Below are 72,089 nucleotides of genomic sequence, written 5' to 3' on the forward strand. Positions count from 1 at the left end.
ACCTCCCGCCACTCCTGCAACATCGCACGTTGTCGTCAATCCATCGGGACGCCGAATCTGTTCCACGGAAGTGCTTCAGAGGACGCCGATGACTGGCTTGACCATTTTGACCAGGTTGCCAACCTCAACGACTGGAACCGTGAGCGTAAGCTACGTTACGTGTACTTCGCTCTTGAAGATTCCGCGAAAATATGGTTTGAGAACCACGAGGCGACACTGACGTCATGGGAAGAATTTCGTAGGCAGTTCCTCAATGCCTTCGCCAGGGCGGACAGGAAGGAGAGAGCGGAGTTAGCACTGAAGGCAAGAATTCAAGGCCCCAATGAGCGAGTGACTGCGTACGTAGAAGACATGAATCGGCTGTTCATACGTGCGGACCCTTTGATGACTGAAACAAAGAAGGTGCGCCATCTCTTGCGCGGCGTCAAAGAGGAAATCTTTGCTGGTCTAATTCGAAATCCGCCGACGACACTTGCAGAGTTCCATGATGAAGCCACTACTATGGAAAAGGCCCTTCAACAGCGGGCCAGGCAAAACAACCGCGACGCCGTGATTTCAAGGGAGCTCTCTGCCGTTACCCTCGGTAACAACGTTGGCGCCTTGCGAGAACTCATCAGGGCTGTCGTCAAGGAGGAACTGCAGAAGATGCAGACGACCACGGCCCCTGTGGGACAACTTTGCATTGAGGAAATGGTGCGCGCCGAGGTCCGACAGGCCGTACATGTTCCTGGACAGTACGAGGCACCACAGCAGGTACCGCACGCCGAAATGAGTTACGCTGAAGCAGTACGCCGTCCGCCGCCCTCAATTGCGTGCAGCATGGTACACCCCACTCAACAAATGGACGTAAGCTTCAGGCCGCCTCGCAGCCCACCACACATCGCCGAAGCAAGGACTAGGAAGAGCGACGTCTGGCGCACCCCAGACTACAAACCCCTTTGTTTTCATTGTGGCGAAGCCGGGCTCATCTACAGAATGTGTCCTTATCGTCATGTGGGGCTTCGTGGATTCTCGCCGAATGTACCTCGTCCACGACCTGGTTAGCGGCCGCCGGATATAGAGAGTTTCGTCGCAAATCGTCGCAATGTTGATCTTCGATGGCCGGAGCCCCGTTCGTCGTCTCCTGCTCGTTACAGGTCTCCATCACCAAGCCCATCCTTTACTCGCGGCGCTCTGAGACGCAGCTCGCCTAGCCCGGCGGGTCGGGAAAACTGAGTTCAGCGACCTCCGGAGGTGAGGCCGCTGACGCCGACCGTACGCAATATCCTCCACTACGACGACAACGACGAAAACAGAACGACGCAGACGTACAGACGGAGTCGAACACCTTACGAGAGGTAGTAACGTCGAACATTCCCGTCACCATAGACGACGAAGAAATAACGGCGTTAATCGACACTGGAGCGGACACCTCCGTTATGAGCATGGACCTTGCCTGCAAGCTGAAGAAAGTTTCTACCGAGTGGACAGGGTCGCAGATTCGAACTGCAGGAGGACATCTGCTAACCCCGGTAGGAAGATGCACAGCGCGAGTGAGCATTCGTGGGTTTACGTACCTCGGAGATTTGGTTATCCTCCCAAGCTGCTCGAGGGACCTAATTCTGGGAATGGACTTTCTGCAGGCTAATGGAGCTGTGATCAACTTACAAAAGTCGCGGGTAACGTTTTCGACGGCGCAGGCCTTAGCAGGGAGCAGCACTGACGACACGTATGTCAACGCCTTGAGGATTGTTGACGAGAACATCACGGTGCCGCCAAGGAGCAGCGTATTGACCCTCGTCACCTGCGACGCATTCGACGGCTATGAGGGTATTGCCGAGGCAAATATCCCGCTGCTGCTTGAAAAACACATCTGCATCGACCGGGGCCTTGTTCGAATTCAGCATAAGTGCTCGCAAGTGTTGTTGACAAACTTCAGCCATGAGTATCAGCACGTCCCTCAAGGTACAGCTGTGGCATTCCTGAACGAAATTGCTGACTTCTCCGATATCCGCACGTTATAAGTGACTTCACCAGACGCAACAACTCACGCCAGCGTGAATACCCGCGTCCACATTAATGCTGACTTAGCAGATGTCCAGAAGGATCAGCTGCTGGGCCTACTGACAGAATTCTCCGGCTGTTTTTCCACGGAATCCAAAGTCCAGCGCACTTCCGTTACGCAACACCGGATAGTTACAGATGAGTCGGCGCGGCCTGTTCGTCAGCATCCGTATCGCGTGTCACCTATGGAGCGGGAGGCGATTACGCGTCAAGTTCAAGAAAGGCTAAATGATGACGTCATCCAGCCGTCTACAAGTCCGTGGGCATCGCCTGTCGTACTAGTAAAAAAGAAAGACAGCACACTCCGCTTCAGCGTTGACTACAGACGGCTTAACCGAGTCACCAAACGCGACGTTTATCCCCTGCCATGGATCGATGACGCTTTGGACCGTCTGCGTCATGCTCAGTTCTTCACTTCGTGAGACCTAAAGTCAGGCTACTGGCAAATCGAAGTGGATGAGCGTGACCGTGAAAAAACCGCCTTCGTGACTCCCGATGGGCTGTACGAATTTAAAGTGCTGCCTTTCGGTCTCTGTTCCGCCCCTGCTACGTTCCAACGAATGATGGACACTGTACTCGTTGGACTAAAGTGGCAGACGTGTCTAGTGTACCTAGACGACGTTGTGTTTTCCAGCACGTTCGATGAACATCTCGCCAGGCTACGAAGTGTTCTTACCGCAATACGCAAGGCCAACCTCGCCATCAAGCCTGAAAAATGTTACTTTGGCTTCCAGGAACTCAAGTTTCTAGGCCACGTGGTCAGCTCCCAAGGAGTACGACCAGACCCAGAAAAACTCGCTGCCGTTGCCGAGTTTCCTCGTCCTAAAGACAAAAAGTCTGTTCAGCCGTTCCTGGGCCGCTGCGCTTACTACCGTCGTTTCGTTGAAGGCTTCTCAAGGATTGCTGAACCGCTCACGAGACTGACGCGACAAGATGTGCCCTTTGCGTGGACGGAAGAACAAGAGCAGGCCTTCACGGAATTGCGTAAACGCCTTCAATCCGCTCCAGTGCTTGCGCATTTTGATGATACCGCGGCAACAGAAATACACACCGACGCTAGCAACGTAGGACTCGGGGCCATTCTGGTTCTATGGCAAGATGGCGCAGAACGTGTAATTGCGTACGCCAGTCGTAGTCTGACAAAAGCAGAAGCTAATTATTCAACGACCGAAAAAGAATGCTTAGCAGTCGTGTGGGCCATCAGCAAGTTCCGACCCTACTTATACGGCCGGCCATTTCGAGCGATCAGTGATCACCACTCGCTCTGCTGGCTTGCCAATCTACGAGACCCGTCAGGTCGCCTCGCTCGGTGGAGCCTCCGCCTCCAGGAATACGACATAACTGTTGTCTACAGATCCGGCCATAAGCATAGCGACGCTGACTGCTTGTCACGTTCTCCTATTCCCTTGACATCCTCCGACTTGGAGCTAGATTTGCCGTTTCTTGGTGTCGTCGACGTGGTGCGCATGGCTGACTATCAACGTGCAGACTCTGAGCTGCTTCCAGTCATCCGATATCTCGAGGGAGCTGACGTTGTTGCCCCACGCCCACTTTCACGAGGATTGACGTCGTACTACCTGCGAAACGATGTCCTGTACAAGAAAAATTTTGAGAACAGCCAGGAAACGTTCCTTCTCGTCGTTCTGACGGCACTACGCGAAGAAGTTTTACAGGCGTGTCATGACGATCCCTGTGCCGGCCACTTAGGCTTCGCGAGGACATTAGCGCGCATACGGCAAAAATAATATTGGCCACGCCTATTTTCATCGGTTCAGCGCTATGTGCGAACATGCCGTGACTGTCAGAGGCGTAACGTTCCACCCGTCAAGCCTGCCGGCCTCCTCCAGCCTTTGGATCCGCCTCCGGCGCCATTCCAGCAAGTGGGAATGGACCTTCTTGGGCCGTTCCCCACGTCCTCTTTGCAAAATAAGTGGATAATCGTGGCAACTGACTTTTTAACTCGCTATGCGGAGACAAAAGCTGTACCACGGGGAACTGCTGCTGAAGTCGCCAGCTTCTTCGTCCAAAACATCGTGCTTCGCCACGGTGCACCCGCTGCACTCATTACTGACCACGGTGCAGCGTTTACAGCGGAGTTATTGCAACAAGTCATCACACTGACGCACACCGACCACCGAAAGACCACAGCCTATCATCCCCAAACTAACGGCTTAAGAGAGCGCCTAAACAGAACATTAGCCGACATGCTCTCCATGTACATTGATGTGGAACACAAAACATGGGATGAAATTTTACCATACGTCACGTTTGCTTACAATACCGCTGTGCAGGAGACCACCGAGTTTACACCATTCGAGCTTGTTTACGGACGTCGCGTTACAACCCCCTTAGACGCCATGCTCCCGGTAGACCATGGAACCACAAGGAATGACAACACTGAAGATTTCGTCGAAAGCCGAGGAAGCTCGCCAGCTTGCCCAGAATCGCATCCGCACCCAGCAGAATGCCGACGCCTGCCGTTACAACCGGAAACCGGACCCTACGGAATGTCCAGTACTTACCAGGCAACCGCGTGTGGGTGTGGACACCTATCCGATACCGCGGGCTCTCATAGAAATTGTTGCGCCGCTACTTCGGCCCCTACGAAGTCGTACGCCGCCTCAGTGATGTGAACTACGAGGTGGTGCCTCAAACCTCTGATCCTGGTTCGAACCGCCGCCGTCCACGTGCTGAAGTCGTCCACGTAGTACGGATGAAGCCGTACTACGCACGCCAGGGCCAAGCAACCTTCACAAACCGCTTCAGCATTGTGTACATTCCTGTATGTGTTTTTTTGCTTGCCTTTTCATGTTGACACTCTTGCCCATAGTGCGCGCCCGCTGCCCTTGAAGCGACCGGGCCGGTCGCTTTTGAGAGGGGAGCAATGACGCGAAATAGGTTTGCACGTGTTGACAAGGGACCCTTAAGGCGAGAACGACGAAGTTCCTGGTTGCGCGCAGGCTCTCCGAGGACCAGCCATCGCTAAAGGCAGACGTTTTGTCCCAGTCTGTCGGTGCTAAACTGTTTTAGTTGCCATAGCTGGGTGACAATATTAGGTAGCATGTGTAACGCATTCCACAGCGACACCTCATAGCTCCGTGATTTAAAATTCAGAAGATTTTCTCTTCAAAGGAAGCGCCACTGCGATTCTCTAAAGACAACTTTTCAGGTGTCTTGTCGCACGTCTTAATCAATAACCTTCCTTTGTTCATCAAGGCGGAAGTTTTCCTCTAATATCTTTAAAGTATATCCGGGCCAGCAAATTGGTTAGATGCAATATATTAGGTAGCATGTGTAATGTATTCCATAGCGACGCCTATAGTTCTGTGATTTAAAATTCAGAACATTTTCTCTTCAAAGGAAGCGCCACTGCGTTTCTCTCAAGACAAGCTTTCAGGTGTCATGTCCCACGTCTTAATGAATAACCTTCCTTTGTTCATCAAGGCGGAAGTTTTTCTCTAATATCATTAAAGAAAATCCGGGTCAGCAAACTGGTTAGATGCAACATATTATGTAGCATCTGTAACGTATTCCTCACTGACGCCTCATAGCAGCGTGATTTAAAATTCTGAACATTTTCTCTTTAAAGTAAGCGCCACTGCGTTTCTCTCAAGGAAACCTTTCAGGTGTGATGTCGCACGTTCTAATCAATAACCTTCCTTAGTTCATCAGGGCGGACGTTTTCCTGTTATATCGTTAAACTTGGGGCCACCAAATTGGTTGAATGCAATATATTACGTAGTATGTGTAATGTATTCCATAGCGACGCCTCATAGCTGCGTGATTTAAAATTCTGAACATTTTCTCTTCAAAGGAAGCGTCACTGCGTTTCTCTCAAGATAACCTTTCAGGTGACATGTCGCATGTCTTAATCAATAACCTTCCTTTGTTCATCAAGGCGGAAATGTTCCACTAATATCACTAAAGAAAATCCGGGTCAGCAAACTTGTTAGATGCAATATATTATGTAGCATGTGTAACGTATTCCACAGCGACGCCTATAGTTCTGTGATTTAAAATTCAGAACATTTTCTCTTCAAAGGAAGCGCCACTGCGTTTCTCTCAAGACAACCTTTCAGGTGTCATGTCGCACGTCTTAATGAATAACCTTCCTTTGTTCATCAAGGCGGAAGTTTTTCTCTAATATCATTAAAGAAAATCCGGGTCAGCAAACTGGTTAGATGCAATAAATTATGTAGCATCTGTAACGTATTCTTCAGCGACGCCTCATAGCTGCGTGATTCAAAATTGTGAACATTTTCTCTTTAAAGGAAGCGCCACTGCGTTTCTCTCAAGACAACCTTTCAGGTGTCATGTCGCACGTTCTAATCAATAACCTTCCTTTGTTTATCAGGGCGGACGTTTTCCTCTAATATCGTTAAAGAAACTTGGGGCCACTAAATTGGTTGAATGCAATATATTATGTAGTATGTGTAACGTAATCCATAGCGACGCCTCATAGCTGCGTGATATAAAATTCTGAACATTTTCTCTTCAAAGGAAGCGTCACTGCGTTTCTCTCAAGATAACCTTTCAGGTGACATGTCGCATGTCTTAATCAATAACCTTCCTTTGTTCATCAAGGCGGAAATGTTCCTCTAATATCACTAAAGAAAATCCGGGTCAGCAAACTGGTTAGATGCAATATATTATGTAGCATGTGTAACGTATTCCACAGCAACGCCTCGTAGCTGCGTGATCTAAAATTTAGAACATTTTCCCTTCAAAGGAAGCGCCACTGCGTTTCTCTCAAGACAACCTTTCAGGTGTCATGTCGCACGTTCTTATCAATAACCTTCCTTAGTTAATCAGGGCGGACGTTTTCCTGTAATATCGTTAAAGAAACTTGGGGCCACCAAATTGGTTGAATGCAATATGTTATGTAGTATGTGTAACGTATTCCACAACGACGCCTCAAAGCTGCGTGATTTAAAATTCAGAACATTTTCTTTTCAAAGGAAGCGCCACTGCGCTTCTCTCAAGACAACCTTTCAGGTGTCATGTCGCCCGTCTTAATCAATAACCTTCCTTTGTTCATCAAGGCGGACGTTTTCCTATATTATCCTTAAAGAAAATCCGTGCCAGCAAATTCGTTAAATGCAATATATCATGTAGTATGTGAAACGTATTCCACAGCGACGCCTCATAGCTGCGTGATTTAAAATTCTGAACATTTCCTCTTCAAAGGATGCTACACTGCGTTTCTCTCAAGACAACCTTTCAGGTGTCATGTCGCACGTCTTAATCAATAACCTTCCTTTGTTCATCAAGGCGGACGTTTTCCTATAATATCTTTAAAGAAAATCGGGGCCAGCAAATTCGTTAAATGCAATATATCCTGTAGTATGTGAAACGTATTCCACAGCGACGCCTCATAGCTGCGTGATTTAAAATTCTGAACATTTTCTCTTCAAAGAATGCGACACTGCGCTTCTCTCAAGACAACCTTTCACGTGTCATGACGCACGTCTTAATCAATAACCTTCCTTTGTTCATCAAGGCGGACGTTTTCCTATAATATCGTTAAAGAAAATCCAGGCCAGCAATTTCGTTAAATGCAATATATCCTGTAGTATGTGAAACGTATTCCACAGCGACGCCTCATAGCTGCGTGATTTAAAATTCTGAACATTTTCTCTTCAAAGGATGCTACACTGCGTTTCTCTCAAGCCAACCTTTCAGGTGTCATGTCGCACGTCTTAATTAATAACCTTTCTTTGTTCATCAAGGCGGACGTTTTCCTATAATATCGTTAAAGAAAACCCGGGCCAGCTAATTCGTTAAATGCAATATATCATGTAGTATGTGGAACGTATTCCACAGCGACGCGTCATAGCTGCGTGATTTAAAATTCTGAACATTTTCTCTTCATAGGATGCGACACTGCGCTTCTCTCAATACAACCTTTCAGGTGTCATGTCGCACGTCTTAATGAATAACCTTCCTTTGTTCAACAAGGCGGAAGTTTTTCTCTAATATCATTAAAGAAAATCCGGGTCAGCAAACTGGTTAGATGCAATATATTATGTAGCATCTGTAACATATTCCTCAGCGACGCCTCATAGCTGCGTGATTTAAAATTCTGAACATTTTCTCTTCAAAGAATGCGACACTGCGCTTCTCTCAAGACAACCTTTCAGGTGTCATGACGCACGTCTTAATCAATAACCTTCCTTTGTTCATCAAGGCGGACGTTTTCCTATAATATCGTTAAAGAAAACCCGGGCCAGCTAATTCGTTAAATGCAATATATCATGTAGTATGTGGAACGTATTCCACAGCGACGCGTCATAGCTGCGTGATTTAAAATTCTGAACATTTTCTCTTCAAAGGAAGCGTCACTGCGTTTCTCTCAAGATAACCTTTCAGGTGACATGTCGCATGTCTTAATCAATAACCTTCCTTTGTTCATCAAGGCGGAAATGTTCCTCTAATATCACTAAAGAAAATCCGGGCCAGCAAATTCGTTAAATGCAATATATCCTGTAGTATGTGAAACGTATTCCACAGCGACGCGTCATAGCTGCGTGATTTAAAATTCTGAACATTTTCTCTTCAAAGGATGCTACACTGCGTTTCTCTCAAGACAACCTTTCAGGTGTCATGTCGCACGTCTTAATTAATAACCTTCCTTTGTTCATCAAGGCGGACGTTTTCCTATAATACCGTTAAAGAAAATCCGGGCCAGCAAATTCGTTAAATGCAATATATCCTGTAGTATGTGAAACGTATTCCACAGCGACGCCTCATAGCTGCGTGATTTAAAATTCTGAACATTTTCTCTTCAAAGGATGCGACACTGCGCTTCTCTCAAGACAACCTTTCAGGTGTCATGTCGCACGTCTTAATCAATAACCTTCCTTTGTTCATGAAGGCGGACGTTTTCCTATAATACCGTTAAAGAAAATCAGGGCCAGCAAATTCGTTAAATGCAATATAATATGTAGTATGTGTAACGTATTCCACAGCGACGCCTTATAGCTGCGTGATTTAAAATTCGGAACATTTCCTCTTCAAAGGATGCTACACTGCGTTTCTCTCAAGACAACCTTTCAGGTGTCATGACGCACGTCTTAATCAATAACCTTCCTTTGTTCATCAAGGCGGACGTTTTCCTATAATATCGTTAAAGAAAATCCGGGCCAGCAAATTCGTTAAATGCAATATATCATGTAGTATGTGAAACGTATTCCACAGCGACACCTCATAGCTGCGTGATCCAAAATCCTGAACATTTTCTCTTCAAAGGATGCGACACTGCGTTTCTCTCAAGACAACCTTCCAGGTGTGATGTCGCACGTCCTAATCAATAACCTTCCTTTGTTCATCAAGGCGGAAGTTTTCCTATAATATCGTTAAAGAAAATCCGGGCCAGCAAATTCGTTAAATGCAATATATTATGTAGTATATGTAACGTATTAAATAGCGACGCCTCATAGCTGCGTGATTTAAAATTCTGAACATTTTCTCTTCAAAGTAAGCGTCACTGCGTTTCTCTCAAGATAACCTTTCAGGTGACATGTCGCACGTCTTAATCAATAACCTTCCTTGGTTCATCAAGGCGGAAGTTTTCCTATAATATCGTTAAAGAAAATCCGGGCCAGCAAATTCGTTAAATGCAATATATTATGTAGTATATGTAACGTATACCACAGCGACGCCTCATAGCTGCGTGATTTAAAATTCTGAACATTTTCTCTTCAAAGGATGCTACACTGCGTTTCTCTCAAGACAACCTTTCAGGTGTCATGTCGCACGTCTTAATTAATAACCTTCCTTTGTTCATCAAGGCGGACGTTTTCCTATAATACCGTTAAAGAAAATCCGGGCCAGCAAATTCGTTAAATGCAATATAATATGTAGTATGTGTAACGTATTCCACAGCGACGCCTCATAGCTGCGCGATTTAAAATTCTGAACATTTCCTCTTCAAAGGATGCTACACTGCGTTTCTCTGAAGACAACCTTTCAGGTGTCATGTCGCACGTCTTAATCAATAACCTTCCTTTGTTCATCAAGGCGGACGTTTTCCTTTAATATCGTTAAAGAAAATCCGGGCCAGCAAATTCGTTAAATGCAATATATCCTGTAGTATGTGAAACGTATTCCACAGCGACGCCTCATAGCTGCGTGATTTAAAATTCTGAACATTTTCTCTTCAAAGGATGCGACACTGCGCTTCTCTCAAGACAACCTTTCAGGTGTCATGTCGCACGTCTTAATCAATAACCTTCCTTTGTTCATCAAGGCGGACGTTTTCCTATAATACCGTTAAAGAAAATCAGGGCCAGCAAATTCGTTAAATGCAATATAATATGTAGTATGTCTAACGTATTCCACAGCGACGCCTTATAGCTGCGTGATTTAAAATTCGGAACATTTCCTCTTCAAAGGATGCTACACTGCGTTTCTCTCAAGACAACCTTTCAGGTGTCATGACGCACGTCTTAATCAATAACCTTCCTTTGTTCATCAAGGCGGACGTTTTCCTATAATATCGTTAAAGAAAATCCCGGCCAGCAAATTCGTTAAATGCAATATATCATGTAGTATGTGAAACGTATTCCACAGCGACACCTCATAGCTGCGTGATCCAAAATCCTGAACATTTTCTCTTCAAAGGATGCGACACTGCGTTTCTCTCAAGACAACCTGCCAGGTGTGATGTCGCACGTCCTAATCAATAACCTTCCTTTGTTCATCAAGGCGGAAGTTTTCCTATAATATCGTTAAAGAAAATCCGGGCCAGCAAATTCGTTAAATGCAATATATTATGTAGTATATGTAACGTATTAAATAGCGACGCCTCATAGCTGCGTGATTTAAAATTCTGAACATTTTCTCTTCAAAGTAAGCGTCACTGCGTTTCTCTCAAGATAACCTTTCAGGTGACATGTCGCACGTCTTAATCAATAACCTTCCTTGGTTCATCAAGGCGGAAGTTTTCCTATAATATCGTTAAAGAAAATCCGGGCCAGCAAATTCGTTAAATGCAACATATTATGTAGTATATGTAACGTATTCCACAGCGACGCCTCATAGCTGCGTGATTTAAAATTCTGAACATTTTCTCTTCAAAGGATGCTACACTGCGTTTCTCTCAAGACAACCTTTCAGGTGTCATGTCGCACGTCTTAATTAATAACCTTCCTTTGTTCATCAAGGCGGACGTTTTCCTATAATACCGTTAAAGAAAATCCGGGCCAGCAAATTCGTTAAATGCAATATAATATGTAGTATGTGTAACGTATTCCACAGCGACGCCTCATAGCTGCGTGATTTAAAATTCTGAACATTTCCTCTTCAAAGGATGCTACACTGCGTTTCTCTCAAGACAACCTTTCAGGTGTCATGTCGCACGTCTTAATCAATAACCTTCCTTTGTTCATCAAGGCGGACGTTTTCCTTTAATATCGTTAAAGAAAATCCGGGCCAGCAAATTCGTTAAATGCAATATATCCTGTAGTATGTGAAACGTATTCCACAGCGACGCCTCATAGCTGCGTGATTTAAAATTCTGAACATTTTCTCTTCAAAGGATGCGACACTGCGCTTCTCTCAAGACAACCTTTCAGGTGTCATGTCGCACGTCTTAATCAATAACCTTCCTTTGTTCATCAAGGCGGACGTTTTCCTATAATACCGTTAAAGAAAATCAGGGCCAGCAAATTCGTTAAATGCAATATAATATGTAGTATGTGTAACGTATTCCACAGCGACGCCTTATAGCTGCGTGATTTAAAATTCTGAACATTTCCTCTTCAAAGGATGCTACACTGCGTTTCTCTCAAGACAACCTTTCAGGTGTCATGACGCACGTCTTAATCAATAACCTTCCTTTGTTCATCAAGGCGGACGTTTTCCTATAATATCGTTAAAGAAAATCCGGGCCAGCAAATTCGTTAAATGCAATATATCATGTAGTATGTGAAACGTATTCCACAGCGACACCTCATAGCTGCGTGATCCAAAATCCTGAACATTTTCTCTTCAAAGGATGCGACACTGCGTTTCTCTCAAGACAACCTTCCAGGTGTGATGTCGCACGTCCTAATCAATAACCTTCCTTTGTTCATCAAGGCGGAAGTTTTCCTATAATATCGTTAAAGAAAATCCGGGCCAGCAAATTCGTTAAATGCAATATATTATGTAGTATATGTAACGTATTAAAATAGCGACGCCTCATAGCTGCGTGATTTAAAATTCTGAACATTTTCTCTTCAAAGTAAGCGTCACTGCGTTTCTCTCAAGATAACCTTTCAGGTGACATGTCGCATGTCTTAATCAATAACCTTCCTTGGTTCATCAAGGCGGAAATGTTCCTCTAACATCACTAAAGAAAATCCGGGTGAGCAAACTGGTTAGATGCAATATATTATGTAGCATGTGTAACGTATTCCACAGCGACGCCTCATAGCTGCGTGATTTAAAATTCTGAACATTTCCTCTTCAAAGGATGCGACACTGCGCTTCTCTCAAGACAACCTTTCAGGTGTCATGTCGCCCGTCTTAATCAATAACCTTCCTTTGTTCATCAAGGCGGACGTTTTCCTATAATACCGTTAAAGAAAATCCGGGCCAGCGAATTCGTTAAATGCAATACATCATGTAGTATGTGAAAGGTAATCCACAGCGACGCCTCATAGCTGCGTGATTTAAAATTCTGAACATTTACTCTTCAAAGGATGCTACACTGCGTTTCTCTCATGACAACCTTTCAGGTGTCATGTCGCACGTCTTAATCAATAACCTTCCTTTGTTCATCAAGGCGGACGTTTTCCTATAATACCGGTAAAGAAAATCCCGGCCAGCGAATTCGTTATATGCAATATAATATGTAGTATGTGTAACGTATTCCACAGCGACGCCTCATAGCTGCGTGACTTAAAATTCTGAACATTTTCTCTTCAAAGGATGCGACACTGCGTTTCTCTCAAGACAACCTTTCAGGTGTCATGTCGCACGTAGTAATCAATAACATTCCTTTGTTCATCAAGGCGGAAGATTTCCTTTAATATCGCGAAAGAAAATCCGGGCCAGCCAATTGGTTAAATGCAATATATCATGTAGTATGTGAAACGTATTCCACAGCGACGCCTCATAGCTGCGTGATTTAAATTCTGAACATTTCCTCTTCAAAGGAAGCGCTATTGCGTTTCTCTCAAGACAGCCTTTCAGGTGTCATGTCACATGTCTTAATCAATAACCTTCCTTTGTTCATCAAGGCGGAAGTTTTCCTCTAATAACATTAAAGAAAGTCCGGGCCAGCAAATTCGTTAAATGCAATATATCATGTAGTATGTGAAACGTATTCCACAGCGACGCCTCACAGCTGCGTGATTTAAAATTAAAACATTTTCTCTTCAAAGGAAGCGCCATTGCGTTTATCCTGAGACAACCTTTCAGCTGTCATGTCGCCCGTCTTAATCAATAACCTTCCTTTGTTCATCAAGGCGGAAGTTTTTCTCAAATATCATTAAAGAAAATCCGGGTCAGCAAACTGGTTAGATGCAATATATTATGTAGCATCTGTAACGTATTCCTCAGCGACGCCTCATAGCTGCGTTATTTAAAATTCTGCACATTTTCTCTTTAAAGGAAGCGCCACTGCGTTTCTCTCAAGACAACCTTTCAGCTGTCATGTCGCACTTTCTAATCAATAACCTTCCTTTGTTCTTGAAGGTGGACGTTTTCCTCTAATATCGTTAAGGAAACTTGGGGCCACCAAATTGGTTGAATGCAATATATTATGTAGTATGTGTAACGTATTCCACAACGACGCCTCATAGCTGCGTGATTTAAAATTCAGAACATTTTCTCTTCAAAGGAAGCGCCATTGCGTTTATCCTAAGACAACCTTTCAGGTGTCATGTCGCCCGTCTTAATCAATAACCTTCCTTTGTTCATCAAGGCGGACGTTTTTCTATAATACCGTTAAAGAAAATCCGGGCCAGCGAATTCGTTAAATGCAATACATCATGTAGTATGTGAAAGGTAATCCACAGCGACGCCTCATAGCTGCGTGATTTAAAATTCTGAACATTTACTCTTCAAAGGATGATACACTGCGTTTCTCTCATGACAACCTTTCAGGTGTCATGTCGCACGTCTTAATCAATAACCTTCCTTTGTTCATCAAGGCGGACGTTTTCCTATAATACCGGTAAAGAAAATCCGGGCCAGCAAATTCGTTAAATGCAATATAATATGTAGTATGTGTAACGTATTCCACAGCGACGCCTCATAGCTGCGTGATTTAAAATTCTGAACATTTCCTCTTCAAAGGATGCTACACTGCGTTTCTCTCAAGACAACCTTTCAGGTGTCATGTCGCACGTCTTAATCAATAACCTTCCTTTGTTCATCAAGGCGGACGTTTTCCTTTAATATCGTTAAAGAAAATCCGGGCCAGCAAATTCGTTAAATGCAATATATCCTGTAGTATGTGAAACGTATTCCACAGCGACGCCTCATAGCTGCGTGATTTAAAATTCTGAACATTTTCTCTTCAAAGGATGCGACACTGCGCTTCTCTCAAGACAACCTTTCAGGTGTCATGTCGCACGTCTTAATCAATAACCTTCCTTTGTTCATCAAGGCGGACGTTTTCCTATAATACCGTTAAAGAAAATCAGGGCCAGCAAATTCGTTAAATGCAATATAATATGTAGTATGTGTAACGTATTCCACAGCGACGCCTTATAGCTGCGTGATTTAAAATTCTGAACATTTCCTCTTCAAAGGATGCTACACTGCGTTTCTCTCAAGACAACCTTTCAGGTGTCATGACGCACGTCTTAATCAATAACCTTCCTTTGTTCATCAAGGCGGACGTTTTCCTATAATATCGTTAAAGAAAATCCGGGCCAGCAAATTCGTTAAATGCAATATATCATGTAGTATGTGAAACGTATTCCACAGCGACACCTCATAGCTGCGTGATCCAAAATCCTGAACATTTTCTCTTCAAAGGATGCGACACTGCGTTTCTCTCAAGACAACCTTCCAGGTGTGATGTCGCACGTCCTAATCAATAACCTTCCTTTGTTCATCAAGGCGGAAGTTTTCCTATAATATCGTTAAAGAAAATCCGGGCCAGCAAATTCGTTAAATGCAATATATTATGTAGTATATGTAACGTATTAAAATAGCGACGCCTCATAGCTGCGTGATTTAAAATTCTGAACATTTTCTCTTCAAAGTAAGCGTCACTGCGTTTCTCTCAAGATAACCTTTCAGGTGACATGTCGCATGTCTTAATCAATAACCTTCCTTGGTTCATCAAGGCGGAAATGTTCCTCTAACATCACTAAAGAAAATCCGGGTGAGCAAACTGGTTAGATGCAATATATTATGTAGCATGTGTAACGTATTCCACAGCGACGCCTCATAGCTGCGTGATTTAAAATTCTGAACATTTCCTCTTCAAAGGATGCGACACTGCGCTTCTCTCAAGACAACCTTTCAGGTGTCATGTCGCCCGTCTTAATCAATAACCTTCCTTTGTTCATCAAGGCGGACGTTTTCCTATAATACCGTTAAAGAAAATCCGGGCCAGCGAATTCGTTAAATGCAATACATCATGTAGTATGTGAAAGGTAATCCACAGCGACGCCTCATAGCTGCGTGATTTAAAATTCTGAACATTTACTCTTCAAAGGATGCTACACTGCGTTTCTCTCATGACAACCTTTCAGGTGTCATGTCGCACGTCTTAATCAATAACCTTCCTTTGTTCATCAAGGCGGACGTTTTCCTATAATACCGGTAAAGAAAATCCGGGCCAGCGAATTCGTTATATGCAATATAATATGTAGTATGTGTAACGTATTCCACAGCGACGCCTCATAGCTGCGTGACTTAAAATTCTGAACATTTTCTCTTCAAAGGATGCGACACTGCGTTTCTCTCAAGACAACCTTTCAGGTGTCATGTCGCACGTAGTAATCAATAACATTCCTTTGTTCATCAAGGCGGAAGATTTCCTTTAATATCGCGAAAGAAAATCCGGGCCAGCCAATTGGTTAAATGCAATATATCATGTAGTATGTGAAACGTATTCCACAGCGACGCCTCATAGCTGCGTGATTTAAATTCTGAACATTTCCTCTTCAAAGGAAGCGCTATTGCGTTTCTCTCAAGACAGCCTTTCAGGTGTCATGTCACATGTCTTAATCAATAACCTTCCTTTGTTCATCAAGGCGGAAGTTTTTCTCAAATATCATTAAAGAAAATCCGGGTCAGCAAACTGGTTAGATGCAATATATTATGTAGCATCTGTAACGTATTCCTCAGCGACGCCTCATAGCTGCGTTATTTAAAATTCTGCACATTTTCTCTTTAAAGGAAGCGCCACTGCGTTTCTCTCAAGACAACCTTTCAGCTGTCATGTCGCACTTTCTAATCCATAACCTTCCTTTGTTCTTGAAGGTGGACGTTTTCCTCTAATATCGTTAAGGAAACTTGGGGCCACCAAATTGGTTGAATGCAATATATTATGTAGTATGTGTAACGTATTCCACAACGACGCCTCATAGCTGCGTGATTTAAAATTCAGAACATTTTCTCTTCAAAGGAAGCGCCATTGCGTTTATCCTAAGACAACCTTTCAGGTGTCATGTCGCCCGTCTTAATCAATAACCTTCCTTTGTTCATCAAGGCGGACGTTTTCCTATAATACCGTTAAAGAAAATCCGGGCCAGCGAATTCGTTAAATGCAATACATCATGTAGTATGTGAAAGGTAATCCACAGCGACGCCTCATAGCTGCGTGATTTAAAATTCTGAACATTTACTCTTCAAAGGATGATACACTGCGTTTCTCTCATGACAACTTTTCAGGTGTCATGTCGCACGTCTTAATCAATAACCTTCCTTTGTTCATCAAGGCGGACGTTTTCCTATAATACCGGTAAAGAAAATCCGGGCCAGCAAATTCGTTAAATGCAATATAATATGTAGTATGTGTAACGTATTCCACAGCGACGCCTCATAGCTGCATGACTTAAAATTCTGAACATTTTCTCTTCAAAGGATGCGACCCTGCGTTTCTCTCAAGACAACCTTTCAGGTGTCATGTCGCACGTAGTAATCAATAACATTCCTTTGTTCATCAAGGCGGAAGATTTCCTTTAATATCGCGAAAGAAAATCCGGGCCAGCCAATTGGTTAAATGCAATATATCATGTAGTATGTGAAACGTATTCCACAGCGACGCCTCATAGCTGCGTGATTTAAATTCTGAACATTTCCTCTTCAAAGGAAGCGCTATTGCGTTTCTCTCAAGACAGCCTTTCAGGTGTCATGTCACACGTCTTAATCAATAACCTTCCTTTGTTCATCAAGGCGGAAATGTTCCTCTAATATCACTAAAGAAAATCCGGGTCAGCAAACTGGTTAGATGCAATATATTATGAAGCATGTGTAACGTATTCCACAGCAACGCCTCATAGCTGCGTGATTTAAAATTTAGAACATTTTCTCTTCAAAGGAAGCGCCACTACGTTTCTCTCAAGACAACCTTTCAGGTGTCATGCCGCACGGCTTAATCAATGACCTTCCTATGTTCTTCAAGGTGAACGTTTTTCTCCAATATCCTTAAAGAAACTTCGGGGCAGAAAATTGGTTAGATGCAAAATATTATGTTGCATGTGTAACGTATTCCACAACGACGCCTCATAGCTGCGTGATTTAAAATTCAGAACATTTCCTCTTCAAAGGATGCTACACTGCGTTTCTCTCAAGACAACCTTTCAGGTGTCATGTCGCACGTCTTAATTAATAACCTTCCTTTGTTCATCAAGGCGGACGTTTTCCTATAATACCGTTAAAGAAAATCCGGGCCAGCAAATTCGTTAAATGCAATATAATATGTAGTACGTGTAACGTATTCCACAGCGACGCCTCATAGCTGTGTGATTTAAAATTCTGAACATTTCCTCTTCAAAGGATGCTACACTGCGTTTCTCTCAAGACAACCTTTCAGGTGTCATGTCGCACGTCTTAATCAATAACCTTCCTTTGTTCATCAAGGCGGACGTTTTCCTTTAATATCGTTAAAGAAAATCCGGGCCAGCAAATTCGTTAAATGCAATATATCCTGTAGTATGTGAAACGTATTCCACAGCGACGCCTCATAGCTGCGTGATTTAAAATTCTGAACATTTTCTCTTCAAAGGATGCTACACTGCGTTTCTCTCAAGACAACCTTTCAGGAGCCATGTCGCACGTCTTAATCAATAACCTTCCTTTGTTCATCAAGGCGGAAATGTTCCTCTAATATCACTAAAGAAAATCCGGGTCAGCAAATTGGTTAGATGCAATATATTATGTAGCATGTGCAACGTATTCCACAGCAACGCCTCATAGCTGCGTGATTTAAAATTCAGAACATTTTCTCTTCAAAGGAAGCGCCATTGCGTTTATCCTAAGACAACCTTTCAGGTGTCATGTCGCCCGTCTTAATCAATAACCTTCCTTTGTTCATCAAGGCGGACGTTTTCCTATAATACCGTTAAAGAAAATCCGGGCCAGCGAATTCGTTAAATGCAATACATCATGTAGTATGTGAAAGGTAATCCACAGCGACGCCTCATAGCTGCGTGATTTAAAATTCTGAACATTTACTCTTCAAAGGATGATACACTGCGTTTCTCTCATGACAACCTTTCAGGTGTCATGTCGCACGTCTTAATCAATAACCTTCCTTTGTTCATCAAGGCGGACGTTTTCCTATAATACCGGTAAAGAAAATCCGGGCCAGCAAATTCGTTAAATGCAATATAATATGTAGTATGTGTAACGTATTCCACAGCGACGCCTCATAGCTGCATGACTTAAAATTCTGAACATTTTCTCTTCAAAGGATGCGACCCTGCGTTTCTCTCAAGACAACCTTTCAGGTGTCATGTCGCACGTAGTAATCAATAACATTCCTTTGTTCATCAAGGCGGAAGATTTCCTTTAATATCGCGAAAGAAAATCCGGGCCAGCCAGTTGGTTAAATGCAATATATCATGTAGTATGTGAAACGTATTCCACAGCGACGCCTCATAGCTGCGTGATTTAAATTCTGAACATTTCCTCTTCAAAGGAAGCGCTATTGCGTTTCTCTCAAGACAGCCTTTCAGGTGTCATGTCACACGTCTTAATCAATAACCTTCCTTTGTTCATCAAAGCGGAAATGTTCCTCTAATATCACTAAAGAAAATCCGGGTCAGCAAACTGGTTAGATGCAATATATTATGAAGCATGTGTAACGTATTCCACAGCAACGCCTCATAGCTGCGTGATTTAAAATTTAGAACATTTTCTCTTCAAAGGAAGCGCCACTACGTTTCTCTCAAGACAACCTTTCAGGTGTCATGCCGCACGGCTTAATCAATGACCTTCCTATGTTCTTCAAGGTGAACGTTTTTCTCCAATATCCTTAAAGAAACTTCGGGGCAGAAAATTGGTTAGATGCAAAATATTATGTTGCATGTGTAACGTTTTCCACAACGACGCCTCATAGCTGCGTGATTTAAAATTCAGAACACTTCCTCTTCAAAGGATGCTACACTGCGTTTCTCTCAAGACAACCTTTCAGGTGTCATGTCGCACGTCTTAATTAATAACCTTCCTTTGTTCATCAAGGCGGACGTTTTCCTATAATACCGTTAAAGAAAATCCGGGCCAGCAAATTCGTTAAATGCAATATAATATGTAGTACGTGTAACGTATTCCACAGCGACGCCTCATAGCTGTGTGATTTAAAATTCTGAACATTTCCTCTTCAAAGGATGCTACACTGCGTTTCTCTCAAGACAACCTTTCAGGTGTCATGTCGCACGTCTTAATCAATAACCTTCCTTTGTTCATCAAGGCGGACGTTTTCCTTTAATATCGTTAAAGAAAATCCGGGCCAGCAAATTCGTTAAATGCAATATATCCTGTAGTACGTGAAACGTATTCCACAGCGACGCCTCATAGCTGCGTGATTTAAAATTCTGAACATTTTCTCTTCAAAGGATGCTACACTGCGTTTCTCTCAAGACAACCTTTCAGGTGTCATGTCGCACGTCTTAATTAATAACCTTCCTTTGTTCATCAAGGCGGACGTTTTCCTATAATACCGTTAAAGAAAATCCGGGCCAGCGAATTCGTTAAATGCAATATAATATGTAGTATGTGTAACTTATTCCACAGCGACGCCTTATAGCTGCATGATTTAAAATTCTGAACATTTCCTCTTCAAAGGATGCTACACTGCGTTTCTCTCAAGACAACCTTTCAGGTGTCATGTCGCACGTCTTAATCAATAACCTTCCTTTGTTCATCAAGGCCGACGTTTTCCTTTAATATCGTTAAAGAAAATCCGGGCCAGCAAATTCGTTAAATGCAATATATCCTGTAGTATGTGAAACGTATTCCACAGCGACGCCTCATAGCTGCGTGATTTAAAATTCTGAACATTTTCTCTTCAAAGGATGCGACACTGCGCTTCTCTCAAGACAACCTTTCAGGTGTCATGTCGCACGTCTTAATCAATAACCTTCCTTTGTTCATCAAGGTGGACGTTTTCCTGTAATATCGTTAAAGAAACTTGGGGCCACCAAATTGGTTGAATGCAATATATTATGTAGTATGTGTAACGTATTCCACAGCGACGCCTCATAGCTGCGTGATTTAAAATTATGAACATTTTCTCTTGAAAGGATGCGACACTGCGCTTCTCTCAACACAACCTTTCAGGTGTCATGACGCACGTCTTAATCAATAACCTTCCTTTGTTCATCAAGGCGGACGTTTTCCTATAATATCGTTAAAGAAAATCCGGGCCAGCAAATTCGTTAAATGCAATATATCCTGTAGTATGTGAAACGTATTCCACAGCGACGCCTCATAGCTGCGTGATTTAAAATTCTGAACATTTTCTCTTCAAAGGATGCTACACTGCGTTTCTCTCAAGCCAACCTTTCAGGTGTCATGTCGCACGTCTTAATCAATAACCTTTCTTTGTTCATCAAGGCGGACGTTTTCCTATAATATCGTTAAAGAAATCCGGGCCAGCTAATTCGTTAAATGCAATATATCCTGTAGTATGTGAAACGTATTCCACAGCGACGCCTCATAGCTGCGTGATTTAAAATTCTGAACATTTTCTCTTCAAAGGATGCTACACTGCGTTTCTCTCAAGCCAACCTTTCAGGTGTCATGTCGCACGTCTTAATCAATAACCTTTCTTTGTTCATCAAGGCGGACGTTTTCCTATAATATCGTTAAAGAAAATACGGGCCAGCTAATTCGTTAAATGCAATATATCATGTAGTATGTGTAACGTATTCCATAGCGACGCCTCATAGTTCTGTGATTGAAAATTTAGAACATTTTCTCTTCAAAGTAAGCGCCACTGCGTTTCTCTCAAGGCAACCTTTCAGGTGTCATGTCGCACGTTCTAATTAATAACCTTCCTTTGTTCATAAAGGCGGAAGTTTTCCAGTAATATCGTTAAAGATAATCGGGGCCAGCAAATTCGGTAAATGTAATATATCATGTAGTATGTGAAACGTATTCCACAGCAACGCCTCATAGGTGCGTGATTTAAAATTATGAACATTTTCTCTTCAAAGGAAGCGCCACTGCGCTTTTCTCAAGACAACCTTTCAGGTGTCATGTCGCACGTCTTAATCAATAACCTTCCTTTGTTCATCAAGGCGGACGTTTTCCTATAATACCGTTAAAGAAAATCAGGGCCAGCAAATTCGTTAAATGCAATATATCCTGTAGTATGTGAAACGTATTCCACAGCGACGCTTCATAGCTGCGTGATTTAAAATTCTGAACATTTTCTCTTCAAAGGATGCGACACTGCGCTTCTCTCAAGACAACCTTTCAGGTGTCATGTCGCACGTCTTAATCAATAACCTTCCTTTGTTCATCAAGGCGGACGTTTTCCTATAATACCGTTAAAGAAAATCAGGGCCAGCAAATTCGTTAAATGCAATATAATATGTAGTATGTGTAACGTATTCCACAGCGACGCCTTATAGCTGCGTGATTTAAAATTCTGAACATTTCATCTTCAAAGGATGCTACACTGCGTTTCTCTCAAGACAACCTTTCAGGTGTCATGACGCACGTCTTAATCAATAACCTTCCTTTGTTCATCAAGGCGGACGTTTTCCTATAATATCGTTAAAGAAAATCCGGGCCAGCAAATTCGTTAAATGCAATATATCATGTAGTATGTGAAACGTATTCCACAGCGACACCTCATAGCTGCGTGATCCAAAATCCTGAACATTTTCTCTTCAAAGGATGCGACACTGCGTTTCTCTCAAGACAACCTTCCTGGTGTGATGTCGCACGTCCTAATCAATAACCTTCCTTTGTTCATCAAGGCGGAAGTGTTCCTATAATATCGTTAAAGAAAATCTGGGCCAGCAAATTCGTTAAATGCAATATATTATGTAGTATGTGTAACGTATTAAATAGCGACGCCTCATAGCTGCGTGATTTAAAATTCTGAACATTTTCTCTTCAAAGTAAGCGTCACTGCGTTTCTCTCAAGATAACCTTTCAGGTGACATGTCGCATGTCTTAATCAATAACCTTCCTTGGTTCATCAAGGCGGAAATGTTCCTCTAACATCACTAAAGAAAATCCGGGTCAGCAAACTGGTTAGATGCAATATATTATGTAGCATGTGTAACGTATTCCACAGCAACGCCTCACAGCTGCGTGATTTAAAATTAAAACATTTTCTCTTCAAAGGAAGCGCCATTGCGTTTATCCTGAGACAACCTTTCAGGTGTCATGTCGCCCGTCTTAATCAATAACCTTCCTTTGTTCATCAAGGCGGAAGTTTTTCTCAAATATCATTAAAGAAAATCCGGGTCAGCAAACTGGTTAGATGCAATATATTATGTAGCATCTGTAACGTATTCCTCAGCGACGCCTCATAGCTGCGTTATTTAAAATTCTGCACATTTTCTCTTTAAAGGAAGCGCCACTGCGTTTCTCTCAAGACAACCTTTCAGCTGTCATGTCGCACGTTCTAATCAATAACCTTCCTTTGTTCTTGAAGGTGGACGTTTTCCTCTAATATCGTTAAGGAAACTTGGGGCCACCAAATTGGTTGAATGCAATATATTATGTAGTATGTGTAACGTATTCCACAACGACGCCTCATAGCTGCGTGATTTAAAATTCAGAACATTTTCTCTTCAAAGGAAGCGCCATTGCGTTTATCCTAAGACAACCTTTCAGGTGTCATGTCGCCCGTCTTAATCAATAACCTTCCTTTGTTCATCAAGGCGGACGTTTTCCTATAATACCGTTAAAGAAAATCCGGGCCAGCAAATTCGTTAAATGCAATACATCATGTAGTATGTGAAAGGTAATCCACAGCGACGCCTCATAGCTGCGTGATTTAAAATTCTGAACATTTACTCTTCAAAGGATGCTACACTGCGTTTCTCTCATGACAACCTTTCAGGTGTCATGTCGCACGTCTTAATCAATAACCTTCCTTTGTTCATCAAGGCGGACGTTTTCCTATAATACCGTTAAAGAAAATCCGGGCCAGCAAATTCGTTAAATGCAATATAATATGTAGTATGTGTAACGTATTCCACAGCGACGCCTCATAGCTGCGTGACTTGAAATTCTGAACATTTTCTCTTCAAAGGATGCGACACTGCGTTTCTCTCAAGATAGCCTGTCAGGTGACATGTCGCATGTCTTAATCAATAACCTTCCTTTGTTCATCAAGGCGGAAATGTTCCTCTAATATCACTAAAGAAAATCCGGGTCAGCAAACTGGTTAGATGCAATATATTATGAAGCATGTGTAACGTATTCCACAGCAACGCCTCATAGCTGCGTGATTTAAAATTTAGAACATTTTCTCTTCAAAGGAAGCGCCACTGCGTTTCTCTCAAGACAACCTTTCAGGTGTCATGCCGCACGGCTTAATCAATCACCTTCCTATGTTCTTCAAGGTGAACGTTTTTCTCCAATATCCTTAAAGAAACTTCGGGGCAGAAAATTGGTTAGATGCAAAATATTATGTTGCATGTGTAACGTATTCCACAACGACGCCTCATAGCTGCGTGATTTAAAATTCAGAACATTTCCTCTTCAAAGGATGCTACACTGCGTTTCTCTCAAGACAACCTTTCAGGTGTCATGTCGCACGTCTTAATTAATAACCTTCCTTTGTTCATCAAGGCGGACGTTTTCCTATAATACCGTTAAAGAAAATCCGGGCCAGCAAATTCGTTAAATGCAATATAATATGTAGTACGTGTAACGTATTCCACAGCGACGCCTCATAGCTGCGTGATTTAAAATTCTGAACATTTCCTCTTCAAAGGATGCTACACTGCGTTTCTCTCAAGACAACCTTTCAGGTGTCATGTCGCACGTCTTAATCAATAGCCTTCCTTTGTTCATCAAGGCGGACGTTTTCCTTTAATATCGTTAAAGAAAATCCGGGCCAGCAAATTCGTTAAATGCAATATATCCTGTAGTATGTGAAACGTATTCCACAGCGACGCCTCATAGCTGCGTGATTTAAAATTCTGAACATTTTCTCTTCAAAGGATGCTACACTGCGTTTCTCTCAAGACAACCTTTCAGGTGTCATGTCGCACGTCTTAATTAATAACCTTCCTTTGTTCATCAAGGCGGACGTTTTCCTATAATACCGTTAAAGAAAATCTGGGCCAGCAAATTCGTTAAATGCAATATAATATGTAGTATGTGTAACGTATTCCACAGCGACGCCTCATAGCTGCATGATTTAAAATTCTGAACATTTTCTCTTCAAAGGATGCTACACTGCGTTTCTCTCAAGACAACCTTTCAGGTGTCATGTCGCACGTCTTAATCAATAACCTTCCTTTGTTCATCAAGGCGGACGTTTTTCTTTAATATCGTTAAAGAAAATCCGGGCCAGCAAATTCGTTAAATGCAATATATCCTGTAGTATGTGAAACGCATTCCACAGCGACGCCTCATAGCTACGTGATTTAAAATTCTGAACATTTTCTCTTCAAAGGATGCTACACTGCGTTTCTCTCAAGACAACCTTTCAGGTGTCATGTCGCACGTCTTAATCAATACCCTTCCTTTTTTCATCAAGGCGGACGTTTTCCTATAATATCCTTAAAGAAAATACGGGCCAGCAAATTCGTTAAATGCAATATATCATGTAGTATGTGAAACGTATTCCGCAGCGACGCCTCATAGCTGCGTGATTTAAAATTCTGAACATTTTCTCTTCAAAGGATGCGACACTGCGCTTCTCTCAAGACAACCTTTCACGTCTCATGTCGCACGTCTTAATCAATAACCTTCCTTTGTTCATCAAGGCGGAAGTTTTCCTATAATATTGTTAAGAAAAATCCGGGCCAGCAAATTCGTTAAATGCAATATATCATGTAGTATGTGAAACGTATTCCACAGCGACGCCTCATAGCTGCGTGATTTAAAATTCTGAACATTTCCTCTTCAAAGGATGCTACACTGCGTTTCTCTCAAGACAACCTTTCAGGTGTCATGTCGCACGTCTTAATTAATAACCTTCCTTTGTTCATCAAGGCGGACGTTTTCCTATAATACCGTTAAAGAAAATCCGGGCCAGCAAATTCGTTAAATGCAATATAATATGTAGTACGTGTAACGTATTCCACAGCGACGCCTCATAGCTGCGTGATTTAAAATCCTTAACATTTTCTCTTCAAAGGATGCGACACTGCGCTTCTCTCAAGACAACCTTTCAGGTGCCATGTCACACGTCTTAATCAATAACATTCCTTTGTTCATCAAGGTGGACGTTTTCCTATAATATTGTTAAAGAAAATCCGGGCCAGCAAATTTGTTAAATGCATTATATCATGTAGTATGTGAAACGTATTCCACAGCGACACCTCATAGCTGCGCGATTTAAAATTCTGAACATTTCCTCTTCAAAGGATGCTACACTGCGTTTCTCTCAAGACAACCTTTCAGGTGTCATGTCGCACGTCTTAATCAATAACCTTCCTTTGTTCATCAAGGCGGACGTTTTCCTATAACACCGTTAAAGAAAATCCGGGCCAGCAAATTCGTTAAATGCAATATATCATGTAGTATGTGAAACGTATTCCACAGCGAAACCTCATAGCTGCGTGATTCAAAATTCTGAACATTTTCTCTTCAAAGGATGCGACACTGCATTTCTCTCGAGACAACCTTCCAGGTGTGATGTCGCACGTCTTAATCAATAACCTTCCTTTGTTCATCAAGGCGGAAGTTTTCCTGTAATATCGGTAAAGAAAATCGGGGCCAGCAAATTCGGTAAATGCAATATATCATGTAGTAAGTGAAACGTATTCCACAGCAACGCCAGATCGCTGCGTGATTTAAAATTCTGAACATTTTCTCTTCAAAGGATGCGACACTGCGCTTCTCTCAAGACAACCTTTCAGGTGTCATGACGCACGTCTTAATCAATAACCTTCCTTTGTTCATCAAGGCGGACGTTTTCCTATAATATCGTTAAAGAAAATCCGGGCCAGCAAATTTGTTAAATGCAATATATCATGTAGTATGTGAAACGTATTCCACAGCGACACCTCATAGATGCGTGATTCAAAATTCTCAAGATTTTCTCTTCAAAGGATTCGACACTGCGTTTCTCTCAAGACAACCTTCCAGGTGTGATGTCGCACGTCTTAATCAATAACCTTCCTTTGTTCATCAAGGCGGAAGTTTTCCTGTAATATCGTTAAAGAAAATCGGGGCCAGCAAATTCGGTAAATGCAATATGTCATGTAGTATGTGAAACGTATTCCACAGCAACGCCTCATAGGTGCGTGATTTAAAATTCTGAACATTTTCTCTTCAAAGGATGCTACACTGCGTTTCTCTCAACACAACCTTTCAGGTGTCATGTCGCACGTCTTAATCAATAACCTTCCTTTGTTCATCAAGGCGGAAGTTTTCCTGTAATATCTTTAAAGAAAATCGGGGCCAGCAAATTCGGTAAATGCAATATATCATGTAGTATGTGAAACGTATTCCACAGCGACACCTCATAGCTGCGTGATTCAAAATTCTGAACATTTTCTCTTCAAAGGATGCTATACTGCGTTTCACTCAAGACAACCTTTCAGGTGTCATGTCGCACGTCTTAATCAATAACCTTCCTTTGTTCATCATGGCGGACATTTTCCTCTAATATCGTTAAAGGAAATCCGGGCCAGCAAATTGGTTAGATGCAATAGATTAGGGAGCATGTGTAACGTATTCCACAGCGACGCGTCATAGCTGCGTGATTTAAAATTCTAAACATTTTCTCTTCAAAGCATGCGACACTGCGTTTCTCTCAAGACAACCTTTTAGGTGTCATGTCGCACGTCTTAATCAATAACCTTCCTTTATTCATCAAGGCGGATGTTTTCCTCTAATATCGTCAAAGAAAATCCGGGCCAGCAAATTCGTTAAATGCAATATATTGTCACGTGGTGGTGACGTTAAGAACACAGTAGCAATACTGTGATAGACAAAACTAACTTTTATTGGGCGAACCTGTGCCCACAAAACAGGCTACACTTATAGCACAACGATAGCGGCGAACACGGTCGGCGATCGTCGAAAATCTGATCAGCCGTTCAAGCGCGTCGGCTTTTATACACAATCGCCGAATGTTCCAGACTAATCGTTGGGACCCGCGTGCCTTCCATAAAGTTCTACATCATTCGCGTCAGGCGAATAAATCAGATAACACAAGGTTCGGCAACAACAGACTGCGGATAGAAGGATCGATAACTTTCCAGAAACTTCGGATACATGCAAGCGCGTCCCGCGCTGTGTGATAAGATTTGTTAGGCGGTGAAACCTGGTCGCCCGATAAATATAAATACACGTGTCAATACCCCCCTCTTAAAAAGCATCGTCCCGATGCTACAAAGAGAGCGAAACACAAAGGGACACTTATTAAACATAAGTAACAAAACAACGAAAAGAAATAAAGTCCAAAGGTCAGTTACGCGAAGTCCCAAAGTTCGTCAACGCTGGTGGTACGGCTTGAGCCTCACAACGTGGACAATTTCAGGTCATGAGCGGCGCCGCTGTGACAGCGAAATGCCGTCTGGCACGACCTCGTAGTCCAGTGCACCAATACGTCGGATGATCTTGTACGGTCCAAAATAGCGACGCAAAAGCTTCTCGCTCTGTCCTCGTCGGCGTATAGGGGTCCAAACCCAAACACGGTCACCAGGCTGGTACTCGACAAAGCGTCGTCGGAGGTTGTAGTGTCGGCTGTCGGTCCTCTGCTGGTTCTTGATCCGCAGGCGGGCGAGCTGTCGGGCTTCTTCGGCGCGCTGGAGATAGCTAGCGACGTCGAGATTTTCCTCGTCAGTGACGTGCGGCAGCATGGCGTCGAGCGTCGTCGTCGGGTTCCTGCCGTAAACCAGCTTAAACGGCGTGATCTGTATTGTTTCTTGCACCACCGTGTTGTAAGCGAATGTTACGTACGGCAGGACGGCATCCCACGTCTTGTGTTCGACGTCCACGTACATCGCTAGCATGTCGGCGAGGGTCTTATTCAGCCGCTCCGTAAGACCATTCGTCTGCGCGTGGTAGGCCGTTGTCCTCCTGTGCCTTGTCTGACTGTAGTTCAGAATGGCTTGGGTGAGCTCCGCTGTAAAGGCCGTTCCTCTGTCGGTGATGAGGACTTCTGGGGCACCATGTCGCAGCAGGATGTTTTCGACAAAGAATTTCGCCACTTCGGCTGCGCTACCTTTCGGCAGTGCTTTAGTTTCAGCGAAGCGGGTGAGGTAGTCCGTCGCCACGACGATCCACTTATTTCCGGTTGTTGACGTCGGAAAGGGTCCCAACAAGTCCGTCCCGATCTGCTGGAATGGTCGGCAAGGAGGCTCGATTGGCTTTAGTAATCCGGCTGGCCTTGTCGGCGGTGTCTTGCGTCGCTGACAGTCTCGGCATGTTCTGACATAACGGGCGACGTCGGAGGTCAGGCGCGGCCAATAATACTTTTCTTGTACCCTTGATAGTGTCCGGGAATATCCTGGGTGTCCAGCGGTCGGATCGTCATGTAGGGCGTGCAATACTTCTGGACGAAGTCCTGACGGGACAACAAGAAGGTACTTGGCGCGGACTGGAGCGAAGTCCTTCTTCACGAGTAGATTGTTTTGAAGCGTGAAGGAAGATAATCCGCGCTTAAATGCCCTGGGGACAACGTCGGTGTGCCCTTGCAAATATTCGACGAGGCCTTTTAGCTCCGCGTCTGCCCGTTGCTGTGCAGCGAATTCTTCCGCGCTTATCATTCCGAGGAAGGCGTCGTCATTCTCGTCGTCTTGCGGCGGCGGGCCAATGGGGGCGCGTTATAGGCAATCGGCATCGGAGTGTTTTCGTCCGGACTTGTAGGTGACAGTGATGTCGTATTCTTGTAGTCTGAGGCTCCACCGCGCGAGTCGTCCTGAAGTATCCTTTATATTCGCTAGCCAACACAACGCGTGATGGTCACTGACGACTTTGAATGGCCTGCCATAAAGATAAGGGCGAAATTTAGCTGTAGCCCAAACGATGGCGAGGCATTCCTTTTCGGTCGTAGAATAGTTGCCTACCGCTTTTGACAGTGACCGGCTAGCGTATGCTATCACCTGTTCGACTCCGTTTCTCCTCTGGACTAGAACGGCACCGAGGCCTAGGCTACTGGCGTCAGTATGGATTTCTGTATCGGCGTACTCGTCGAAGTGCGCAAGTACCGGCGGCGACTGCATGCGTCGTTTGAGTTCTTCAAATGCGTCGGCCTGCGGTGTTTGCCACTTGAACTCGACATCACATGTCGTTAGATGTGTTAGCGGCTCCGCGATGCGTGAAAAGTCCTTGACACAGCGCCTATAGTAGGCACACATGCCAAGGAACCTACGCACTGCCTTCTTGTTGATGGGTTGCGGGAACTGTGCGATTGCAGCTGTCTTTTGCGGGTCTGGACGGACACCAGATTTGCTGATTACGTGACCTAGGAACAGAAGCTCATCGTAAGCGAAGCGGCATTTTTCCGGCTTCAGAGTAAGCCCTGACGACTTGATGGCTTCTAGTACTGTCGCAAGCCGCTTGAGGTGATCGTCGAAATTCCCGGCGAAGACGACGACGTCATCCAAGTAAACGAGACAGGTCTGCCACTTCAGTCCTGCTAATATTGTGTCCATGACGCGCTGGAACGTTGCAGGCGCCGAACACAGTCCGAATGGCATAACCTTGAACTCGTAGAGGCCGTCTGGCGTGATGAAGGCGGTCTTTTCGCGATCCCTTTCGTCGACCTCTATTTGCCAGTAGCCAGACTTGAGGTCCATCGATGAGAAGTATTTAGCATTGCAGAGCCGATCCAATGCGTCGTCTATCCGTGGGAGGGGGTATACGTCTTTCTTCGTGATTTTGTTCAATCGACGATAATCGACGCAGAAACGTAGGGTTCCGTCCTTTTTCTTCACTAAAACAACTGGAGAAGCCCACGGGCTTTTCGACGGCTGGATGATGTCGTCGCGCAGCATTTCGTCGACTTGGTGTCTTATAGGTTCGCGTTCTCGCGTCGAAACTCGGTAAGGGCTCTGGCGGAGTGGTCGAGCGCACTCTTCGGTTATTATGCGATGCTTTGCGACTGGGGTTTGTCGAATCCTCGATGACGTCGAAAAGCAGTCTTTGTATCGTGGAAGCAGACTTCTGAGCTGTTGCTTCTTAATCACGGGGAGACTTGGATTTATGTCGAAGTCTGGCTCGGGAACTACGGTCGTCGGGGTAGATGCAACAGAATCCGAGAGGACAAACGCATCACTGGTTTCCTGAAATTCCTCGATGTATGCGATCGTCGTGCCCTTGTTGATGTGCTTGAACTCCTGGCTGAAGTTTGTCAGCAACACCTTCGTGTTTCCTCCGTGCAGTCGAGCGATGCCTCTTGCGACGCAAATTTCACGGTCGAGCAGTAGACGTTGGTCGCCTTCGATGACGCCTTCTACGTCAACGGGTGTTTCGGGGCCGACCGAAATGACAATGCTGGAGCGAGGCGGGATGCTCACTTGATCTTCGGGCACCCTCAAGGCGTGGTGACTACGAGGGCTCTCCGGCGGTATCGCTTGATCTTCCGACAGCGTTATTGACTTCGACTTCAGGTCGATGATTGCGCCGTGTTGGTTCAGGAAGTCCATGCCGAGAATGACGTCTCGTTAACACTGTTGGAGGATAACGAAGGTGGCTGGGTAAGTCCGGTCATGAACGGTAATTCTTGCCGTGCAGACTCCAGACGGCGCGATGAGGTGTCCTCCAGCGGTTCGAATTTGAGGGCCTTCCCACGTAGTTTTAACTTTCTTCTACTGGGCGGCGATGTGTCCACTCATGACGGAGTAATCAGCCCCTGTGTCGACTAAGGCAGTGACTGCGTGGCCGTCGAGAAGCACGTCGAGGTCGGTGGTTCTTTGTCTGGCGTTGCAGTTAGGTCGTGGCGTCGGATCACGGCTGCGTCGTGTTGAACTGAAGTTGGAACGTCGCGTCGTCAAGTCGTCGTTCGTCGGTGTATTCTTGCCTTCCTGACTTCGTCGGGACGGCGGCGTGTCATTGTTATGTCGTCGAGATCGTTTCGTCGTCGTCTTCGTCGGCGGCGGAGGATCTTCGTCAGTTCGACGAACACCAACCGCACCTCCATCGGTTGCTGCTTTTAGTTTTCCGGATATGGGCTCGCTGACCGGCCCCGGGCTGGGCCAGTGTATGGTCGGCGCTGCGGCGACAGGTAGCGGCCTGTTGATGGCGAACGGGACGGCCGTCGAGGGCTCCACTGAGTAGCGACGAGGTAATCGGCGATGTCACGTGGGCGCTCGCCAAGCTGTGGACGCGGCGCGTTGACAGCGAAACCTCGCAGTCCCATCTCCCGGTACGGACATAGTCGGTAGACGTGACCCGCTTCTCCGCAGTGGTAGCAGAGCGGGCGGTGGTCAGGAGCACGCCAGATGTCCGTCTTCCTCACGTAGGTGCGCTGGGCGACGGGTGGTCGTGCTGGCGGCGGCGGCGGCGGACGACGAAACTGTGGCGTGACAGGGCCCTGGCGCGGACGCGGAGGGGGTCTTTACGGCGTGCGACGGCGGCGTAGGTCATCGCTTGCGGCTCACGCTGCGGCGATTCAGGGGCTACTCCAAGTTGTTGTTGGAGTTCCTCACGCACGGCGTCGGCAATCGAAGCCACTAGAGGCTGTGATGATGGGAACAGCTTTTGTAGCTCCTCCCGCACGACAGCTCGGATAGTCTCGCGTAGGTCGTCGGCGGCCAGTGACTGAACACCGGCGTAGTTTGTCGAGGTCGTGCGGCGGTCGAATTGCCGGTTTCGCATCTCGAGTGTCTTCTCGATGCTGGTGGCCTCGTGAAGAAACTTGTCGATGGTCTTCGGTGGGCTTCGTACCATTCCGGCAAAAAGTTCCTCCTTCACACCACGCATCAGCAGGCGGACTTTCTTCTCCTCGGGCATTTCAGGGTCGGCGTGGCGGAAGAGACGGCTCATTTCTTCCGTGTAGATCGCGGTCGTCTCATTAGGTAGCTGCACCCGGGTGTCCAATAGTGCTTGGGCTCGTTCTCGGCGTACGACGCTTGCGAATGTCTGCAGGAAGCCGCTTCGGAAAAGTTCCCAGGTCGTTAGGGTGGCTTCTCGGTTCTCGAACCACGTCCTGGCCGCGTCTTCCAATGCGAAGAAGACATATCGCAGTTTGTCGTCGTTGTTCCCGTTGTTAAACGTAGCGACTCTCTCGTACGTCTCAAGCCAGCCTTCCGGGTCCTCGAAAGTTGAACCACGGAACGTCGGAGGCTCCCTGGGCAGCTGTAGCACGATGGGCGATGCCGGGGCTGCCATTGGGGTGGACTTGGTGACAATCTTTCTGGTCGTCTCAGGCAAAAGTCTGTGCTCCGGGGGCAGTTGTTGAAGACGGCGGCTTACTCGATGGTCCGGGACTGCGTTGGTGTTGTGTTTGCGTTTCCGGGCTTGGATCACGGCTTGTCGGGGGCGTCCGGTACATGGACCAAAAGCACCTCCACCAGATGTCACGTGGTGGTGACGTTAAGAACACAGTAGCAATACTGTGATAGACAAAACTAACTTTTATTGGGCGAACCTGTGCCCACAAAACAGGCTACACTTATAGCACAACGATAGCGGCGAACACGGTCGGCGATCGTCGAAAATCTGATCAGTGGTTCAAGCGCGTCGGCTTTTATACACAATCGTCGAATGTTCCAGACTAATCGTTGGGACCCGCGTGCCTTCCATAAAGTTCTACATCATTCGCGTCAGGTGAATAAATCAGATAACACAAGGTTCGGCAACAACAGACTGCGGATAGAAGCATCGATAACTTTCCAGAAACTTCGGATACATGCAAGCGCGTCCCGCGCTGTGCGATAAGATTTGTTAGGCGGTGAAACCTGGTCGCCCGATAAATATAAATACACGTGTCAATATCATGTAGTATGTGAAACGTATTCCACAGCGACGCCTCATAGGTGCGTGATTTAAAATTCTGAACATTTTCTCTTCAAAGGATGCGACACTGCGTTTCTCTCAAGACAACCTTTCAGGTGTCATGTCGCACGTCTTAATCAATAACCTTCCTTTGTTCATCAAGGCGGACGTTTTCCTCTAATATCGTTAAAGAAACTTCGGGGCAGCAAATTCGTTAAATGCAATATATCCTGTAGTATGTGAAACGTATTCCACAGCGACGCCTCATAGCTGCGTGATTTAAAATTCTGAACATTTTCTCTTCAAAGGATGCGACACTGCGCTTCTCTCAAGACAACCTTTCAGGTGTCATGACGGACGTCTTAATCAATAACCTTCCTTTGTTCATCAAGGCGGACGTTTTCCTGTAATATCGTTAAAGAAAATCGGGGCCAACAAATTCGGTAAATGCAATATATCATGTAGTATGTGAAACATATTCCACAGCAACGCCTCATAGGTGCGTGATTTAAAATTCTGAACATTTTCTCTTCAAAGGATGCGACACTGCGCTTCTCTCAAGACAACCTTTCAGGTGCCATGTCACACGTCTTAATCAATAACATTCCTTTGTTCATCAAGGTGGACGTTTTCCTATAATATTGTTAAAGAAAATTCGCGCCAGCAAATTTGTTAAATGCATTATATCATGTAGTATGTAAAACGTATTCCACAGCGACGCCTCATAGCTGCGCGTTTTAAAATTCTGAACATTTCCTCTTCAAAGGATGCTACACTGCGTTTCTCTCAAGACAACCTTTCAGGTGTCATGTCGCACGTCTTAATCAATAACCTTCCTTTGTTCATCAAGGCGGACGTTTTCCTTTATTATCGTTAAAGAAAATCCGGGCCAGCAAATTTGTTAAATTGAATAGATGATGTAGTATTTGAAACCTATTCCACAGCGACGCCTCATAGCTGCGTGAATTAAAAATTCTGAACATTTTCTCTACAAAGGAAGCGAAACTGCGTTTCTCTAGAGACAACCTTTCAGGTGTGATGTCGCACGTCTTAATCAATAACCTTCCTATGTTCATCAAGGCGGAAGTTTTCCTGTAATATCGTTAAAGAAAATCTGGGCAAGAAAATTGCTTACCTGGAATATAATATGTAGAATGTGTAACGTATTCCACAGCGACGCCTCATAGCTGCGTGATTTAAAATTCTGAACATTTTGTCTTCAAAGGATGCGACACAGTGTTTCTCTCAAGACAACCTTTCAGGTGTCATGTCGCACGTCTTAATCAATAACCTTCCTTTGTTCATCAAGGCGGACGTTTTCCTGTAATATCGTTAAAGAAAATCCGGGCCAGCAAATTCGTTAAATGCAATATATCATGTAGTATGTGAAACGTATTCGACAGCGGCGGCTTCTAGCTGCGTGACTTAAAATTCTGAACATTTTGCCTTTAAAGCATGCGACACTGCGTTTCTCTCAAGACAACCTTTCAGGTGTCATGTCGCACGTCCTAATCAATGACCTTCCTTTGTTCATCAAGGCGGACGTTTTCCTCTAATATCTTTATAGAAAATCCGGGCCAGCAAATTGGTTAGATGCAATATATTAGGCAGCATGTCAACGTATTCCACAGCGACACCTCATAGCTGCGCGATTTAAAATTCAGAACATGTTCTCTTCAAAGGAAGCGCCAATGTGTTTCTCTCAAGACAACCTTTTAGGTATCATGTCGCACGTCTTAACCAATAACCTTCCTTTGTTCATCAAGGCGGACGTTATCCTCTAATATGGTTAAAGAAAATCCGGGCCATCAAATTCGGTAAATGCAATATATCATGTAGTATGTGAAACGTATTTCACAGCGACGCCTCATAGCTGCGTGATTCAAAAATCTGAACATTTTCTCTTCAAAGGAAGCGAAACTGCGTTTCATTCAAGACAAGCTTTCAGGTGTCATGTCGAACGTCTTAATCAATACCCTTCCTTTGTTCATCAAGGCGGACGTTTTCCTGTAATATCGTTAAAGAAAATCCGGGCCAGCAAATTCGCTAAATGCAATATATCATGTAGTATTTGAAACGTACTCGACAGCGACGCCTTCTAGCTGCGTGATTTAAAATTCAGAACATTTTCTCTTCAAAGGAAGCACCATTGCATTTCTCTCAAGACAACCTTTCAGGTGTGTCGCACGTCCTAATCAATGACCTTCCTTTGTTCATCAAGGCGGACGTTTTCCTGTAATATCGTTAAAGAAAATTCGGGCCAGCAAATTCGTTAAATGCAATAGATCATGTAGTATGTGAAACGTATTCGACAGCGACGCCTCATAGCTGCGTAACCTAAAATTCTGAACATTTTCTCTTCGTAGGATCCGACACTGCGTTTCTCTCAAGACAACCTTTCAGGTGTCATGTCGCACGTCCTAATCAATGACCTTCTTTGTTCATCAAGGCGGACGTTTTGCTCTAATATCTTTAAAAAAAATCCGGGCCAGCAAATTCGTTAAATGCAATATATTATGTAGCATGTGAAACGTATTCCACACCGACGCCTCATTGCGGCGTGATTTTAAATTCAGAACATTTTCTCTTCAAAGGAAGCGCCACTGCGATTCTCTCAAGACAACCCTTCAGGTGTCATGTCGCACGTGTTAATCAATAATCTTCCTTTGTTCATCAAGGCGGAAGTTTTCCTCTAATATCGTTAACGAAAATCCGGGCCAGCAAATTGGTTAGATGTAACATATTATGTAGCATGTGTAACGTATTCCACAGCGACGCCTCATAGCTGCGTGATTAAAAATTCAGAACATTTTCTCTTCAGAGGAAGCGCCACTGCGTTTCTCTCAAGACAACCTTCCAGGTGTCATGTCGCACGTCCTAATCAATGACCTTCCTTTGTTCATCAAGGCGGACGTTTTCCTGTAATATCGTTAAAGAAAATTCGGGCCAGCAAATTCGTTAAATGCAATATATCATGTAGTATGTGTAACGTATTCCACAGCGACGCCTCATAGCTGCGTGACTTAAAATTCTGAAAATTTTTTCTTCAAAGGATGCGACACTGCGTTTCTCTCTTGACAACCTTTCAGGTGTCATGTCGCACGTCCTAATCAATGACCTTCCTTTGTTCATCAAGGCGGACGTTTTCCTCTAATATCTTTAAAGAAAATCTTGGCCAGCAAATTCGTTAAATGCAATATATTATGTAGCATGTGAAACGTATTCCACAGCGACGCCTCGATGCTCCGCCATTTAAAATTCTGAACATTTTCTCTTCAAAGGAAGCGACACTGCGTTTCTCTCAAGACAAACTTTCAGGTGTCATGTCACACGTCTTAATCAAGAACTTTACTTAGTTCCTGAGAGCGGAAGTTTTGCTCTAATATCGTTAAAGAAAATCCGGGCCTGCAAACTGGTTAGATGCAATATATTATGTAGCATGTGTAACGTATTCCAGAGCGACGCCTCATTGCTGCGTGATTTAAAATTCAGAACATTTTCTCTTCAAAGGAAGCGCCACTGCGTTTCTCTCAATACAACCTTCCAGGTGTCATGTCGCACGTCCTAATCAATGACCTTCCTTTGTTCATCAAGGCGGACGTTTTCCTCTAATATCTTTAAAGAAAATCTGGGCCAGCAAATTCGTTAAATGCAATAGATCATGTATTATGTGAAACGTATTCCACAGAGACGCCTCATTGCGGCGTGATTTAAAATTCAGAACATTTTCTCTTCAAAGGAAGCGCCACTGCGATTCTCTCAAGACAACCCTTCAGGTGTCATGTCGCACGTGTTAATCAATAATCTTCCTTTGTTCATCAAGGCGGAAGTTTTCCTCTAATATCGTTAACGAAAATCCGGGCCAGCAAATTGGTTAGATGTAACATATTATGTAGCATGTGAAACGTATTCCACAGTGACGCAACGACGCTCCGCCATTTAAAATTCAGAACATTTTCTCTTCAAAGGAAGCGCCACTGCTTTTCTCTCAAGACAATCTTTCAGGTGTCATGTCGCACGTGTTAATCAATAATCTTCCTCTGTTCATCAAGGCAGAAGTTTTCCTCTTATATCGTTAAAGAAAATCCGGGTCAGCAAACTGGTTAGATGCAATATATTATGTAGCATGTGTAACGTATTCCACAGCGATGCCTCATAGCTCCGCCATTTAAAATTCTGAACATTTTCTCTTCAAAGGAGGTGCCACTGCGTTTCTCTCAAGACAACCTTTTAGGTGTCATGTCGCACGTCTTAATGAATAACATTCCTTAGTTCCTGAGAGCGAAAGTTTTGCTCTAATATCGTTAAAGAAAATCCGGGCCAGCAAATTCGTTACATGCAAAATATCATGTAGTATGTGAAACGTATTCCATAGCGGCACCTCATAGCTCCATGATTAAAAATTCTGAAGTTTTCCTCTTCAAAGGAAGCGACACTGCGTTTGTCTCAAGACAAACTTTCAGGTGTCATGTCACACGTCTTAATCAAGAACTTTCCTTAGTTCCTGAGAGCGGAAGTTTTGCTCTAATATCGTTAAAGAAAATCCGGGCCAGCAATTTCGTTAAATGCAATATACCATGTAGTATGTGAAACGTATTCCACAGCGACGCCTCACAGCTGCGTGACTTAAAATTCTGAACATTTTTTCTTCAAAGGATGCGACACTGCGTTTCTCTCAAGACAACCTTTCAGGTTCATGTCGCACGTCCTAATCAATTACCTTCCTTTGTTCATCAAGGCGGACGTTTTCCTCTAATATCTTTAAAGAAAATCTGGGCCAGCAAATTCGTTAAATGCAATAGATCATGTAGTATGTGAAACGTATTCGACAGCGACGCCTCATAGCTGCGTGACTTAAAATTCTGAACATTTTCTCTTCGTAGGATGCGACACTGCGTTTCTCTCAAGACAACCTTTCAGGTGTCATGTCGCACGTCCTAATCAATGACCTTCCTTTGTTCATCAAGGCGGACGTTTTCCTCTAATATCTTTAAAGAAAATCTGGGCCAGCAAATTCGTTAAATGCAATAGATCATGTATTATGTGAAACGTATTCCACAGAGACGCCTCATTGCGGCGTGATTTAAAATTCAGAACATTTTCTCTTCAAAGGAAGCGCCACTGCGATTCTCTCAAGACAACCCTTCAGGTGTCATGTCGCACGTGTTAATCAATAATCTTCCTTTGTTCATCAAGGCGGAAGTTTTCCTCTAATATCGTTAACGAAAATCCGGGCCAGCAAATTGGTTAGATGTAACATATTATGTAGCATGTGAAACGTATTCCACAGTGACGCAACGACGCTCCGCCATTTAAAATTCAGAACATTTTCTCTTCAAAGGAAGCGCCACTGCTTTTCTCTCAAGACAATCTTTCAGGTGTCATGTCGCACGTGTTAATCAATAATCTTCCTCTGTTCATCAAGGCAGAAGTTTTCCTCTTATATCGTTAAAGAAAATCCGGGTCAGCAAACTGGTTAGATGCAATATATTATGTAGCATGTGTAACGTATTCCACAGCGACGCCTCATAGCTGCGTGATTTAAAATTCTGAACATTTTCTCTTCAAAGGAAGCGACACTGCGTTTCTCTCAAGACAACCTTTCAGGTGTCATGTCGCACGTGTTAATCAATTATCTTCCTTTGTTCATCAAGGCGGAAGTTTTCCTCTAATATCGTTAAAGAAAATCCGGGGTAGCAAACTGGTTAGATGCAATATATTATGTAGCATGTGTAACGTATTCCACAGCGACGCCTCATAGCTGCCTGATTAAAAATTCAGAACATTTTCTCTTCAGAGGAAGCGCCACTGCGTTTCTCTCAAGACAACCTTCCAGGTGTCATGTCGCACGTCCTAATCAATGACCTTCCTTTGTTCATCAACGCGGACGTTTTCCTGTAATATCGTTAAAGAAAATTCGGGCCAGCAAATTCGTTAAATGCAATATATCATGTAGTATGTGTAACGTATTCCACAGCGACGCCTCATAGCTGCGTGACTTAAAATTCTGAACATTTTTTCTTCAAAGGATGCGACACTGCGTTTCTCTCAAGACAACCTTTCAGGTTCATGTCGCACGTCCTAATCAATTACCTTCCTTTGTTCATCAAGGCGGACGTTTTCCTCTAATATGTTTAAAGAAAATCTGGGCCAGAAAATTCGTTAAATGCTATAGATCATGTAGTATGTGAAACGTATTCGACAGCGACGCCTCATAGCTGCGTGACTTAAAATTCTGAACATTTTCTCTTCGTAGGATGCGACACTGCGTTTCTCTCAAGACAACCTTTCAGGTGTCATTTCGCACGTCCTAATCAATGACCTTCCTTTGTTCATCAAGGCGGACGTTTTCCTCTAATATATTTAAAGAAAATCTGGGCCAGCAAATTCGTTAAATGCAATAGATCATGTAGTATGTGAAACGTATTCCACAGCGACGCCTCATAGCTGCGTGACTTAAAATTCTGAACATTTTTTCTTCAAAGGATGCGACACTGCGTTTCTCTCAAGACAACCTTTCAGGTTCATGTCGCACGTCCTAATCAATTACCTTCCTTTGTTCATCAAGGCGGACGTTTTCCTCTAATATCTTTAAAGAAAATCTGGGCCAGAAAATTCGTTAAATGCTATAGATCATGTAGTATGTGAAACGTATTCGACAGCGACGCCTCATAGCTGCGTGACTTAAAATTCTGAACATTTTCTCTTCGTAGGATGCGACACTGCGTTTCTCTCAAGACAACCTTTCAGGTGTCATTTCGCACGTCCTAATCAATGACCTTCCTTTGTTCATCAAGGCGGACGTTTTCCTCTAATATCGTTAAAAAAAATCCGGGCTAGCAAATTCGTTTAATGCAATATATCATATAGTACGTGAAACGTATTCCGCAGCGACGCCTCATAGCTGCGTGATTTAAAATTCAGAACATTTTCTCTTCAAAGGAAGCGCCACTGCGATTCTCTCAAGACAACCCTTCAGGTGTCATGTCGCACGTCTAAAGCAATAACCTTACTTTTTTCATCAAGGCGGAAGTTTTCCTCTAATATCGTTAAAGAAAATCCGGGCCAGCAAATTGGTTAGATGTAACATATTATGTAGCATGTGCAACGTATTCCACAGCGTCGCCTCATAGCTCCGCCATTTAAAATTCTGAACATTTTCTCTTCAAAGGAGGTGCCACTGCGTTTCTCTCAAGACAACCTTTTAGGTGTCATGCCGCACCTCTTAATCAATACCATTCCTTAGTTCTTGAGAGCAAAAGTTTTGCTCTAATATCGTTAAAGAAAATCCGGGCCAGCAAACTGGTTAGATGCAATATATTATGTAGCATGTGTAACGTATTCCCCAGCGACGCCTCATAGCTGCGTGATTTAAAATTCAGAACATTTTCTGTTCAAAGGAAGCGCCACTGCGTTTCTCTCAAGACAACCTTCCAGGTGTCATGTCGCACGTCTTAATCAATAACCTTCCTTTGTTCATCAAGGCGGAAGTTTTCTTATAATATCGTTAAAGAAAATCCGGGTCAGCAAATTGGTTATATGCAATATATTATGTAGCATGTGTAACGTATTCCACAGCGACGCCTCATAGCTGCGTGATTTAAAATTCTGAACATTTTCTCTTCAAAGGAAGCGCCATAGCGTTTCTCCCAAGACAACCTTTCAGGTGTCATGTCGCACGTCTTAATCAATAACCTTCCTTTGTTCATCAAGGCGGAAGTTTTCCACTATTGTTGCGAAAGAAAATCCGGGCCAGCCAATTCGTTAAATGCAATATTTCATGTAGTATGTGAAACGTATTCTACAGCAACGCCTCATAGCTGCGTGATTTAAAATTCTCAACATTTTCTCTTCAAAGGAAGCGAAACTGCGTTTCTGTCAAGGCAACCTTTCAGTTGTCATGTCGCACGTCTTAATCAATCACCTTCCTTTGTTCATCAAAGCGGAAGTTATCCTATAACATCGTTAAAGAAAATCCGTGCTAGCAAATTCGTTAAATGCAATATTTCATGTATTATTGACACGTATTCCACAGCGACGCCTCATAGCTGCGTGATTTATTATTCAGAACCTTTTCTCCTCAAAGGAAGCGCCGCTACGTTTCTCTCAAGACAACCTTTCAGGTGTCATGCCGCACGTCTTAATCAATAACCTTCCTGTGTTCATCAAGGCGGAAGTTTTCCTCTAATATCGTTAACGAAAATCCGGGCCAGCAAATTGGTTAGATGTAACATATTATGTAGCATGTGAAACGTATTCCACAGTGACGCCTCGATGCTCCGCCATTTAATATTCAGAACATTTTCTCTTCAAAGGAAGCGCCACTGCTTTTCTCTCAAGACAATCTTTCAGGTGTCATGTCGCACGTGTTAATCAATAATCTTCCTCTGTTCATCAAGGCAGAAGTTTTCCTCTTATATCGTTAAAGAAAATCCGGGTCAGCAAACTGGTTAGATGCAATATATAATGTAGCATGTGTAACGTATTCCACAGCGACGCCTCATAGCTGCGTGATTTAAAATTCTGAACATTTTCTCTTCAAAGGAAGCGACACTGCGTTTCTCTCAAGACAACCTTTCAGGTGTCATGTCGCACGTGTTAATCAATTATCTTCCTTTGTTCATCAAGGCGGAAGTTTTCCTCTAATATCGTTAAAGAAAATCCGGGGTAGCAAACTGGTTAGATGCAATATATTATGTAGCATGTGTAACGTATTCCACAGCGACGCCTCATAGCTGCCTGATTAAAAATTCAGAACATTTTCTCTTCAGAGGAAGCGCCACTGCGTTTCTCTCAAGACAACCTTCCAGGTGTCATGTCGCACGTCCTAATCAATGACCTTCCTTTGTTCATCAACGCGGACGTTTTCCTGTAATATCGTTAAAGAAAATTCGGGCCAGCAAATTCGTTAAATGCAATATATCATGTAGTATGTGTAACGTATTCCACAGCGACGCCTTATAGCTGCGTGACTTAAAATTCTGAACATTTTTTCTTCAAAGGATGCGACACTGCGTTTCTCTCAAGACAACCTTTCAGGTTCATGTCGCACGTCCTAATCAATTACCTTCCTTTGTTCATCAAGGCGGACGTTTTCCTCTAATATCTTTAAAGAAAATCTGGGCCAGAAAATTCGTTAAATGCTATAGATCATGTAGTATGTGAAACGTATTCGACAGCGACGCCTCATAGCTGCGTGACTTAAAATTCTGAACATTTTCTCTTCGTAGGATGCGACACTGCGTTTCTCTCAAGACAACCTTTCAGGTGTCATTTCGCACGTCCTAATCAATGACCTTCCTTTGTTCATCAAGGCGGACGTTTTCCTCTAATATCTTTAAAGAAAATCTGGGCCAGCAAATTCGTTAAATGCAATAGATCATGTAGCATGTGAAACGTATTCCACAGCGACGCCTCATTGCTGCGTGATTTAAAATTCAGAACATTTTCTCTTCAAAGGAAGCGCCACTGCGTTTCTCTCAATACAACCTTTCAGGTGTCATGTCGCACGTGTTAATCAATTATCTTCCTTTGTTCATCAAGGCGGAAGTTTTCCTCTAATATCGTTAAAGAAAATCCGGGTCAGCAAACTGGTTAGATGCAATATATTATGTAGCATGTGTAACGTATTCCACAGCGACGCCTCATAGCTGCGTGATTTAAAATTTAGAACATTTTCTCTTCTAAGGAAGCGAAACTGCGTTTCTCTCAAGACAACCTTTCAGGCTTCATGTCGCACGTCTTAATCAATAACCTTCCTTTGTTCATCAAGGCGGAAGTTTTCCTCTAATATCGTTAAAAAAAATCCGGGCTAGCAAATTCGTTTAATGCAATATATCATATAGTACGTGAAACGTATTCCGCAGCGACGCCTCATAGCTGCGTGATTTAAAATTCAGAACATTTTCTCTTCAAAGGAAGCGCCACTGCGATTCTCTCAAGACAACCCTTCAGGTGTCATGTCGCACGTCTAAAGCAATAACCTTACTTTTTTCATCAAGGCGGAAGTTTTCCTCTAATATCGTTAAAGAAAATCCGGGTCAGCAAACTGGTTAGATGCAATATATTATGTAGCATGTGTAACGTATTCCACAGCGACGCCTCATAGCTGCGTGATTTAAAATTCTGAACATTTTCTCTTCAAAGGAAGCGACACTGCGTTTCTCTCAAGACAACCTTTCAGGTGTCATGTCGCACGTGTTAATCAATTATCTTCCTTTGTTCATCAAGGCGGAAGTTTTCCTCTAATATCGTTAAAGATAATCCGGGGTAGCAAACTGGTTAGATGCAATATATTATGTAGCATGTGTAACGTATTCCACAGCGACGCCTCATAGCTGCCTGATTAAAAATTCAGAACATTTTCTCTTCAGAGGAAGCGCCACTGCGTTTCTCTCAAGACAACCTTCCAGGTGTCATGTCGCACGTCCTAATCAATGACCTTCCTTTGTTCATCAACGCGGACGTTTTCCTGTAATATCGTTAAAGAAAATTCGGGCCAGCAAATTCGTTAAATGCAATATATCATGTAGTATGTGTAACGTATTCCACGGCGACGCCTCATAGCTGCGTGACTTAAAATTCTGAACATTTTTTCTTCAAAGGATGCGACACTGCGTTTCTCTCAAGACAACTTTTCAGGTTCATGTCGCACGTCCTAATCAATTACCTTCCTTTGTTCATCAAGGCGGACGTTTTCCTCTAATATCTTTAAAGAAAATCTGGGCCAGAAAATTCGTTAAATGCTATAGATCATATAGTATGTGAAACGTATTCCACAGCGACGACTCATAGCTGCGTGATTCAAAATTCTGAACATTTTCTCTTCTAAGAAAGCGAAACTGCGTTTCTCTCAAGACAACCTTTCAGGTGTCATGTCGCACGTCCTAATCAATTACCTTCCTTTGTTCATCAAGGCGGACGTTTTCCTCTAATATCTTTAAAGAAAATCTGGGCCAGAAAATTCGTTAAATGCTATAGATCATGTAGTATGTGAAACGTATTCGACAGCGACGCCTCATAGCTGCGTGACTTAAAATTCTGAACATTTTCTCTTCGTAGGATGCGACACTGCGTTTCTCTCAAGACAACCTTTCAGGTGTCATTTCGCACGTCCTAATCAATGACCTTCCTTTGTTCATCAAGGCGGACGTTTTCCTCTAATATCTTTAAAGAAAATCTGGGCCAGCAAATTCGTTAAATGCAATAGATCATGTAGCATGTGAAACGTATTCCACAGCGACGCCTCATTGCTGCGTGATTTAAAATTCAGAACATTTTCTCTTCAAAGGAAGCGCCACTGCGTTTCTCTCAATACAACCTTTCAGGTGTCATGTCGCACGTGTTAATCAATTATCTTCCTTTGTTCATCAAGGCGGAAGTTTTCCTCTAATATCGTTAAAGAAAATCCGGGTCAGCAAACTGGTTAGATGCAATATATTATGTAGCATGTGTAACGTATTCCACAGCGACGCCTCATAGCTGCGTGATTTAAAATTTAGAACATTTTCTCTTCTAAGGAAGCGAAACTGCGTTTCTCTCAAGACAACCTTTCAGGCTTCATGTCGCACGTCTTAATCAATAACCTTCCTTTGTTCATCAAGGCGGAAGTTTTCCTCTAATATCGTTAAAAAAAATCCGGGCTAGCAAATTCGTTTAATGCAATATATCATATAGTACGTGAAACGTATTCCGCAGCGACGCCTCATAGCTGCGTGATTTAAAATTCAGAACATTTTCTCTTCAAAGGAAGCGCCACTGCGATTCTCTCAAGACAACCCTTCAGGTGTCATGTCGCACGTCTAAAGCAATAACCTTACTTTTTTCATCAAGGCGGAAGTTTTCCTCTAATATCGTTAAAGATAATCCGGGGTAGCAAACTGGTTAGATGCAATATATTATGTAGCATGTGTAACGTATTCCACAGCGACGCCTCATAGCTGCCTGATTAAAAATTCAGAACATTTTCTCTTCAGAGGAAGCGCCACTGCGTTTCTCTCAAGACAACCTTCCAGGTGTCATGTCGCACGTCCTAATCAATGACCTTCCTTTGTTCATCAACGCGGACGTTTTCCTGTAATATCGTTAAAGAAAATTCGGGCCAGCAAATTCGTTAAATGCAATATATCATGTAGTATGTGTAACGTATTCCACGGCGACGCCTCATAGCTGCGTGACTTAAAATTCTGAACATTTTTTCTTCAAAGGATGCGACACTGCGTTTCTCTCAAGACAACTTTTCAGGTTCATGTCGCACGTCCTAATCAATTACCTTCCTTTGTTCATCAAGGCGGACGTTTTCCTCTAATATCTTTAAAGAAAATCTGGGCCAGAAAATTCGTTAAATGCTATAGATCATGTAGTATGTGAAACGTATTCCACAGCGACGACTCATAGCTGCGTGATTCAAAATTCTGAACATTTTCTCTTCTAAGAAAGCGAAACTGCGTTTCTCTCAAGACAACCTTTCAGGTGTCATGTCGCACGTCTTAATCAATAACCTTCCTTTGTTCATCAAAGCGGAAGTTTTCCTCTAATGTCCCGAAAGAAAATCCGGGCAAGCAAATTCGTTAAATGCAATATATCATGTAGTATGTGAAACGTATTCCGCAGCGACGCCTCATAGCTGCGTGATTTAAAATTCAGAAGATTTTCTCCTCAAAGGAAGCGCCACTGCGTTTCTCTCAAGACAACCTTTCAGGTGTCATGTCGCACGTGTTGATCAATAATCTTCCTTTGTTCATCAAGACGGAAGTTTTCCTCTAATATCGTTAACGAAAATCCGGGCCAGCAAATTGGTTAGATGTAACATATTATGTAGCATGTGAAACGTATTCCACAGCGACGCCTCATTGCTGCGTGATTTAAAATTCAGAACATTTTCTCTTCAAAGGAAGCGCCACTGCGTTTCTCTCAATACAACCTTTCAGGTGTCATGTCGCACGTGTTAATCAATTATCTTCCTTTGTTCATCAAGGCGGAAGTTTTCCTCTAATATCGTTAAAGAAAATCCGGGTCAGCAAACTGGTTAGATGCAATATATTATGTAGCATGTGTAACGTATTCCACAGCGACGCCTCATAGCTGCGTGATTTAAAATTTAGAACATTTTCTCTTCTAAGGAAGCGAAACTGCGTTTCTCTCAAGACAACCTTTCAGGCGTCATGTCGCACGTCTTAATCAATAACCTTCCTTTGTTCATCAAGGCGGAAGTTTTCCTCTAATATCGTTAAAAAAAATCCGGGCTAGCAAATTCGTTTAATGCAATATATCATATAGTACGTGAAACGTATTCGGCAGCGACGCCTCATAGCTGCGTGATTTAAAATTCAGAACATTTTCTCTTCAAAGGAAGCGCCACTGCGATTCTCTCAAGACAACCCTTCAGGTGTCATGTCGCACGTCTAAAGCAATAACCTTACTTTTTTCATCAAGGCGGAAGTTTTCCTCTAATATCGTTAAAGAAAATCCGGGCCAGCAAATTGGTTAGATGTAACATATTATGTAGCATGTGCAACGTATTCCACAGCGTCGCCTCATAGCTCCGCCATTTAAAATTCTGAACATTTTCTCTTCAAAGGAGGTGCCACTGCGTTTCTCTCAAGACAACCTTTTAGGTGTCATGCCGCACGTCTTAATCAATACCATTCCTTAGTTCTTGAGAGCAAAAGTTTTGCTCTAATATCGTTAAAGAAAATCCGGGCCAGCAAACTGGTTAGATGCAATATATTATGTAGCATGTGTAACGTATTCCCCAGCGACGCCTCATAGCTGCGTGATTTAAAATTCAGAACATTTTCTGTTCAAAGGTAGCGCCACTGCGTTTCTCTCAAGACAACCTTCCAGGTGTCATGTCGCACGTCTTAATCAATAACCTTCCTTTGTTCATCAAGGCGGAAGTTTTCCTATAATATCGTTAAAGAAAATCCGGGTCAGCAAACTGGTTAGCTGCAATGTATTGGGTAGCATGTGTAACGTATTCCACAGCGACGCCTCATAGCTGCGTGATTAAAAATTCAGAACATTTTCTCTTCAGAGGAAGCGCCACTGCGTTTCTCTCAAGGCAACCTTTCAGTTGTCATGTCGCACGTCTTAATCAAAAACCTTCCTTTGTTCATCAAGGCGGAAGTTTTCCTCTAATATCTTTAAAGAAATTCTGGGCCAGCAAATTGGTTATATGCAATATATTATGTAGCATGTGTAACGTATTCCACAGCAACGCCTCATAGCTGCGTGATTTAAAATTCTGAACATTTTCTCTTCAAAGGAAGCGCCATAGCGTTTCTCCCAAGACAACCTTTCAGGTGTCATGTCGCACGTCTTAATCAATAACCTTCCTTTGTTCCTCAAGGCGGAAGTTTTCCACTATTGTTGCGAAAGAAAATCCGGGCCAGCCAATTCGTTAAATGCAATATTTCATGTAGTATGTGAAACGTATTCTACAGCAACGCCTCATAGCTGCGTGATTTAAAATTCTCAACATTTTCTCTTCAAAGGAAGCGAAACTGCGTTTCTGTCAAGGCAACCTTTCAGTTGTCATGTCGCACGTCTTAATCAATCACCTTCCTTTGTTCATCAAGGCGGAAGTTATCCTATAACATCGTTAAAGAAAATCCGGGCTAGCAAATTCGTTAAATGCAATATTTCATGTATTATTGACACGTATTCCACAGCGACGCCTCATAGCTGCGTGATTTATTATTCAGAACCTTTTCTCCTCAAAGGAAGCGCCGCTACGTTTCTCTCAAGACAACCTTTCAGGTGTCATGCCGCACGTCTTAATCAATAACCTTCCTGTGTTCATCAAGGCGGAAGTTTTCCTCTAATATCTATAAAGAAAATCCGGGCAAGCAAATTCGTTAAATGCAATATATCATGTAGTATGTGAAACGTATTCCACAGCGACGCCTCATAGCTGCGTGATTTAAAATTCAGAACATCTTCTCCTCAAAGGAAGCGCCACTACGTTTCTCTAAAGACAACCTTTCAGGTGTCATGTCGCACGTCTTAATCAATAACCTTGCTTTGTTCATCAAGGCGGAAGCTTTCCTCTAATATCATTAAAGAAAATCCGGGCAAGCAAATTCGTTAAATGCAATATATCATGTAGTATGTGAAACGTATTCCACAGCGACGCCTCATAGCTGCCTGATTAAAAATTCAGAACATTTTCTCTTCAGAGGAAGCGCCACTGCGTTTCTCTCAAGACAACCTTCCAGGTGTCATGTCGCACGTCCTAATCAATGACCTTCCTTTGTTCATCAACGCGGACGTTTTCCTGTAATATCGTTAAAGAAAATTCGGGCCAGCAAATTCGTTAAATGCAATATATCATGTAGTATGTGTAACGTATTCCACGGCGACGCCTCATAGCTGCGTGACTTAAAATTCTGAACATTTTTTCTTCAAAGGATGCGACACTGCGTTTCTCTCAAGACAACTTTTCAGGTTCATGTCGCACGTCCTAATCAATTACCTTCCTTTGTTCATCAAGGCGGAAGATTTGCTCTAATGCTGCGAAAGAAAATCCGGGCAAGCAAATTCGTTAAATGCAGTATTTCATGTAGTATGTGTAACGCATTCCACAGCGACGCCTCATAGCTCCGTGATTTAAAATTCTCAACATTTTCTCTTCAAAGGAAGCGAAACTGCGTTTCTCTCAAGACAACCTTTCAGGTGTCATGTCGCACGTCTTAATCAAAAACCTTCCTTTGTTCATCAAGGCGGAAGTTTTCCTCTAATATCTTTAAAGAAATTCCGGGCCAGCAAATTGGTTAGATGCAATATATTATGTAGCATGTGTAACGTATTCCACAGCGACGCCTCATAGCTGCGTGATTTATAATTCTGAACATTTTCTCCTCAAAGAAAGCGCCACTACGTTTCTCTCAAGACAACCTTTCAGGTGTCATGTCGCACGTCCTAATCAATAACATACCTTTGTTCATCAAGGCGGAACATTTCCTTTAATATCGCGAAAGAAAATCCGGGCCAGCCAATTCGTTAAATTCAATATTTCATGTAGTATGTGTAAAGCATTCCACAGCGACGCCTCATAGCTCCGTGATTTAAAATTCAGAACATTTTCACTTCAAAGGAAGCGCCACGGCGATTTTATCAAGACAACGTTTCAGGTGTCATGTCGCACGTCTTAATCAAAAACCTTCCTTTGTTCATCAAGGCGGAAGCTTTCCTCTTATATCTTTAAAGAAAATCCGGGCCAGCAAATTGGTTAAATGCTATATATTATGTAGTATGTGAAACGTATTCCACAGCGACGCATCCGAGCTGCGTGATTCAAAATTCAGAACATTTTCTCCTCTAAGGATGCGACACTGCGTTTCTCTCAAGACTACCTTTCAGGTGTCATGTCACACGTCTTAATCAATGACCTTCCTTTGTTCATCAAAGCGGAAGTTTTCCTCTAATGTTGGAAAGAAAATCCGGGCCGGCCAATTCGTTAAATGCAATATTTCATGTAGTATGTGAAACGTATTCCACAGCGACGCCTCATAGCTGCGTGATTTAAAATTCTGAACATTTTCTCTTCAAGGGAAGCGCCATAGCGTTTCTCTCAAGACAACATTTCAGGTGTCATGTCGCACGTCTTAATCAATAACCTTCCTTTGTTCTTCAAGGCGGACGTTTTCGTCTAATGTCCCGAAAGAAAATCCGGGCAAGCAAATTCGTTAAATGCAATATATCATGTAGTATGTGAAACGTATTCCACAGCGACGCCTCCTAGCTACGTGATTTAAAATTCAGGACATCTTCTCTTCAAAGGATGCGACACTGCGTTTCTCTCAAGACAACCGTTCAGGTGTCATGTCGCACGTCTTAATCAATAACCTTCCTTTGTTCATCAAGGCGGAAGTTTTCCTCTAATGTTGGAAAGAAAATCCGGGCCGGCCAATTCGTTAAATGCAATATTTCATATGGTATGTGAAACATATTCCACAGCGACGCCTCACAGCTGCGTGATTTAAAATTCTCAACATTTTCTCTTCAAAGGATGCGCCATAGCGTTTCTCTCAAGACAACATTTCAGGTGTCATGTCGCACGTCTTAATCAATAACCTTCCTTTGTTCATCAAGGCGGAAGTTTTCCTCTAATATCGCGAAAGAAAATCCAAAAAGCAAATTCGTTAAATGCAATATATCATGCAGTATGTGAAACGTATTCCACAGCGACGCCTCATAGCTGCGTGATTTATTATTCAGAACCTTTTCTCCTCAAAGGAAGCGCCGCTACGTTTCTCTCAAGACAACCTTTCAGGTGTCATGCCGCACGTCTTAATCAATAACCTTCCTGTGTTCATCAGGGCGGGCGTTTTCCTCTAATATCGTTAAAGAAACTTGGGGCTGCCAAATTGGTTAAACGCAACGTATTATGTAGTATTTGTAACGTATTGCACAGCGACGCCTCATAGCTGCGTGATTTAAAATTCAGAACATTTTCTCTTAAAAGGAAGCGCCACTGCGATTCTCTCAAGACAACGTTTCAGGTGTCATGTCGCACGTCTGAATAAATAACCTTCCTTTGTTCATCAAGGTTGAAGTTTTCCTCCAATATCTCTAAAGAAAATCCTGGCCAGCAAATTGGTTAGATGCAATATATTAGGTAGCATGTGTAACGTATTCCACTGCGACGCCTCATAGTTCTGTGATTTAAAATTCGGAACATTTTCTCTTCAAAGGAAGCGCCACTGCGTTTCTCTGAAGACAACCGTAGAGGTGTCATGTCGCACGTTCTAATCAATAACCTTCCTTTGTTCATCAATACAGAAATTTTCCTCTAATATCACTAAAGAAAATCCGGGTCTGCAAACTGGTTAGATGCAATATATTATGTAGCATGTGTAACGTATTCCCCTGCGACGCCTCAAATCTGCGTGATTTAAAATTCTGAACATTTTCTCTTCAAAGAAAGCGCCACTGCGTTTCTTACAAGAGAACCTTTGGGGTGTCTTGTCGCACGTCTGAAGAAATAACCTTCCTTTGTTCATCAAGGTGGAAGTTTTCCTCTAATATCATTAATGAAAATCCGCGCCAGCAAATTGGTTAGCTGCAATATATTAGGTAGCATATGTGTAACGTATTCCACAGCGACGCCTCATAGCTGCGTGATTTATAATTCTGAACATTTTCTCTTCAAAGGAAGTGTAACTGTGTTTCTCTCAAGACAACCTTTCAGGTGTCATGTCGCACGTCTTAATCAGTAACCTTCCTTTGTTCATCAAGGCGGAAATTTTCCTCTAATATCACTAAAGAAAATCCCGGGCAGCAAACTGATTAGATGCTATATATTATGTAGCATGTGTAACGTAGTCCACAGCGACGCCTTATAGCTGCGCGATTTAAAATTTAGAACATTTTCTCTTCAAAGGAAGCGCACTGCGATTCCCTCAAGACAACCTTTCAGGTGTCATGTCGCACGTCTTAATCAATAACCTTCCTTTGTTCATCAAGGCGGAAGTTTTCCTCTAATATCATTAAAGAAAATCCGGGCCAGCAAATTCGTTAAATGCAATATATCATGTAGTATGTGAAACGTATTCCACAGCGACGCCTAATAGCTGCGTGATTCAAAATTCTGAACATTTTCTCTTCAAAGGAAGCGAAACTGCGTTTCTCTCAAGACAACCTTTCAGGTGTCATGTCGCATGTCTTAATCAATAACCTTCCTTTGTTCATCAAGGCGGAAGAATTCCTTTAACATCGCGAAAGAAAATCCGGACCAGCCAATTCGTGAAATGCAATATTTCATGTATTATTCAAACGTATTCCACAGTGACGCCTCATAGCTGCGTGATTTATTATTCAGAACATTTTCAACTCAAAAAAAGCGCCACTACGTTTCTATCAAGACAACCTTTCAGGTGTCATGTCGCACGTCTTAATCAATAACCTTCCTTTGTTGATCAAGGCGGAAGTTTTCCTCTAATATCAATAAAGAAAATCCGGGCAAGCAAATTCGTTAATTGCAATATATCATGTAGTATGTGAAACGTATTCCACAGCGACGCCTCAAAGCTGCGTGATTCGAAATTGTGAACATTTTATCTTTAAAAAAAGCGCCACTGCGTTTCTCTCAAGGCAACCTTTCAGGTGTCATGTCGCACGTCTTAATCAATAGCCTTCCTTTGTTCATCAGGGCGGGCGTTTTCCTTTAATATCGTTAAAGAAAATCCGGGCCAGCAAATTCGTTAAATGCAATATATCCTGTAGTATGTGAAACGTATTCCACAGCGACGCTTCATAGCTGCGTGATTTAAAATTCTGAACATTTTCTCTTCAAAGGATGCGACACTGCGCTTCTCTCAAGACAACCTTTCAGGTGTCATGTCGCACGTCTTAATCAATAACCTTCCTTTGTTCATCAAGGCGGACGTTTTCCTATAATACCGTTAAAGAAAATCCGGGCCAGCAAATTCGTTAAATGCAATATAATATGTAGTACGTGTAACGTATTCCACAGCGACGCCTCATAGCTGTGTGATTTAAAATTCTGAACATTTCCTCTTCAAAGGATGCTACACTGCGTTTCTCTCAAGACAACCTTTCAGGTGTCATGTCGCACGTCTTAATCAATAACCTTCCTTTGTTCATCAAGGCGGACGTTTTCCTTTAATATCCTTAAAGAAAATCCGGGCCAGCAAATTCGTTAAATGCAATATATCCTGTAGTACGTGAAACGTATTCCACAGCGACGCCTCATAGCTGCGTGATTTAAAATTCTGAACATTTTCTCTTCAAAGGATGCTACACTGCGTTTCTCTCAAGACAACCTTTCAGGTGTCATGTCGCACGTCTTAATTAATAACCTTCCTTTGTTCATCAAGGCGGACGTTTTCCTATAATACCGTTAAAGAAAATCCGGGCCAGCGAATTCGTTAAATGCAATATAATATGTAGTATGTGTAACTTATTCCACAGCGACGCCTCATAGCTGCATGATTTGAAATTCTGAACATTTCCTCTTCAAAGGATGCTACACTGCGTTTCTCTCAAGACAACCTTTCAGGTGTCATGTCGCACGTCTTAATCAATAACCTTCCTTTGTTCATCAAGGCGGACGTTTTCCTTTAATATCGTTAAAGAAAATCCGGGCCAGCAAATTCGTTAAATGCAATATTTCATGTAGTATGTGAAACGTATTCCACAGCGACACCTCATAGCTGCGTGATTTAAAATTCTGAACATTTTCTCTTCAAAGAAAGCGAAACTGCGTTACTCTCAAGACAACCTTTCAGGTGTCATGTCGCACGTCTTAATCAATAACCTTCCTTTGTTCATCAAGGCGGACGTTTTCCTGTAATATCGTTAAAGAAACTTGGGGCCACCAAATTGGTTGAATGCAATATATTATGTAGTATGTGTAACGTATTCCACAGCGACGCCTCATAGCTGCGTGATTTAAAATTCTGAACATTTTCTCTTGAAAGGATGCGACACTGCGCTTCTCTCAACACAACCTTTCAGGTGTCATGACGCACGTCTTAATCAATAACCTTCCTTTGTTCATCAAGGCGGACGTTTTCCTATAATATCGTTAAAGAAAATCCGGGCCAGCAAATTCGTTAAATGCAATATATCCTGTAGTATGTGAAACGCATTCCAGAGCGACGCCTCATAGCTGCGTGATTTAAAATTCTGAACATTTTCTCTTCAAAGGATGCTACACTGCGTTTCTCTCAAGCCAACCTTTCAGGTGTCATGTCGCACGTCTTAATCAATAACCTTTCTTTGTTCATCAAGGCGGACGTTTTCCTATAATATCGTTAAAGAAATCCGGGCCAGCTAATTCGTTAAATGCAATATATCCTGTAGTATGTGAAACGTATTCCACAGCGACGCCTCATAGCTGCGTGATTTAAAATTCTGAACATTTTCTCTTCAAAGGATGCTACACTGCGTTTCTCTCAAGCCAACCTTTCAGGTGTCATGTCGCACGTCTTAATCAATAACCTTTCTTTGTTCATCAAGGCGGACGTTTTCCTATAATATCGTTAAAGAAAATACGGGCCAGCTAATTCGTTAAATGCAATATATCATGTAGTATGTGTAACGTATTCCATAGCGACGCCTCATAGTTCTGTGATTGAAAATTTAGAACATTTTCTCTTCAAAGTAAGCGCCACTGCGTTTCTCTCAAGGCAACCTTTCAGGTGTCATGTCGCACGTTCTAATCAATAACCTTCCTTTGTTCATAAAGGCGGAAGTTTTCCAGTAATATCGTTAAAGATAATCGGGGCCAGCAAATTCGGTAAATGTAATATATCATGTAGTATGTGAAACGTATTCCACAGCAACGCCTCATAGGTGCGTGATTTAAAATTCAGAACATTTTCTCTTCAAAGGAAGCGCACTGCGATTCCCTCAAGACAACCTTTCAGGTGTCATGTCGCACGTCCTAATCAATACCCTTCCTTTGTTCATCAAGGCGGAAGTTTTCCTCTAATATCATTAAAGAAAATCCGGCCCAGCAAATTCGTTAAATGCAATATATTATGTAGTATGTGAAACGTATTCCACAGCGATGCCTCATAGCTGTGTGATATAAATTCTGAACATTTCCTCTTCAAAGGAAGCGCCATTGCGTTTATCTCAAGACAACCTTTCAGGTGTCATGTCGCACGTCTTATTCAATAACCTACCTTTGTTCTTCAAGGCGCATGTTTTTCTCTAATATCGTTAATGAAAATCCGGGCCAGCAAATTCGTTAAATGCAATATATCATGTAGTATATGAAACGTATTCCACAGCGACGACTCATAGCTGCGTGATTCAAATTTCTGAACGTCTTCTCTTCAAAGGATGCGACACTGCGTTTCTCCCAAGACAACCTTTCAGGTGTCATGTCGCACGTCTTAATCAATAACCTTCCTTTGTTCATCAAGGCGGAAGTTTTCCTCTAATGTCCCGAAAGAAAATCCGGGCAAGCAAATTCGTTAAATGCAATATATCATGCAGTATGTGAAACGTATTGCACAGCGATGCCTCATAGCTGTGTGATATAAATTCTGAACATTTCCTCTTCAAAGGAAGCGCCATTGCGTTTATCTCAAGACAACCTTTCAGGTGTCATGTCGCACGTCTTAGTCAATAACCTACCTTTGTTCTTCAAGGCGCATGTTTTTCTCTAATATCGTTAATGAAAATCCGGGCCAGCAAATTCGTTAAATGCAATATATCATGTAGTATGTGAAACGTATTCCACAGCGACGACTCATAGCTGCGTGATTCAAAATTCTGAACATTTTCTCTTCTAAGAAAGCGAAACTGCGTTTCTCTCAAGACAACCTTTCAGGTGTCATGTCGCACGTCTTAATCAATAACCTTCCTTTGTTCATCAAAGCGGAAGTTTTCCTCTAATGTCCCGAAAGAAAATCCGGGCAAGCAAATTCGTTAAATGCAATATATCATGTAGTATGTGAAACGTATTCCACAGCGACGCCTCATAGCTGCGTGATTTAAAATTCTGAACATTTCCTCTTCAAAGGATGCTACACTGCGTTTCTCTCAAGACAACCTTTCAGGTGTCATGCCGCACGTCTTAATCAATAACCTTCCTATTTTAATCAAGGCTGACGTTTTCCTCTAATATCGTTAAAGAAAATCCGGGCCAGCAAATTCGTTAAATGCAATATATCCTGTAGTATGTGAAACGTATTCCACAGCGACGCTTCATAGCTGCGTGATTTAAAATTCTGAACATTTTCTCTTCAAAGGATGCGACACTGCGCTTCTCTCAAGACAACCTTTCAGGTGTCATGTCGCACGTCTTAATCAATAACCTTCCTTTGTTCATCAAGGCGGACGTTTTCCTATAATACCGTTAAAGAAAATCAGGGCCAGCAAATTCGTTAAATGCAATATAATATGTAGTATGTGTAACGTATTCCACAGCGACGCCTTATAGCTGCGTGATTTAAAATTCTGAACATTTCATCTTCAAAGGATGCTACACTGCGTTTCTCTCAAGACAACCTTTCGGGTGTCATGACGCACGTCTTAATCAATAACCTTCCTTTGTTCATCAAGGCGGACGTTTTCCTATAATATCGTTAAAGAAAATCCGGGCCAGCAAATTCGTTAAATGCAATATATCATGTAGTATGTGAAACGTATTCCACAGCGACACCTCATAGCTGCGTGATCCAAAATCCTGAACATTTTCTCTTCAAAGGATGCGACACTGCGTTTCTCTCAAGACAACCTTCCTGGTGTGATGTCGCACGTCCTAATCAATAACCTTCCTTTGTTCATCAAGGCGGAAGTGTTCCTATAATATCGTTAAAGAAAATCTGGGCCAGCAAATTCGTTAAATGCAATATATTATGTAGTATGTGTAACGTATTAAATAGCGACGCCTCATAGCTGCGTGATTTAAAATTCTGAACATTTTCTCTTCAAAGTAAGCGTCACTGCGTTTCTCTCAAGATAACCTTTCAGGTGACATGTCGCATGTCTTAATCAATAACCTTCCTTGGTTCATCAAGGCGGAAATGTTCCTCTAACATCACTAAAGAAAATCCGGGTCAGCAAACTGGTTAGATGCAATATATTATGTAGCATGTGTAACGTATTCCACAGCAACGCCTCACAGCTGCGTGATTTAAAATTAAAACATTTTCTCTTCAAAGGAAGCGCCATTGCGTTTATCCTGAGACAACCTTTCAGGTGTCATGTCGCCCGTCTTAATCAATAACCTTCCTTTGTTCATCAAGGCGGAAGTTTTTCTCAAATATCATTAAAGAAAATCCGGGTCAGCAAACTGGTTAGATGCAATATATTATGTAGCATCTGTAACGTATTCCTCAGCGACGCCTCATAGCTGCGTTATTTAAAATTCTGCACATTTTCTCTTTAAAGGAAGCGCCACTGCGTTTCTCTCAAGACAACCTTTCAGCTGTCATGTCGCACGTTCTAATCAATAACCTTCCTTTGTTCTTGAAGGTGGACGTTTTCCTCTAATATCGTTAAGGAAACTTGGGGCCACCAAATTGGTTGAATGCAATATATTATGTAGTATGTGTAACGTATTCCACAACGACGCCTCATAGCTGCGTGATTTAAAATTCAGAACATTTTCTCTTCAAAGGAAGCGCCATTGCGTTTATCCTAAGACAACCTTTCAGGTGTCATGTCGCCCGTCTTAATCAATAACCTTCCTTTGTTCATCAAGGCGGACGTTTTCCTATAATACCGTTAAAGAAAATCCGGGCCAGCGAATTCGTTAAATGCAATACATCATGTAGTATGTGAAAGGTAATCCACAGCGACGCCTCATAGCTGCGTGATTTAAAATTCTGAACATTTACTCTTCAAAGGATGCTACACTGCGATTCTCTCATGACAACCTTTCAGGTGTCATGTCGCACGTCTTAATCAATAACCTTCCTTTGTTCATCAAGGCGGACGTTTTCCTATAATACCGTTAAAGAAAATCCGGGCCAGCAAATTCGTTAAATGCAATATAATATGTAGTATGTGTAACGTATTCCACAGCGACGCCTCATAGCTGCGTGACTTGAAATTCTGAACATTTTCTCTTCAAAGGATGCGACACTGCGTTTCTCTCAAGATAGCCTGTCAGGTGACATGTCGCATGTCTTAATCAATAACCTTCCTTTGTTCATCAAGGCGGAAATGTTCCTCTAATATCACTAAAGAAAATCCGGGTCAGCAAACTGGTTAGATACAATATATTATGAAGCATGTGTAACGTATTCCACAGCAACGCCTCATAGCTGCGTGATTTAAAATTTAGAACATTTTCTCTTCAAAGGAAGCGCCACTGCGTTTCTCTCAAGACAACCTTTCAGGTGTCATGCCGCACGGCTTAATCAATCACCTTCCTATGTTCTTCAAGGTGAACGTTTTTCTCCAATATCCTTAAAGAAACTTCGGGGCAGAAAATTGGTTAGATGCAAAATATTATGTTGCATGTGTAACGTATTCCACAACGACGCCTCATAGCTGCGTGATTTAAAATTCAGAACATTTCCTCTTCAAAGGATGCTACACTGCGTTTCTCTCAAGACAACCTTTCAGGTGTCATGTCGCACGTCTTAATCAATACCTTTCCTTTTTTCATCAAGGTGGACGTTTTCCTATAATATCCTTAAAGAAAATACGGGCCAGCAAATTCGTTAAATGCAATATATCATGTAGTATGTGAAACGTATTCCGCAGCGACGCCTCATAGCTGCGTGATTTAAAATTCTGAACATTTTCTCTTCAAAGGATGCGACACTGCGCTTCTCTCAAGACAACCTTTCACGTCTCATGTCGCACGTCTTAATCAATAACCTTCCTTTGTTCATCAAGGCGGAAGTTTTCCTATAATATTGTTAAGAAAAATCCGGGCCAGCAAATTCGTTAAATGCAATATATCATGTAGTATGTGAAACGTATTCCACAGCGACGCCTCATAGCTGCGTGATTTAAAATTCTGAACATTTCCTCTTCAAAGGATGCTACACTGCGTTTCTCTCAAGACAACCTTTCAGGTGTCATGTCGCACGTCTTAATTAATAACCTTCCTTTGTTCATCAAGGCGGACGTTTTCCTATAATACCGTTAAAGAAAATCCGGGCCAGCAAATTCGTTAAATGCAATATAATATGTAGTACGTGTAACGTATTCCACAGCGACGCCTCATAGCTGCGTGATTTAAAATCCTTAACATTTTCTCTTCAAAGGATGCGACACTGCGCTTCTCTCAAGACAACCTTTCAGGTGCCATGTCACACGTCTTAATCAATAACATTCCTTTGTTCATCAAGGTGGACGTTTTCCTATAATATTGTTAAAGAAAATCCGGGCCAGCAAATTTGTTAAATGCATTATATCATGTAGTATGTGAAACGTATTCCACAGCGACACCTCATAGCTGCGCGATTTAAAATTCTGAACATTTCCTCTTCAAAGGATGCTACACTGCGTTTCTCTCAAGACAACCTTTCAGGTGTCATGTCGCACGTCTTAATCAATAACCTTCCTTTGTTCATCAAGGCGGACGTTTTCCTATAACACCGTTAAAGAAAATCCGGGCCAGCAAATTCGTTAAATGCAATATATCATGTAGTATGTGAAACGTATTCCACAGCGAAACCTCATAGCTGCGTGATTCAAAATTCTGAACATTTTCTCTTCAAAGGATGCGACACTGCATTTCTCTCGAGACAACCTTCCAGGTGTGATGTCGCACGTCTTAATCAATAACCTTCCTTTGTTCATCAAGGCGGAAGTTTTCCTGTAATATCGGTAAAGAAAATCGGGGCCAGCAAATTCGGTAAATGCAATATATCATGTAGTAAGTGAAACGTATTCCACAGCAACGCCAGATCGCTGCGTGATTTAAAATTCTGAACATTTTCTCTTCAAAGGATGCGACACTGCGCTTCTCTCAAGACAACCTTTCAGGTGTCATGACGCACGTCTTAATCAATAACCTTCCTTTGTTCATCAAGGCGGACGTTTTCCTATAATATCGTTAAAGAAAATCCGGGCCAGCAAATTTGTTAAATGCAATATATCATGTAGTATGTGAAACGTATTCCACAGCGACACCTCATAGATGCGTGATTCAAAATTCTCAAGATTTTCTCTTCAAAGGATTCGACACTGCGTTTCTCTCAAGACAACCTTCCAGGTGTGATGTCGCACGTCTTAATCAATAACCTTCCTTTGTTCATCAAGGCGGAAGTTTTCCTGTAATATCGTTAAAGAAAATCGGGGCCAGCAAATTCGGTAAATGCAATATGTCATGTAGTATGTGAAACGTATTCCACAGCAACGCCTCATAGGTGCGTGATTTAAAATTCTGAACATTTTCTCTTCAAAGGATGCTACACTGCGTTTCTCTCAAGACAACCTTTCAGGTGTCATGTCGCACGTCTTAATCAATAACCTTCCTTTGTTCATCAAGGCGGAAGTTTTCCTGTAATATCTTTAAAGAAAATCGGGGCCAGCAAATTCGGTAAATGCAATATATCATGTAGTATGTGAAACGTATTCCACAGCGACACCTCATAGCTGCGTGATTCAAAATTCTGAACATTTTCTCTTCAAAGGATGCTATACTGCGTTTCACTCAAGACAACCTTTCAGGTGTCATGTCGCACGTCTTAATCAATAACCTTCCTTTGTTCATCATGGCGGACATTTTCCTCTAATATCGTTAAAGGAAATCCGGGCCAGCAAATTGGTTAGATGCAATAGATTAGGCAGCATGTGTAACGTATTCCACAGCGACGCGTCATAGCTGCGTGATTTAAAATTCTAAACATTTTCTCTTCAAAGCATGCGACACTGCGTTTCTCTCAAGACAACCTTTTAGGTGTCATGTCGCACGTCTTAATCAATAACCTTCCTTTATTCATCAAGGCGGATGTTTTCCTCTAATATCGTCAAAGAAAATCCGGGCCAGCAAATTCGTTAAATGCAATATATTGTCACGTGGTGGTGACGTTAAGAACACAGTAGCAATACTGTGATAGACAAAACTAACTTTTATTGGGCGAACCTGTGCCCACAAAACAGGCTACACTTATAGCACAACGATAGCGGCGAACACGGTCGGCGATCGTCGAAAATCTGATCAGCGGTTCAAGCGCGTCGGCTTTTATACACAATCGCCGAATGTTCCAGACTAATCGTTGGGACCCGCGTGCCTTCCATAAAGTTCTACATCATTCGCGTCAGGCGAATAAATCAGATAACACAAGGTTCGGCAACAACAGACTGCGGATAGAAGGATCGATAACTTTCCAGAAACTTCGGATACATGCAAGCGCGTCCCGCGCTGTGTGATAAGATTTGTTAGGCGGTGAAACCTGGTCGCCCGATAAACATAAATACACGTGTCAATACCCCCCTCTTAAAAAGCATCGTCCCGATGCTACAAAGAGAGCGAAACACAAAGGGACACTTATTAAACATAAGTAACAAAACAACGAAAAGAAATAAAGTCCAAAGGTCAGTTACGCGAAGTCCCAAAGTTCGTCAACGCTGGTGGTACGGCTTGAGCCTCACAACGTGGACAATTTCAGGTCATGAGCGGCGCCGCTGTGACAGCGAAATGCCGTCTGGCACGACCTCGTAGTCCAGTGCACCAATACGTCGGATGATCTTGTACGGTCCAAAATAGCGACGCAAAAGCTTCTCGCTCTGTCCTCGTCGGCGTATAGGGGTCCAAACCCAAACACGGTCACCAGGCTGGTACTCGACAAAGCGTCGTCGGAGGTTGTAGTGTCGGCTGTCGGTCCTCTGCTGGTTCTTGATCCGCAGGCGGGCGAGCTGTCGGGCTTCTTCGGCGCGCTGGAGATAGCTAGCGACGTCGAGATTTTCCTCGTCAGTGACGTGCGGCAGCATGGCGTCGAGCGTCGTCGTCGGGTTCCTGCCGTAAACCAGCTTAAACGGCGTGATCTGTATTGTTTCTTGCACCACCGTGTTGTAAGCGAATGTTACGTACGGCAGGACGGCATCCCACGTCTTGTGTTCGACGTCCACGTACATCGCTAGCATGTCGGCGAGGGTCTTATTCAGCCGCTCCGTAAGACCATTCGTCTGCGCGTGGTAGGCCGTTGTCCTCCTGTGCCTTGTCTGACTGTAGTTCAGAATGGCTTGGGTGAGCTCCGCTGTAAAGGCCGTTCCTCTGTCGGTGATGAGGACTTCTGGGGCACCATGTCGCAGCAGGATGTTTTCGACAAAGAATTTCGCCACTTCGGCTGCGCTACCTTTCGGCAGTGCTTTAGTTTCAGCGAAGCGGGTGAGGTAGTCCGTCGCCACGACGATCCACTTATTTCCGGTTGTTGACGTCGGAAAGGGTCCCAACAAGTCCGTCCCGATCTGCTGGAATGGTCGGCAAGGAGGCTCGATTGGCTTTAGTAATCCGGCTGGCCTTGTCGGCGGTGTCTTGCGTCGCTGACAGTCTCGGCATGTTCTGACATAACGGGCGACGTCGGCGGTCAGGCGCGGCCAATAATACTTTTCTTGTACCCTTGATAGTGTCCGGGAATATCCTGGGTGTCCAGCGGTCGGATCGTCATGTAGGGCGTGCAATACTTCTGGACGAAGTCCTGACGGGACAACAAGAAGGTACTTGGCGCGGACTGGAGCGAAGTCCTTCTTCACGAGTAGATTGTTTTGAAGCGTGAAGGAAGATAATCCGCGCTTAAATGCCCTGGGGACAACGTCGGTGTGCCCTTGCAAATATTCGACGAGGCCTTTTAGCTCCGCGTCTGCCCGTTGCTGTGCAGCGAATTCTTCCGCGCTTATCATTCCGAGGAAGGCGTCGTCATTCTCGTCGTCTTGCGGCGGCGGGCCAATGGGGGCGCGTTATAGGCAATCGGCATCGGAGTGTTTTCGTCCGGACTTGTAGGTGACAGTGATGTCGTATTCTTGTAGTCTGAGGCTCCACCGCGCGAGTCGTCCTGAAGTATCCTTTATATTCGCTAGCCAACACAACGCGTGATGGTCACTGACGACTTTGAATGGCCTGCCATAAAGATAAGGGCGAAATTTAGCTGTAGCCCAAACGATGGCGAGGCATTCCTTTTCGGTCGTAGAATAGTTGCCTACCGCTTTTGACAGTGACCGGCTAGCGTATGCTATCACCTGTTCGACTCCGTTTCTCCTCTGGACTAGAACGGCACCGAGGCCTAGGCTACTGGCGTCAGTATGGATTTCTGTATCGGCGTACTCGTCGAAGTGCGCAAGTACCGGCGGCGACTGCATGCGTCGTTTGAGTTCTTCAAATGCGTCGGCCTGCGGTGTTTGCCACTTGAACTCGACATCACATGTCGTTAGATGTGTTAGCGGCTCCGCGATGCGTGAAAAGTCCTTGACACAGCGCCTATAGTAGGCACACATGCCAAGGAACCTACGCACTGCCTTCTTGTTGATGGGTTGCGGGAACTGTGCGATTGCAGCTGTCTTTTGCGGGTCTGGACGGACACCAGATTTGCTGATTACGTGACCTAGGAACAGAAGCTCATCGTAAGCGAAGCGGCATTTTTCCGGCTTCAGAGTAAGCCCTGACGACTTGATGGCTTCTAGTACTGTCGCAAGCCGCTTGAGGTGATCGTCGAAATTCCCGGCGAAGACGACGACGTCATCCAAGTAAACGAGACAGGTCTGCCACTTCAGTCCTGCTAATATTGTGTCCATGACGCGCTGGAACGTTGCAGGCGCCGAACACAGTCCGAATGGCATAACCTTGAACTCGTAGAGGCCGTCTGGCGTGATGAAGGCGGTCTTTTCGCGATCCCTTTCGTCGACCTCTATTTGCCAGTAGCCAGACTTGAGGTCCATCGATGAGAAGTATTTAGCATTGCAGAGCCGATCCAATGCGTCGTCTATCCGTGGGAGGGGGTATACGTCTTTCTTCGTGATTTTGTTCAATCGACGATAATCGACGCAGAAACGTAGGGTTCAGTCCTTTTTCTTCACTAAAACAACTGGAGAAGCCCACGGGCTTTTCGACGGCTGGATGATGTCGTCGCGCAGCATTTCGTCGACTTGGTGTCTTATAGGTTCGCGTTCTCGCGTCGAAACTCGGTAAGGGCTCTGGCGGAGTGGTCGAGCGCACTCTTCGGTTATTATGCGATGCTTTGCGACTGGGGTTTGTCGAATCCTCGATGACGTCGAAAAGCAGTCTTTGTATCGTGGAAGCAGACTTCTGAGCTGTTGCTTCTTAATCACGGGGAGACTTGGATTTATGTCGAAGTCTGGCTCGGGAACTACGGTCGTCGGGGTAGATGCAACAGAATCCGAGAGGACAAACGCATCACTGGTTTCCTGAAATTCCTCGATGTATGCGATCGTCTTGCCCTTGTTGATGTGCTTGAACTCCTGGCTGAAGTTTGTCAGCAACACCTTCGTGTTTCCTCCGTGCAGTCGAGCGATGCCTCTTGCGACGCAAATTTCACGGTCGAGCAGTAGACGTTGGTCGCCTTCGATGACGCCTTCTACGTCAACGGGTGTTTCGGGGCCGACCGAAATGACAATGCTGGAGCGAGGCGGGATGCTCACTTGATCTTCGGGCACCCTCAAGGCGTGGTGACTACGAGGGCTCTCCGGCGGTATCGCTTGATCTTCCGACAGCGTTATTGACTTCGACTTCAGGTCGATGATTGCGCCGTGTTGGTTCAGGAAGTCCATGCCGAGAATGACGTCTCGTTAACACTGTTGGAGGATAACGAAGGTGGCTGGGTAAGTCCGGTCATGAACGGTAATTCTTGCCGTGCAGACTCCAGACGGCGCGATGAGGTGTCCTCCAGCGGTTCGAATTTGAGGGCCTTCCCACGTAGTTTTAACTTTCTTCTACTGGGCGGCGATGTGTCCACTCATGACGGAGTAATCAGCCCCTGTGTCGACTAAGGCAGTGACTGCGTGGCCGTCGAGAAGCACGTCGAGGTCGGTGGTTCTTTGTCTGGCGTTGCAGTTAGGTCGTGGCGTCGGATCACGGCTGCGTCGTGTTGAACTGAAGTTGGAACGTCGCGTCGTCAAGTCGTCGTTCGTCGGTGTATTCTTCCCCGCAGGGGCGTCTGCGCAAGCAGGCGTTTGGTGTGTTGCGACACCACGGACCCGAGCACACGAGGGTTGGACCCTCCCGCGTGTAGCCGTGCGCGGCTTAGCCGTGTCCGGGGAAAGGGGGATCCTGGGGGTTGAGCCGATGCCGGGTGTCCGGACCTTTAAGGCCCCCCGGCGGAGGCAACACACCTCTTTGGCCTCTGCTTCACGTAGACGGCACCCCCGGACTGACCCACCCGGGGGAAATCGGTAGTTGCCTTTTCCTGTCTCTCTCTCCCTACAACCTTCGTCTTTTTCTTACTTTCCACCTTTCCTGTCTCCTTCTCATTTCTTTATTACTTCCGACCTTCCTGGCAGCAAGGGTTAACCTTGTGTGAGTAGCCAACCTTGGTTATGCCATATTGGGTTATAGTGGCAACGTACAGCTGGCGTTTGCAGGCCCTGTTTTTCAGGCCCTGCAGCGTCCCCTTGTTGGACTCCATGGTGGGTGGCTGGCGTTGCTGCCGAAAACTACACGTCCACACATGGCTACTTCCTTCCCTCCACTACTTGATCGCCCACAGAAAAGAGGGCGCACCGATGAAGTCTTCCAATTTTTTGGCCGCCAAAAAGAATCCTTCCCGCGCTTCCATGTTATCCATTCTGCAAAACCAGATAAACCAGTAAGAACTATCTCACCCTTCCTTGTCTCGAAGTCATTGACTGAAGCCTTTGGTCCTGGATATAAGGCGTCGAGGATGGCAAGCGGGGATCTCCTCTTGGAGCTCCACGATCAAAAACAATATGAAAAATTGTCAACACTAGTGTCATTTGGCGAAACCCAAATAATTATAACCCCGCACCGCACGATGAACACCACCCGTGGTGTTGTCTCTGACGATGACTTGATGGAGCTCACTGAGGCTGAACTCTTGGAGGGCTTCAGTGACCAGAATGTAATAAATGTTAAACGAATTAAGATGAGGCGAGATGGAAAAGAGATCAAGACGAAACACCTGATACTCACCTTCGGCTCAAGTGTCCTTCCCGAGTCTATCGAAGCCGGTTATATCAAACTTCGTGTTCGGCCATACGTTCCCAATCCTCTCAGATGCTTTAAGTGCCAACGTTTCGGCCACATTTCACAGAACTGTCGAGGCCGGCTGACTTGTGCCAAGTGCAGTGACAAAGAACATTCTTCCGAAACGTGCCAGAACACTCCACATTGTGTTAACTGTGATGGCGAGCACGCCGCGTACTCGCGGTCGTGCCCTGCCTGGAAAAAAGAAAAGGAAATCGTTACAATCAAAGTCAAAGAAAACATAACTTTCAAGGAGGCACGGAGGCGGGTATCATACCTGCCCAAGAAAACCTTTGCCGATGTGGCGCGTCAGGGGGCAGCGTCACAACGGCCTCCGGCGGCTGTCCGGCTCACAAGCAGTGAGTCGCCAGTCACGCCATCTGCCCCCACGGTGGTTGCAGCTAGCGCTGCTCCGCCAACAGAGCAGACTGAGCCATCGACCCCGAAGGTGGGCGCAGCCGAGGCTGCCCCAACCTCCGAGGCCCCCTCCAGCGCTGGCAGCGGCCAGCGCAGCCAAATCCCTCTGGGAGCCCCATCGACCTCCGGGCTGGTGGGCGCAGGGGTCTTGCCCTCCAAGGCGGGACTCCCTCTGAAAACTTCCCGCTCGCAAGAGCACGTGTCCGGCGCCTCACAAGAGGCAATGGACACCACACCTATCCTCTAGGCGCACCAGGCGCCTAAGGAGCGTCGAGAATCACTCGAACGCTTCAAAAAGAACAAAACACCTATTACAGGGCCTCGAAAGGGCTCTGTAATATAAGGCATCTTTCCGTTTCCGTACACACAGCACTAATTTACCTTAAACATGGATACACAAATCATTCAATGGAACATCAGAGGTCTCCTTAGAAACCTTGATGATTTGCAAGAACTCATTCACAAACATAATCCAAAAGTGCTGTGTTTACAGGAAACACATTTAAAATCTAAACACACAAAGTTTCTCCGACAGTACATAACTTTTCGCAAAGATCGCGATGATGCTGTCGCATCATCGGGCGGTGTCGCCATTGTTATCCATAAGAGCATTGCGTGTCAACTTTTACAGCTACAAACGCCTCTCGAAGTAGTGGCGGTTCGAGCTGTTCTCCTAAACAAACTCATCACCATTAGCTCTCTTTATATACCCCCACATTACAAATTAACGAAACATGAATTCCAATCCTTTATAGATCAATTGCCAGAACCTTATGTTGTTCTTGGCGATTTCAATGCGCACAACTCCCTATGGGGCGACTCTCGTATCGATGCGCGAGGTCGTCTCGTTGAACAGCTCCTTTTTTCTTCCGGTGCGTGTCTGCTTAATAAGAAGGCACCCACATATTACTGTCTTGCCAACAAAACCTTTTCTTCAATTGATCTGAGCATAGTTTCCCCGTCCATACTGCCTGAACTCGAATGGGAAGTTACTAACAATCCTTACGGAAGCGACCACTTCCCCATACTATTAAGAACACTTAAACAAAACGAATACCCACCACAGGCTCCTAGGTGGAAGATTGACACAGCAGACTGGGAGAAATTCCGAACCCTAACTAGCATAACATGCGATGACATGTCCTCGTTAGAAATTGATGCTGCTGTGGATTACTTTACAGCCTTCATTATAGATGCCGCATCTAAATGCATACGTGAAGTAAGTGGCTTGGCGTGCAAACGGCGTGTCCCGTGGTGGAACGACGATTGTAGGATCGCTCGTAAAAATCAGAACAGGGCGTGGGGGTTGCTACGCGCTTCTCCCACTGCGGAGAATCTTAGCAATTTTAAAAAAGTAAAATCCCAAGGCAGGCGAACCCGCCGACAGGCCAGACGAGAAAGTTGGCAGAAGTTCCTATCGAGTATTAACTCGTTCAGAGATGAGGCCAAAGCCTGGAACAGGGTCAATAGGATAAGAGGGCGACAAGCATATGCACTCCCTTTGGTAAACACAGAAGGCGATACCCTACAAGATCAGGCGGACTCACTTGGGGAGCACTTTGAGAGTGTGTCAAGTGCCAACCATTACTCACAATCCTTTCTCAAATATAAACAGATAGAAGAATGTAAGCCAATAATTAGAAACTCCAGGCAGAATGAACCCTATAACCGGCCTTTCACTATTGCCGAGTTGAGAGCTGCGTTGAACACATGCAAAAGCACTGCACCGGGACCTGACAGAGTCATGTATGATATGATCAGAAACTTACATGCTGACACACAAGTTACACTACTCACACTTTACAACACTATTTTAGCTACGGGATACCTCCCATCTACATGGAAAGAGGCGATTGTCGTTCCTGTTCTGAAGCAAGGAAAAGACCCCTCGTTGACAGCAAGTTATCGTCCAATAGCTCTTACGAATTGTTTGTGTAAGCTCTTCGAAAAAATGATTAATCACAGACTCATACACTTCCTTGAATTCAACAATATACTCGATCCCTATCAGTGTGGCTTCAGACAAGGGCGGTCAACAACAGATCATCTTGTGCGCATTGAAGGATATATTCGCGATGCCTTTGTACACAAACAGTATTTCCTCTCCATATTCCTCGATATGGAGAAGGCATATGATACAACATGGCGCTACGGGATCTTGCGAGATTTGTCGGGAATGGGCATCTGTGGAAATATGTTGAAAGTAATTGAAAGCTATTTGTCCAATCGTACCTTCCGTGTAAAAGTCGGCAATGCACTGTCACGTCCCTTTACCCAGGAAACTGGTGTACCCCAGGGAGGCGTGCTCAGCTGCAGTCTCTTTATTGTTAAGATGAACAAACTACGTGCTTCACTACCACCTGCCATTTTTTATTCCATATACGTAGACGATATACAAATAGGTTTCAAATCCTGCAACCTCACAGTATGCGAAAGACAGGTACAGCAGGGATTAAACAAAGTGTCCAAATGGGCAGACCAAAACGGATTTAAGGTCAACCCCCACAAAAGTTCTTGTGTTCTCTTCACAAGAAAGAGAGGCCTGGTCCCCGATCCTTGTGTAGAACTGGGCGGACAACAAATTCCTGTTAACAAAGAACACAAATTCCTAGGTATTATTCTTGACTCCAGGCTCACTTTCATTCCTCACTTAAAACATCTTAAAGAAAAATGTCTTAGAACAATGAACTTACTTAAAATACTCTCCCACACAACGTGGGGTAGCGACAGACAGTGTTTATTGAATATTTACAGGAGCCTAGTTCGATCACGGTTAGATTATGGTTCCGTAGTATACCACTCTGCCGCACCGAGCGCGCTTAAGATGTTAGATCCCGTACACCATCTGGGTATCCGTCTGGCCACTGGCGCATTTAGGACAAGCCCTGTTGAAAGTTTATATGTAGAGTCGGATGAGTGGCCACTCCATCTTCAGCGAACCAACATCAGTTTAACGTATTTTCTCAAGGTTCGCTCTAATAAGGAACATCCGTGTTTCACAACCATTAACGACTTCACGTGTGAAACACTTTTTAATAACAGACCCTCTATGAGACTTCCTTTCTCACTGCGTGCAAGAGAACTTAGCAAGGAAATGGATGTCCCAATTCTCGAACAACGCCTAATGCCTCCAGCTAAGCTAGTACCGCCCTGGGAGTGGCAGCTGATAGAGTGTGACACATCGTTTGTAGAGGTCACTAAACATGCACCAGAGACACATATCAAAATGCATTTCTTGGAGCTCCAGTACAAGTACTCGTGCACAGAGTTTTACACAGACGCTTCTAAGTCGCATGCCGGAGTGTCCTACGCTGCCATTGGTCCATCCTTCTCGGAATCCGGTGTACTGCACCCTGAAACAAGTATATTTACGGCTGAGGCCCATGCACTATTGTCGGCTGTGAAACATATCAGAAAATCAAATATTCAAAAAACAATTTTATTTACAGACTCCCTAAGCGTAGTGAAAGCCTTGAAGTCACACTGTAAACACAGAAACCCCGTAATTACTGAGCTCTATTCCATTCTCTGTAGAGCGTATATGTCTAACCAGCATGTCATTGTATGCTGGGTGCCTGGACATAGGGGCATCGAGGGTAACGTTCTAGCAGACCAGATGGCCACATCAATTTCATTGCATACAGTTAACCCTACCGCTTCGGTCCCTGTCACAGACCTGAAGCCTTTTTTAAGAAGGAAACTGCGAAACTACTGGCAACGTAAGTGGGACGCAGAAGTAAACAACAAACTGCACGTGATAAAGCCACAATTAGGTTCTTGGCCCTCCGTAACAAAAGCACGGCGAACAGATGTCCTATTCTGTCGCCTCAGAATAGGACACACATTTGGCACACATAACTTTTTACTCACTGAAAATGATCCTCCAACCTGTGGTAGATGCGGGGAGAGGCTGACCGTCCTCCACGTCCTCCTGGAGTGTCGGCTAGCCGAATCTGAGAGAAAGAAACATTTCCCCCTAGCATACCGGCAGCAGATCCCCCTTCATCCAGTAATGTTACTCGGCCCAGAACCGCTATTTGACACCAACGCAGTCCTAAGTTATCTGAAAGATGTCGTGTTACATGTAATTAGTCCCATACGTTCATAGCGTCTCCTCTCTTCGGAGGATGGCGCTGTGATAGTTCTTTTGTATAGCACGTGCCTCTAGGCCCTTGTGTTTCAAGGGCTCCGGTGAGGCAACTGTGCTCCAGGTATTTTTATTATCTCATATATTTTCTATTCTGTGTCACTCTTTTACGATGGATTTTATTGTTCATAGTATACGTCATTAGTCATCGCCATAATTTTATAGCAAGTAGATTTTACGCACTTTACAGCGACTATTTTTAGGCCACTTTACAGCCAAGTCACATCTTCCATAATACATCAACATTAACACTTGTCATGGCGCTCTTTGGCCAAACCTGGCCCTTGCGCCACTAAACACAACACATCATCATCATCATCGGTGTATTCTTGCCTTCCTGACTTCGTCGGGACGGCGGCGTGTCGTTGTTATGTCGTCGAGATCGTTTCGTCGTCGTCTTCGTCGGCGGCGGAGGATCTTCGTCAGTTCGACGAACAGCAACCGCACCTCCATCGGTTGCTGCTTTTAGTTTTCCGGATATGGGCTCGCTGACCGGCCCCGGGCTGGGCCAGTGTATGGTCGGCGCTGCGGCGACAGGTAGCGGCCTGTTGATGGCGAACGGGACGGACGTCGAGGGCTCCACTGAGTAGCGACGAGGTAATCGGCGATGTCACGTGGGCGCTCGCCAAGCTGTGGACGCGGCGCGTTGACAGCGAAACCTCGCAGTCCCATCTCCCGGTACGGACATAGTCGGTAGACGTGACCCGCTTCTCCGCAGTGGTAGCAGAGCGGGCGGTGGTCAGGAGCACGCCAGATGTCCGTCTTCCTCACGTAGGTGCGCTGGGCGACGGGTGGTCGTGCTGGCGGCGGCGGCGGCGGACGACGAAACTGTGGCGTGACAGGGCCCTGGCGCGGACGCGGAGGGGGTCTTTACGGCGTGCGACGGCGGCGTAGGTCATCGCTTGCGGCTCACGCTGCGGCGATTCAGGGGCTACTCCAAGTTGTTGTTGGAGTTCCTCACGCACGGCGTCGGCAATCGAAGCCACTAGAGGCTGTGATGATGGGAACAGCTTTTGTAGCTCCTCCCGCACGACAGCTCGGATAGTCTCGCGTAGGTCGTCGGCGGCCAGTGACTGAACACCGGCGTAGTTTGTCGAGGTCGTGCGGCGGTCGAATTGCCGGTTTCGCATCTCGAGTGTCTTCTCGATGCTGGTGGCCTCGTGAAGAAACTTGTCGATGGTCTTCGGTGGGCTTCGTACCATTCCGGCAAAAAGTTCCTCCTTCACACCACGCATCAGCAGGCGGACTTTCTTCTCCTCGGGCATTTCAGGGTCGGCGTGGCGGAAGAGACGGCTCATTTCTTCCGTGTAGATCGCGGTCGTCTCATTAGGTAGCTGCACCCGGGTGTCCAATAGTGCTTGGGCTCGTTCTCGGCGTACGACGCTTGCGAATGTC

This window comes from Dermacentor andersoni, unplaced genomic scaffold (genome assembly GCF_023375885.2).
Source record: "Dermacentor andersoni unplaced genomic scaffold, qqDerAnde1_hic_scaffold ctg00000039.1, whole genome shotgun sequence".
NCBI lineage: Eukaryota > Metazoa > Arthropoda > Arachnida > Ixodida > Ixodidae > Dermacentor > Dermacentor andersoni.